Below are 72,089 nucleotides of genomic sequence, written 5' to 3' on the forward strand. Positions count from 1 at the left end.
AGTTTGACATTTTCGAATTCATATAATATTTTTCATTTAATTTCTTTTAAACAAAATGTTTGAAATATTTTTGGACAGTTTCAAAGAGGCTAAATAAAAAATCAATAACATAAAATATACACAATGAAAATATTTCAAAAAGTATCACTATATTAAGTTACAAATCCGCTTCAATAAGGTATTCTTGGTTTTTCAATTTATTTAAATAGTTGAAAAAACACTTACATGAACATGTGTCTACAAAATGCAATTGAAATATTATTTCACCAACTTCAAAAAATAATAAAAATATATATATTTTTTCATTTAAATAAATTAATATGAAAAACTCAATTATCTAGATAGATAATGCTTATATATATATATTAAAAATTAGACATTTTAGATCAAGTTGTATCATGTGAACACACACATACCTCTTTAAGATTTATAAAAATTTTCAAGGACAAGCATTTCACTTAATGGAAAATTGACAAATTATACGACACTAAAACATTTTGCAAAACATATCATTAGAACAACAACATAATTCTTCACAAATTGTCATTTTACTCTGAATCAAAAATTCAAAATGCTTATATGAATTTTAAGGACTTCAATTCGATAAAAGAATAAAATTTTGAAATTTCATCACCAAATTTGACCCAAAAGTGTAACCCCATCTCCATGCATACACCTTCATGTCTATTAAGTTTTGTCAATGTCTTCAATTTTTCTTTACAATGTTTTGAAATCATAGACCATGTGAATTAAATGTAACAAGCTATAGGGGTTCTAAGTTAAGAAAAACATTATGGACTCTATTCTTTCATATTGGTAGTTGAACAAATATATGATGTTGAAGGTGATTTTGTTGAAATCTGCAACCTACACTAATTCTTACCATGATGTAATGGGATTAGTTTTTGTGTAATAGAAAATAGCTTCAAGTGGCCAATCTCAGACCCATTTAATTAAATCTTCTTTCCTAAAAAAGGATTACCCTTTAATCTTTATTATATTATGCCTACTTGAGGCTATGGTGAGATTGGCTCTTATGACCTTTGGTCCTCCTGCATCTTCTGCTTCAGTTCTAAAGACTCGATCGAACATTGGACATATAATAATCCTAGTCCCACTACTTGGATGCCTCTGGAATCCCTATCTAAATTCAAATGTGAATGCTCATTTTCGCTACTAAAAACTCTCTACAAAGGAATGGAGCAAGAGGGGATCGAACCTTGGCATTGAGTGATGACACTGAACACCAAATCTTAGCGGCATATTGCGTCCACTCACAAATGAACTAAATAGGGGGAAATAAAATGAAGTAACTAGAACCTCGTACCCAACTATAGCCAACATTATACACGGTATCACTAAGGTGGTTATACATATCACCAAAAACCCCAACTAACATAGACAACATACATGCAATATATCCATGGGGCGATTATACAATTGACATTTCATTTTGGAAAGTAGTAATAAGACTATGAGCTTCTTGTTCAATAGAATTATTAATGGGCTTCGTATTCAATAGAGTTTTTATATTTTTTGTGTTTTATCCAAAAATTAATATTTTATTTTCAGAAGGTAAAAATTAAAATTGTGTTAGTGAAAAGAAAACTAATAGGGGTTAAAGGGAAAATGGTTTCCAATAATATTTCTGTGATAGCCTAATAAAATGCAAGGAAAGTAGAATCTTTAAATAAATTTGTAAATAAAGTTTTGACAAAGGAAATTACTAAGATAGGCGTCACCCTAATGAAACCTTATTGAAATTGGCAAATTAATTCATCTATTATTTAAATCTTGATTAAATGATCTAGAATTAAATATGCTAGCATATTCTTGCATTCTCTTTATACCAATGAATTATATCAATCAAATTAACTTTATCCTCTATTTCTTAATCCATGTTTTACTTTTTCAATTATATAAAGCATAATTAAAAAAATATTGTGATGCTTTAATATGATGTTTAGTGGGAAGTAGAATTAACCCATAACTAAAATGCACAAATAATTTTTTTCCCTAATTTCACCCCTTAGACCATGTGTGAGACTAGTGGGAAGTGGAATTCTAAAATTATCACCAAGTCTTATTTATGTCACACAATTAATCTACCACTTGTCACAGTTAGTGGGAAGTGGAATCAATGAGTGGGTGGGAAGTGCAATGAGGCTATGCCTTGACAACACACCTCAAACTTTTTTCTTATTTGTGCAAGGGTGTGGAGTATGCAATATATAAAATTAGTGTATGTAACAGTTGTGGGAAGTGTAATACGAGTGTTGGATAGTGGAGTATGTAGGTTGAATACGAAAGTGTTTCAAATGCTCAAATCCATAGGGAAGTCAAGGAGAAAGCGTAGTTTGAGCGAAAGGACATTCACCAAGTAATCAAGAAAAGTTACAGTTCTGTGAGTATATGTTTCCTAAATTCTCTAGATGCATTCTTAGATTCACTAAATGTACTCTCTAATTCAAAATTGTTAAACAAACTATTACAGAGAACCTAGCTTGCAAAATGAATCTAATGCATATACACAATAAATCAAAAAAATATAAGCAAAGTCTATAACAAAAAGTATTATTAATAACAAAGCTTTTATTAAAAGAGAAAAGTCAAACTTATATTAAAACCCAATTCAAAACATATTCTATTGAAGCTGAATCTATATATTAATATTCATATGTATTAAAACTAAATTCAAAATACTCCAATACATCACCAACTCTTAGATTTCCTCCAAAATCATATCCCCTAATGACTCACCTTCTCCTTTATCAATAACTTCATTATATTCATGTTTCTCATTTACAGGTTCATTTATTCAATAGAAAATAAAATAGAAAACAAAAACATAATAGAAAACAAAACCATATATAAGACAACCCCTAATGACTCACCTTCTCCTTTATCAATAGCTTCATTATATTCATGTTTCTCATTTACAGGTTCATTTATTCAATCGAAAATAAAATAGAAAACTATGTATATTGTTCAACGATACTGAAGCCTTTTAAAAAGATATAGACAAAACTATATATATTGAAATGATATACAGAAAACCATGTATATTGAAACGATATTGAAGCCAAAATATGTATTGTGATAGATCGATGCCACATCCTTAATTTTTCAGTTAGAGAGATCCATACCTTTGGTATTGATAAGAACAATCAAGAACTTGAGAGATCCTTGGTATTGATAATAACAGTCAAGAACTTCTACATAAAGGTCTTTGATCAGAATTCAAATGTTCATGATACTGCTTAAATTTCACTTCAAGTCCAGAGACTAGACGCGCACACCTAATTTTTCACTAGGCCTGCGGCCAACATGTCCTCTGTATTGGCATCTTCGTCTGGGAAAGCCAAAGCCAAGCCATACTCCTCTTCGTCTTCTTCATCTTCTTCTGATGATGCGGGGTCTTCATATTTATACTCATCCTCCGAGGATGAAGAGACCCCAGGAGAAGAAGGAGCATTCAAGCCAGAGAAAAAAATCCCATAAAAAAGACTTGTGCCCATCTTCCTATTCCAAGCCTTACCCGTCTCCTCTCTCCCGTGAAACCCCAGTTCGGGTTTCTCGGATAAAAAATGGGCCTTACCCGTCTCCTCTCTCCCGTGAAACCCCAGTTCGGACAGTTCGGGTTTCTCGGATAAAAAAGGGAGAAATTTGACAAAGGGACCAAAAAACAACACAAAAGGTCCAAGTCATCTAAGGAATATGAACCAGCAAAGATTGTGGACAAACACAAGGAAAAGAAGAAGTCCAAGTCCTCCAAAGGACCAGTGCATTCTTCCTCCAAAGGCTCGCAGAAAAATAAAGAAAAATCTGCCAATGGAGGATCGTTAGCTGATAAAAAGATGGCGGAGTTAATGGCTATCATTGCTGAAGCAGGTAGAGATGTTAGAGAGATTTGTGAAAATTGCGTTGCTGAAATGAGAACTTTAGAGGTTGAAAGGGACAACCGCAGTTCGGGGTAGTAAGAGCACTATCTTTCATATTTTTATCGGGCATGAGGTTTTTGGGTGTTCAGTTTTATATCAATTTTTGTCAAATGGGTCTTTTGACATAGATCTTGAAAGCTAATGGAGCACACCCAAGTTTGAAGAGCACTGCCTTTTGATATTTTCAGTGGGTATGAGGTTTTCGGGGGTCTGGCTTTATCATCAATTTTTGATCAATGGGTTTTTCGAGATAGTAACTTTTGAAAATCGATGTAGCACACCCAAGTTAGAAACCCTTTTGCTGTCTGTAATGGAATTTTGTGATGTGCATGTGCCGTCCTCAATAGTAAGATACTTTTTGTATCCTGGAGATATCATCTATCCGAGGCATATATCTATGAAATTTGAAATTTAATATAATTTCGAATATGGGTTCAAAACGAGGGGTTTTATCACAAAAAAAACCCTTCCTCACCGTAGTCCCAGGATGAGCTTCGGCAATCGCCTTCATCTTTGTTAAAACCATGGCAGAGATCTCCTCGGCTGCAAAATGCTTCTCCTCCCCTTTGTATGTCACAACGATGATGGGCTTATCACCAGCTCCTGGAATGACATTGAAAGGCCATAGCCCCACATTGCTCTGAACGCACGCATCAGAGAACTTCCTTCCAATGAACCGCTTTGCATCTGCCATATGTTAACAAAACAAGTCAGTATGAAAATATCGGAGTAGAACAAAATGTTAGAAATCTGCAGTTTCTAAATCTTAATGTGACCCGATTAAAGCATTAAAGCGTTAAAAGCGTTAAAAGCATTAAAGCATTAAAGCATTAAAGCGTTGAATTGGTATATGATGGACGTACCAGATTTAGAGTTAAAAAATATAAAAAGGATTGGGTCCTCTCTCCCCCTGCAATAGTCGCATTCTTCTCCATCAAGAAGCGCATGAAGAAACAGGGCTAGAAAGAGAAACCGAATTCTGAGAAGAAGAGTAGGAGTCAGATCAAAGTAGATGGCAGCCATTACATCTTCCGCTGTTAATCAAGGTATGTCATCTTAAACAATAGATCATATTAAGTTCTGTTTGTGAAATATTCGGTATTGATGATCTTTGGGCTGTTAATGGAAATTTTACATTTGGTATCAGAGCCACCAATCAATAACTGAATATTTCCTATGACTGTTCTGTGCTTTACTCATGATGTTAATCAAATCCAATCAAGATTCGTTTCGCCCATCGTGGCTTATTGGTACTGCATGTAGGAAATTGAGTTCTTGCTTAAGTCGAAGTCATTGGGATCTGTTTTATCATTCCGTCTTTCCTTTTCTTTTGTGTATAAATCTATTCGTTTACATATTGGAAGCTACAAGGCAGACTTTGCAAAGTGTTCTGTATAAGGGAAACATGCAACTTTAATATATTATATCAATCTGATTTCCCTGTATTCCATGTTTTGGCAAAACATGCAAGAGCCTCCCACTTTTCTTCCTTAGCAAGCGCGTGTTTTGATTTCTTTAGTTCGTAAGGAATGGGGAATATAAAATTAGTTCTGCGATGGAATGTTTGCTAATCAAAGAGCGTTGTGAAGGGAAGATACGCCCCCTGTTAATTGAACGCTAACATGTATATTTAAATGTTTCAACCTTTCCAACGCTTTACTCATGCACAAAATATTAGAGAATTATCGATGTAGAAGAATGCCAAAAGTGATTCAAGATTAGCATATGGCCTTGTTTACTCTATTGAGTGTAGAGTTCATGTTTTATATGATATAATGATACATTGATGATCCGGATTCTGAAAATTTTGAGGTTGCATGTCAACCATGGTGTATATTACCGTCGGATATAAAGTTTTCGACCTTGTTTGGAATGTGGGCATAAAAGTAATTGTTCTGTGACTAATTGTTTTGCATAAAGTATGTAAATCATTTATGCACATGAGATTTATGATTTTGTTAATCACCAAAGTGGTCAAAATCAGAATAATCATTTAGCGCATAAGTGACATAATGATTATTGATAGAAATTGCCAGTTATAATAATACCAATTAAAACTGGAGTCACTAATGATAGAACCTGAGAACTTACCCAAAGGAAAGTCTTGTTCTATAACTAGTTGACATGATGAGGTTTAATAGATGTTTTGATTAAATAAATATTGATCATCCAAAGATGTCAGTTCTATTTAATTGAATATATTTATTACCTACTTATGTTTTGGTATTTAATTATGTTAAGTATAAGATAGTATCTACCCAAAGGAGTGCTATATTATACTATTATGTCTACATCTGAATCGCATTAGTTATGAGCTTATAGTTATTTCATTTTTAATTTGCAGGAGTTCCCATGAATACACATGCTTCATCTGTTACATTGTTCACTGGTGTTAATTTTTCTGAATGGAGAGAACAAGTCAATTTCCATTTAGGTGTTCAGGATCTTGACTTGGCACTCCTTGAGGATAAACCTGCTGCTCTTACAAAAGATAGTACTGAGGCAGAAAAATCACACCATAAAGCATGGGAACGCAGTAACAAATTGAGCCTTATGTTTATTAAGATGACTGTTGCTAACAACATCAAGTCAACAATTCCACAAACAGAAAGTGCTAAGGAATATATGCAGTCTGTGGAAGAGCGTTTTCGTTCAGCTGATAAGTCACTCGCTGGTACTCCCATGGCAGAACTCACGACCATGAAGTTTGATGGGTCGCGAACTATGCAAGAGCACATTATAGAGATGACTAATCTTGCAGCAAGGTTAAACTCCCTGGGACTTACAGTAGAGGATTCTTTTCTTTTCCAGTTCATCCTGAACTCGCTACCTTCTGAATATGGACCTTTTCAGATTAACTATAACACTATAAAGGATAAGTGGAATGTTAATGAATTGGCCAGTAGACTTGTTCAGGAAGAAGGACGGTTGAAAAGTCAAGTGAATCACTCAGTAAGTTTTGTGAGTAATAAAGCTGGTAAAGAAAAGAAAGGAAAATCAAGTCATTTCAAGAAGAAAAAGGCACCTGCTAAGAATGGGCATGATAAGGAAAAGAAGGAACTAAAGGATGTTCAATGTCATTTCTGTAAAAAGAAAGGACATTATCAAAGTAACTGTCCGAAAAGGAAAGCTTGGTTCGAAAAGAAAGGTAATTATCTATCTTTCGTATGTTTTGAATCAAATTTAGTTGAAGTTCCCATTAATACATGGTGGCTTGATACTGGTGCTACAACTCATGTTTCCAATAATATGCAGGGATTTCTTATGATCCGAACCATAAATCCAAATGAAGATCGTTTTCTCTCTATGGGAAACGGAATGAAATCTTCAATTGAAGGCATTGGGACTTATCGTCTAATTCTAGAAAGTGGATATGTATTAGACTTATACAGTACCCTTTATGTACCTTCATTATCTAGAAACCTTATTTCCGTAAGTAAGTTGGATAATTCTGGTTTTAGATGTATGTTTGGATCTGGTTGTTTTGATTTATATAAGAATACTGATAATGTTGGTTCTGGTATTCTAATTGATGGTTTATATAAATTGAAACTGAATGACACTTATGCGAATTCCTTGTTGAATGTAGTAAATAATGTTGGATGTAAACGTAGCATGGTGAATGAAAATTCTGCTTTCTTGTGGCATAAAAGACTAGGTCATATATCCAAAGAAAGAATTATGAGACTAGTAAGTAATGAAATTTTGTCAAATTTGGACTTTAGTGATCTAGAATTATGTGTGGATTGTATTAAAGGTAAACAAACCAAACATAATAAGAAAGGAGCCACCAGAAGCAGCCAGCTTCTTGAAATAATACACACTGATATTTGCGGACCTATGGACACTTCAGCCTTTAATGGAGAAAAGTATTTCATCACTTTCATTGACGATTTTTCCCGTTATGGTTATGTCTATTTGCTTCATGAAAAATCTCAATCTGTGAATGTCCTTGAGACGTTTGTAAAGGAAGTTGAGAGGCAATTAGATAAAAAGGTGAAAATCATAAGGTCTGATAGAGGTGGTGAATATTATGGAAAATATAATGAGTCAGGTCAGTGTCCAGGTCCATTTGCAAAATTCCTCGAAAGTCATGGCATATGTGCGCAATACACAATGCCAGGTACACCACAGCAAAATCGTGTAGCAGAAAGGCGCAATAGGACGTTAATAGATATGATTAGGAGTATGATGTCAGATTCTACACTACCTAAGAATTTGTGGTCGTATGCTCTCAAAACCGCTAATTATTTGTTGAATAGGGTTCCTAGTAAAGCTGTTCAAAAGACTCCTTTTGAGTTATGGACTAACAGGAAACCTAGCTTAAGACACCTGCATGTTTGGGGTTGTCCAGCGGAAGCGAGAATTTATAATCCACATGAAAAGAAATTAGATTCTCGAACGATCAGTGGGTATTTTTTAGGATACCCTGAGAAATCTAAAGGGTACATGTTTTACTGTCCTAATCATAGTCCAAGAATTGTAGAAACTGGTAATGCAAGATTCATTGAGAATGGTGAAGTCAGTGGGAGTACTCGAAGAGAAATAGTAGAAATAAAGGAAACAAGGGTAAATGTTACATTGCCTAGAATAGTTCCTCCATCTACTATTACTCCAAATGTTGTTCCAGCTGTTGTAGAACAGCATGATGATAATGAACAACATATAAATGAAGAAGTACTTCCTGAAGGAAATGACTTACATAATGCTGATATGCATGAACCACAACAAGTAGCATTAAGAAGACCTCAAAGAAATCGTAGGTCAGCTATTTCTGATGATTATGTGGTTTATATGCAAGAATCAGATTATGATATTGGAATCAATAAAGATCCAGTTTCGTTTTCACATGCTGTAGAAAGTAAAGAGTCAAAGGAATGGATTAATGCCATGAAAGAAGAACTGAAATCCATGCAACAGAATGAAGTTTGGGATCTCGTTGAGTTACCACATGGTTGTAAAAGAGTCGGATGCAAATGGGTTTTTAAAACCAAACACGACTCTAGTGGTAATATCGAACGGTATAAAGCTAGACTTGTTGCTAAGGGTTACACTCAGAAAGATGGTGTTGATTACAAGGAGACATTTTCTCCTGTTTCGAAAAAGGACTCACTAAGAATAATAATGGCATTAGTAGCTCATTATGATTTGGAGTTGCATCAAATGGATGTGAAAACAGCCTTTTTGAATGGAGATCTTGATGAGGATGTTTATATGGATCAACCTGAGGGTTTTTCTGTAGAAGGTAAAGAACAATTGGTGTGTAAACTTAAGAAGTCAATATATGGGCTTAAACAAGCATCCCGGCAATGATATATTAAGTTCAATACCATTATTACATCCTTTGGTTTTAAGGAAAATACGGTTGATCACTGTATATACCAAAAGATCAGTGGGAGCAAGTTTATTTATCTGGTCCTTTATGTTGATGACATCTTGCTTGCTGCAAATAATTTAAGTATATTGCATGAGACTAAGGAATTTCTCTCAACGAACTTTGAAATGAAAGATATGGGAGAGGCATCCTATGTGATTGGAATAGAAATATTCCGTGATCGATCACAAGGAATATTGGGATTGTCTCAGAAAGGATATGTCGAAAGGATTCTAGAGAGATTTGGAATGAGTAAGTGTTCACCTGGGACAGTTCCTGTACAGAAAGGTGATAAATTCAGTCTCATGCAATGTCCTAAGAATGATGTTGAACGAAAGGAAATGGAATCAATTCCATATGCATCTGTTGTTGGTAGCCTGATGTATGCTCAAACCTGTACTAGACCGGATATCAGCTTTGCGGTCGGTATGTTAGGGAGGTATCAAAGTAATTCAGGAAGGGAACATTGGCAAGCTGCAAAGAAAGTTTTGAGGTACCTACAAGGCACGAAAGATTACATGCTCATGTATAGAAGATCCAATGAATCGGAGGTGATCGGATATAGCGATTCAGATTTTGCTGGATGCATCGATACTAGAAAATCGACTTTTGGTTACCTGTTTATGTTTGCTCAAGGTGCCATATCATGGAAAAGTGCGAAACAGACTATCGTTGCTTCATCCACTATGGAGGCAGAATTTGTGGCATGTTTTGAAGCCACAATTCATGCATTATGGTTGCGGAACTTTATTTCAGGACTTGCGGTTGTCGACACCATTAGCAAGCCGCTGAAAATCTATTGTGATAACTCTGCAGCAGTATTTTTCTCAAAGAACGACAAGTACTCTAAAGGTGCCAAACACATAGATCTGAAGTATCTTGTTGTGAAAGATGAGGTTCAGAAACAAAGAGTGTCAATCATGCACATCAGGACAGAACTTATGATTGCAGACCCTTTGACGAAAGGGTTACAACCAAGACAATTTAAGGAACATGTTCAAAGAATGGGTCTTGGTTGTATTAATAATAATTGATGTGTGACATTCTGAGCTCTTTTATGTGTTTCTGATATACAATTATGTGTCTCTTGTTTTAATATAGTAGTACGTATTTTATGTAATTTTAAACAAGAAAAAGTCTTATAAAGATATTATGTTTAATCATTATGATATAAGACATTATGTGGACCATTATGCTGTTTTATATAAATTATGAGTATGAATTGATGGATTGTTGGTATTGTAGTATATGGAAGGAAATGCATTGAATTAATAGTGCACAACCGCCATAACTCTCAGCAATTTATCATAGTATGATGTTCAACACTTAATATTATGAATAGTCGGGTCAAGTGGGAGAATGTTAGAAATCTGCAGTTTCTAAATCTTAATGTGACCCGATTAAAGCATTAAAGCGTTAAAAGCGTTAAAAGCATTAAAGCATTAAAGCGTTGAATTGGTATATGATGGACATACCAGATTTAGAGTTAAAAAAATATAAAAAGGATTGGGTCCTCTCTCCCCCTGCAATAGTCGCATTATTCTCCATCAAGAAGCGCATGAAGAAACAGGGCTAGAAAGAGAAACCGAATTCTGAGAAGAAGAGTAGGAGTCAGATCAAAGTAGATGGCAGCCATTACATCTTCGGCTGTTAATCAAGGTATGTCATCTTAAACAATAGATCATATTAAGTTCTGTTTGTGAAATATTCGGTATTGATGATCTTTGGGCTGTTAATGGAAATTTTACACAAAAGACCCCGAAAACATATTCAATTCTGACGGAAAGAGGAAGAATGTAACAAATAAAACCGTAAAGATGGTAGTTGATGATTATTGACCAAAAACTGTATTGTGGGGATTTCTGGCAACTTGGTTCTCAGCGGATTCTCCAATAAGGAGCTCTTTATCATTGAAGGCTACAACGGAGGAAGTGATTGGATTCCCGTGTTCGTTGGCGATGATCTCCACTCTGCCATTCCGCCATACTCCCACACACGAGTACGTCGTCCCCAGATCGATACCAATCTCCGGCCCCTCGCCATTTCCATTCATCTGCTCAGATTGAGCATGGCTCAGACAGGCAATTGCCAGAAAGAAAAACTTCAACTAGAACACCACAAACGTTCAAAATTTCGACACACCTCTTGCACATTAAATATTTTGAAAAGTATTGTTGAAACGGACTTTGAAATCTTCAAGCAAGCGAATATAGATAGGCCCATCTTTTAACAGGCCTGTCTTGAGAGAATTTAAGAGAAGGTACCACCACATCGTTTCATTGCACAGTCGACTCTGGAGAGAATTTAATAGAAGGTACCACCACATCGTTGGCAACAAATAAAACCCATGCTATTGGGTCATAAATGCGGTTTAAGAGTGCTATGATGGGACCTCAAGTCGGCCAGCAATCGCCTAGCATCTTCACCATACATATTCACCATACATGCATGGCATGTAACGGGACGGCAGCGCTCTGGCCGGGAAATGACTCCAGCCTCCACCAGAAAATACTGACGTGACCACTGGATATTTCAGCAACGTCGAGGAAGGGACAGGCCCATTTATTTTTTGGCAAGTGTACAGCTCCAGAGATTTCTTCGCAGATATGCCTTCAATGCTATCTCCGTGCCCAAAAATTCAAATGCTTCTTCCGCGCCAAGAATTTCACAACAGACCGGTGGGTGCCCAAAAATTCAAATGCTTCTTCCGTGCCAAGAATTTCACAACAGAATGGTGGGTTAGGACAATCTTGAAATGAACTCATGGCGCATCCTGCTACAGGGGGCTTTATGTCGCACTGCGGATGGAACGCCGTGCTGGAGACGACGACGATGGGGGTTCCCATGATTGCATGGCCGCTGTATGCAGAGCAGCACTTCAACTCAAAGTTTGTGGTGGACGAGATCCAAATCGCACTGGAGGCACCGCAGAGAATCGACCAGAATTGGCTGGTCACAAGAGAGGACGTGGAAAGAATTGTGAAAATGTTAATGATGGAAGAAACGGGGCAGGAATTGAGAGAGAGAGTCGGAGAACTGAAGGCGGCTGTCAGAGCAGCGGTGGCCGAGGGCGGATCCTCCACAAAGAATCTAAACCTGTTCGTCTCCGAAATCATGTCTCTGTAGACCTAACATCATCATTAAATCTGTAATCTCTGTAGGCATCACACCATCATTAAATGTGTAATCTCTGTATGCAATTTGAATATGTCACGCCTCTGAAAATATAATTAAGAGAGTTGCTTATTTTAGTAAAACTTCGACAGTATTGCCCTCCTTCAACCTGTATTTCAGTTATTGTGATTGTGTTAAATTAGAATTAATATATCAATTTTATGGATGCACACTTTAAGAGTTTCGAGTTTAAAAGAGAGAGTCTCCTCTCATAACAGATTCCGCTGTTTATATGAAAATGAATGCCGAAGTCGTCTTTTTTACTCTTATGGAAATGTTGCTCATAATTTGAAGGGATTTTTGTTAAATAAAAATGGTTAAATTTCATAATTTTAAGTGCTTTAAAAGTTGTTGTTGGTGCTGAATTTATTTTCATCATATGATGATTCAAATATTGTTTTTATAAGATTTTTAAAATTTTTTACTAGGATTCAGAACATTTTTGACTTTCTTCCTATTTATCTAAATTTTTGATGTTGTTGAATCTATTTTAAACACCACCTTTGTAAAAATTTTAAAAAAAATTTTACAGAATTCAAATCACTTTTAACCTTCCCAGCAATTCTTCAACCGCAACAGACTACTCCAGAATAAATCTAGGCTAGAGTTCTATATGCCCTCTGGATATAAATTGTGCTTTGGAATGGAACCCCAATTTTAAATTTACTGTATTGTATTGCCCGCCAGGTATAACGCTCAAGGCCTGAATGGTGAGTTTCATTTGCAATGAAAGCTTAACAATTTAATTTTTGCTAACTATTGTATAATTAGTTTACTCATGTATATTAATAGGCGTCAGTTAAACATTATTGTTGAAATTTTTTTAAAATTTGTTTATTATAATTTATCTAGTTTTTTATACAAATTTAAATTTAAGTAGGAATAAAAATGTAAATATTTAAATTTATTAAATATAGTGTTCATTAAAATTTAGGCAAATTTTTATACAAAATATAGATGGGATGATTGATATTATTATTTTTTCACTAATTTAAAATTAGATTGTGAGAATAAAAATTGATGATAGATAAATGTAGATAAATATTCGTCCAAGAGTTACTTTAGACATTTTTTATATTTAGGTAAATATTGTGCACCATATTTTATGCAATTATTTTTACAAATTTAGGTAGAAGTAAAAATTAAATATGCAAATTAAAGTTTAGGTAATCTTTGCACAAAATTTAGGTAATAAGATCAAACTAGCCAATGATTTGTGCAATAATGTATAGTCACTATTTATGTAAATTCAAATATTTTGCAAATCATACTCAACCATTCTCCAAAAGTTCTCAAGTATCTTGAGAAACAATGTGTAAGTACAAGGAGTTATGAGAGAAATTATCACTAATGAATAATATGTAAAAGTATATAAAACCCCAATATTACACTAGCTTTTCAACATGTAACATAAATGTTATATTGATATTGCAATATTATTATTTTTTATTTATAATATAATTTATTTTAAATTGTATTTATAATTAGCTTATGAGGTGTTGAGTAGATGGTGAGAGGGTCTTCTGTTAAGACATTTAGTGGCGTAAAAGACACTAATTCTAAACTTGTGGGTAAAAATCCAACCATGCTAAGGGTTGGTGTGGCCCAAGCTAAGCCACAGGTTAGGAGTGTATATATATATATATATATATATGACTTTTTTGGATATGTTGTATTTATAAACTGCTTATTCACCCATGGTCTTGTAACATGGTATTGAATCATAGTTATCGTAACAAAGTCTATTTACAAATTATAGATTCTTTTTTGTATTGAAGCTTCTAAATATTTTGATTTGAAAAGACAAAATTCAAGTTCAAATGTTTTGAATCTCATGATAAATCGGGCATCACTAGTCATAGTTACTTCCTTTCTCATGATTGCACAAACTTGAAAAAGCTTGTGAAAAATCCTCATTATTTCAATTAATTCTAACCTAATGAAAATTGTTTTCTAGTATTTTGGTATTTGAGAGTTTGTCTACTTCATGTTTGATCTATTTCTCGAAAGAAACATTGAAATCTATGATTTAGAAGAACATGTAGAAGGTTGTCCCTTCATTGGGCACCATATGAGGAGATTTCCTTATCAATGACTAAGAGAGCGAGGTGATGAGTGTCCTTGAGTAGCAAAGTATTTTTTGGGAGAAACATTTTAATTTGAAATGCCTCAATATATGCCATATATATAATACTAACTATTGAAATATCTCTTTACATAATTGAGATGATAGAAATATGAAGGATATTGACGATAGTTTTGTGCATATACACAATTGAGATTGGATTTATGGTTGTCCCATGCCCATCAATGATAAGAATACATAGAATTGTGTTACATTTGTCTCCATGTTTCATGACAAGAGAAACACTAAGACTAGTAATTTCCCTGGAAGGTGCAAAGGAATGTTAATTAAAACAACACATAGAAAGTGAAAGGAACATATTTCCATTCTCCTTTAAACAACAGTTCCATGTCAGTATGGATGGTGTATTGAAAAAAAAGAAAGTATGAACTCATAGCCACATGCACAATGTTGTAACTCAAAATTTTACTCTCATTTCTTTTCCGAAAAAGAGTTCAACACCTTCTAATGACAAAATAATCATTTAAAGGTATGGTTACAAGGGTCCCTATGTTGGTAGTATCTGTTGTCAATGATGTCAAGTTATGCAATTCATAGACATCAATATTAGGGGGAATCGAACCAAGATCAAGAAGTAGCTAAGGGTCTAACACAATGTGGCAGATGAATGTGATCAATACGCAATAAAGGGGCCTAGTATAAGTTGAAGGGATAATCTAGTATATTTCCTAGAAGACTTAGGGAAGTATATAAATTGGCGAAAAATATTATAACTAAAATAAATGACTTTGTCATGAGATCTTGTTTCCTTAATCTTGGCCCCTAATCCATGATTAATGATTATTAAACCAAGATTAGTGAGTATGGGACATGATTAGTAGTGCTTGAGTATACTGGGTACAAGAGCACCAGAAACTTGAGTGTAGTTTATATATGAAAGTTGAGTTCAGGATTCGACATGATGTGGCAATGAGACATGAAAAAAATGAGTTGGAAGAAGGACCATGTCGCAATGCACGATTGGTCCATGGTGTATTGACTTGACAAACCCAAAGGTCTTGGGATTCGTACCAAGATCCCGTCTGATGAGGTTTTCCTGTGTATTTCTTTTTTGGCCAAAATGGCTGAAAATGAAGGTTTTGTGCCAAAATAGTGCATATCCAAAGGTCAACCCTTGTGGGGTCCGTATTGGGCTACTTGAGTACTGAGATGTCAAAATGAACATGGAATAGTACAATATGGTAAGTCTTGGATGGGGAAGTTTTTGTCAAGTTTTAGATTTGGAAATTTTGATGCGAAAATGCCGTCAATTGAAAAGTACTAGGGTATCTGCATGAGAAACAAGTGAAGCAATTTGGTATGACATGATCCAATGTGATAGGGAAACAACCAATAGTTGCATCTGGGTACCTTGTCAGTGTCTTTGCAAGGTGGAAAGACGATAAACCATCCCCACCTTTTCGCTCGGATAGCACCCCATCCAAGATCCTTAAAATAATCGTTCAAAATATATTACTAGTTTATTATTATTATTATTTTGTTGGCTGACCCATAAGGGGTTCGAATCTAGAGTCTCATGGAATATAATATTTGATTATCAAAGCAAACCCAAATTAAGCTAGCCCATGGGCTTAATTTGTATTAATTTTTATATTTGGCATGTAACTTACATTTAAATTCAACTCACATTATAATATTATTTAAATTAATATAAATATATATTTAATTATATTATTATAAATAACTGTAATAAAGAATTGCATTAAATTTTAATATATTTAAGGTAATTAATTAAATTAGATAATTATAATAAGATATGGTAAACAATTTTTTTTATCATAAATTACATTTTAATAATATAATAATAAATTTATAATTTTAAGGAATTTTTTTATAAGATATTAATTTTGGGTAGACAACAAAAATTTAAAAATTTGAACATTAAAAAAAAAATTGATAATAAAAATACTTAAATCATATTTTATTTTTACCATAGAAATATCATCAAAAACTCCTCAACAACTGAAATCTTACACCTTAATAGCTATAAACAAAATTTCCGAAAATAGTATTAAGATTCAAAATCCTACCAAACTTTCTATGACACTATATTTTAATCATCATCATTCTTCAACAATCTCGTTACAACACTTGTTTTTTATATCTTGAGAATTAACGTCTTAACTTGTTTGATTTTGATTTTCAATTTTATATGTTGACAATTGACTCCTTACTCGTTTATTGTTTTTGGACCTTGCCTTTAACTAGTTTATTGATTTTTTATTTTATTTATTCAGTTTATTTTCTTTTAGGAAGAGTGTTCTCCTAATCGATGCAGGTACAGCCACATTTTCTTGCGAACTCAGGTATCTGTCGCGACTAAGTATTTTTAAGATTCGAATCTGTTGTGTGTCATGAAATATATATATATATAAATAAATAAATAAAGATTACATATTTTAATAGAATTTTGTTTTGTATTAATAGTGATTTACTAGAGTGATTATTCACATATTTATATTAGTAAATTTGAGTAAATGAGTGATAGTGATATGTTTATATTAGGAAATGAGTAAATGTAATTATTATATATTTAATGTTAATTTTTAAAAATGAGTGATTATTGACATATTTATATTAGTAAATGTGATTAATATATATTTAATGTTATTTTTTTTCTTTTAAATTAATGGTTTATTATAACTATTTTTTTTATAAATTTTTTATTCATGTAATGTTTTTATTATATAATGTTATATAATAATTTAGAGAGTGATTTCATAATTGTATTAGGTAAATGTAAAAAGATAAACATATATTTATACGATTTTATTTATTATTTGATAATTTACTTCCTAATTTAATAATTGTACTAGGTAAATGTGAATATGTAAATATATATTTAGAGATGAAAGTTAATTAATATTTGAAATTCTATCTATTAATGTAAAGGAGACAACAACAATATGTTAATATCTTTCACTTATCACCATAAAATAAAGATTTGGATTAAAAGAGAAATTAATCTATCAATGTTCAATAGGAGGATGTCTATCTACGTAGTTATAACATCATAACAATAAGTTGAAAATTAGAGACAACACTATCAAAGTTTCATGTACCATGTGTAAACAACAACTTAGGATGAATATATTCAAAAGCTGATTGCTCGGGTCAAAAGGAAATACGATGAAATTATTTTGTCACATAAATATTTCTCTTATTACATAATGGTTGGTAAATACAGATATGCATCAAAAACACCTATGTCATGACACATTTTACATTGCTAAGATAAAAAATTCATAACGTTAACTAAATTTTACCTTTATCTTAAATTATAAATATTATTATTATTAAAAACAATTAATGTATAAGTTAAATGTACATATATTTAAGAAAATGTGTAACATGATTCTTAATCATAGGAGTTCTTAATTTGTAAATAGACTTTGTTACGATAACTATGATTCAATACCATGTTACAAGACCATGGGTGAATAAGCAGTTTATAAATACAACATATCCAAAAAAGTCATATATATATATACACACTCCTAACCTGTGGCTTAGCTTGGGCCACACCAACCCTTAGCATGGTTGGATTTTTACCCACAAGTTTAGAATTAGTGTCTTTTACGCCACTAAATGTCTTAACAGAAGACCCTCTCACCATCTACTCAACACCTCATAAGCTAATTATAAATACAATTTAAAATAAATTATATTATAAATAAAAAATAATAATATTGCAATATCAATATAACATTTATGTTACATGTTGAAAAGCTAGTGTAATATTGGGGTTTTATATACTTTTACATATTATTCATTAGTGATAATTTCTCTCATAACTCCTTGTACTTACACATTGTTTCTCAAGATACTTGAGAACTTTTGGAGAATGGTTGAGTATGATTTGCAAAATATTTGAATTTACATAAATAGTGACTATACATTATTGCACAAATCATTGGCTAGTTTGATCTTATTACCTAAATTTTGTGCAAAGATTACCATAAATTTTGGTGGACACTAAACTTTAATTTGCATATTTAATTTTTACTTCTACCTAAATTTGTAAAAATAATTGCATAAAATATGGTGCACAATATTTACCTAAATATAAAAAATGTCTAAAGTAACTCTTGGACGAATATTTATCTACATTTATCTATCATCTCTTTTTATTCTCACAATCTAATTTTAAATTAGTGAAAAAATAATAATATCAATCATCCCATCTATATTTTGTATAAAAATTTGCCTAAATTTTAATGAACACTATATTTAATAAATTTAAATATTTACATTTTTATTCCTACTTAAATTTAAATTTGTATAAAAAACTAGATAAATTATAATAAACAAATTTTTAAAAAATTTCAACAATAATGTTTAACTGACGCCTATTAATATACATGAGTAAACTAATTATACAATAGTTAGCAAAAATTAAATTGTTAAGCTTTCATTGCAAATGAAACTCACCATTCAGGCCTTGAGCGTTATACCTGGCGGGCAATACAATACAGTGAATTTAAAATTGGGGTTCCATTCCAAAGCACAATTTATATCCAGAGGGCATATAGAACTCTAGCCTAGATTTATTCTGGAGTAGTCTGTTGCGGTTGAAGAATTGCTGGGAAGGTTAAAAGTGATTTGAATTCTGTAAAAATATTTTTAAAATTTTTACAAAGGTGGTGTTTAAAATAGATTCAACAACATCAAAAATTTAGATAAATAGGAAGAAAGTCAAAAATGTTCTGAATCCTAGTAAAAAATTTTAAAAATCTTATAAAAACAATATTTGAATCATCATATGATGAAAATAAATTCAGCACCAACAACAACTTTTAAAGCACTTAAAATTATGAAATTTAACCATTTTTATTTAACAAAAATCCCTTCAAATTATGAGCAACATTTCCATAAGAGTAAAAAAGACGACTTCGGCATTCATTTTCATATAAACAGCGGAATCTGTTATGAGAAGAGACTCTCTCTTTTAAACTCGAAACTCTTAAAGTGTGCATCCATAAAATTGATATATTAATTCTAATTTAACACAATCACAATAACTGAAATACAGGTTGAAGGAGGGCAATACTGTCGAAGTTTTACTAAAATAAGCAACTCTCTTAATTATATAAAATAAGCAACTCTCTTAATTATATTTTCAGAGGCGTGACATATTCAAATTGCATACAGAGATTACACATTTAATGATGGTGTGATGCCTACAGAGATTACAGATTTAATGATGATGTTAGGTCTACAGAGACATGATTTCGGAGACGAACAGGTTTAGATTCTTTGTGGAGGATCCGCCCTCGGCCACCGCTGCTCTGACAGCCGCCTTCAGTTCTCCGACTCTCTCTCTCAATTCCTGCCCCGTTTCTTCCATCATTAACATTTTCACAATTCTTTCCACGTCCTCTCTTGTGACCAGCCAATTCTGGTCGATTCTCTGCGGTGCCTCCAGTGCGATCTGGATCTCGTCCACCACAAACTTTGAGTTGAAGTGCTGCTCTGCATACAGCGGCCATGCAATCATGGGAACCCCCATCGTCGTCGTCTCCAGCACGGCGTTCCATCCGCAGTGCGACATAAAGCCCCCTGTAGCAGGATGCGCCATGAGTTCATTTCAAGATTGTCCTAACCCACCATTCTGTTGTGAAATTCTTGGCACGAAAGAAGCATTTGAATTTTTGGGCACCCACCGGTCTGTTGTGAAATTCTTGGCGCGGAAGAAGCATTTGAATTTTTGGGCATGGAGATAGCATTGAAGGCATATCTGCGAAGAAATCTCTGGAGCTGTACACTTGCCAAAAAATAAATGGGCCTGTCCCTTCCTCGACGTTGCTGAAATATCCAGTGGTCACGTCAGTATTTTCTGGTGGAGGCTGGAGTCATTTCCCGGCCAGAGCGCTGCCGTCCCGTTACATGCCATGCATGTATGGTGAAGATGCTAGGCGATTGCTGGCCGACTTGAGGTCCCATCATAGCACTCTTAAACCGCATTTATGACCCAATAGCATGGGTTTTATTTGTTGCCCACATCGTTGCATTGCACGGTCGGCACACTCGTTCATATAATGGCCCTCTTCATCGTTGGGACAGGCGTTCGAGTACATAGTTGTATGTCACTACATCAGATTTTCTTGGACTCGTGGCCAGATTTTCTTCCACCTAAAATAAATACTAGAGAAAGTCATCATTAAAATATGTGTATACCATTAATGAAGAAATTATGATCCTTACTAACTTACCGGCGAGGAACCCGGTTCGCCGCAGTCACTGATATGCACCATGGATCCACCATGAACAAGTTCCGTACATCTCAACGCTTCTTAAGTTGTGTAATTGGGACTTGTATATGGATACCTTATAAGCATAATGGTGAGCACTGAGGCATCCGCGGGTTTGGAATTTGAAAAACAGATTTCCCGTTAAATTGGACCCATGTATGTTTGTTTTACCTGTCAAATATTTTGGTGGTCAATTAGCAACTTTACTGGGCATCATTAAATGCTATTGTTGACGGTACAGAGGGAATTGGGTTTGAAAGCATTTAAATCCGACGATTTCCATGTCACCCAAACATAGTCATATCTAATGTTATTAGAGTTTGTTCATTTCCGGTGAGTAGAGCTGAACTTGCAAAATCAAGTATTTCATGTTTAGATTTTCATAATTTACACACATTTTTATGATATCAAAAAGTAAATAACAGATTAAAAATATTTTTAATCAAAAAAATTTAGATATCAGTTTCTAATCACTCCGCACCACAATATTAAATACCTTGCAGAATGCATAAAAAAGTATTGAATCTAAAACACTCAAGAACCAACCATCTTTTAACACTTTCTTTTTTCCTTTCAAACTAAACCCACACAACTCAATTTAACAATACCTCATGGACTCAACCACCTTTAACACTCTGCCGCAGTATTTATGAATGTACCGCTAAATGATTAGACACTACCGTCGAATTCCATAATCCGCTGAACACACTGGAGAGAATCATAATTGCAATCTCAGTGTGTCAGTGTAGGCTCTCTCTCTTGCATTTACATCGTCGAAGTCATGGTTCGTTGTTTATCATAGTTACTTATTTTTAATTTAAATTTTGTCAATCAAGTAGTAGATTTTTGGTTAAATTTGATTTGCCTTTCGAAATAAACGGAGTTCCATCTCCACAAATCAGGACTGAGATCTCCGCTTCAGTGTTCAACGGATTCCACCATATAACAACGCATTGAAGTAATATAATGATATGTGGTTTGACAGTAAGTCTATTTAGGCGAAGCCTGGGAGACCACAGTTCAAATCTCATTGAGTACACTGGCCTGTTGTGGTGATAGCTAAAGGGGCAGATTCCCCAATCCCGTCTTGGCAGGCACGTAAGTCTAGCTCTTGCTAAAATCATAGGATAGCTCTTGCTAAAATCATAGGATCTTAGTATATCGACCTGTAGGTAGTGTGTTATAGAGGTAAGTTTATTTGGGCGAAGCCTTGGAGACCGCACTTCAAAGGCGCAGATTCCGGTCTTGGTAGGCACGTGAGTCTAGCTCTTGCTAAAATCATAGGATAACTCTTGCTAAAATCATAGGATCTTAGTATATCGACTTGCATACCCCTCGTGTTATAGAGGGAGCTACGAGAATTGTTAGATGTACTCTTGGGTGTTATAGAAACAGCGACAAAAATTGATCCTAAATTTCCCATAAATTAAAACTCACAATTACCAATTCACTCACCATATAATTGAAGAAAACAACGCACCACCGTATCTTTAGACATGAGCACAACGTATAAAAAAGTAAATGCGTTTTAGTATCCGAGTGGTTCAACTACAAGTAGGTTTGATTTACCCCACCAAATCAATTGAGGGGAAGAAATACCTTATGCAAGTGAACTAGCCCATATCCGTGGCCAAATAAATCATTTTCGCTTTATGTTATCCTTAGTTTCCCCTTTTTGGCTTCTTTTCGTAGTGGCTTTATGTTGCATGGGGATCACACTAAATCCAAAGACATCCTAATAAGTGTTCCCCGAAAGGAAAATCCTAATAAATATACGTGTTCATAAGATCAGGAGAGTAAATGATTTATAATAAATATTGAAAGTTAATTACATTTAGAAAGGAAATAGTTTTGATGTAAGTGAATTACTAGAGTGTAAAAATTGGTTAATTTTTATTTAATATTGGTTAAGTTTTAATATATAGGTATTTTTTATTTTTATATGATAAAGATGTTGTAATTTTGTATGATAAAGATGTTGTAATGTTAAAAACATATTTGATCAAAATAAAATAAATTATTAATTTTATTAATTTTTATAAATTATTGTTATTAGTTTTTTGATTTCCAGTTTTATGAGAACTTATGGTATTCATGTTGAATATAGTTTATTTAAAGAAGGAAATTAAACCAGCTTAGATCCATTTTAAATCTCGATTACCAAGGGCCAAAAAGAATCAAAATTCTTGAGATGCAAATTTCTTTTAGAGTGAAAAGAGATTTGATCCCTTTGGATAAAAAAATAAAAAATAAAATAAAAAAAATAAAAATTAGACTAAGTACTTTATAAAGCTTATCGAAAAAAATTTCATTTTCAAAATCATGTACATTTTTTAAAAAATCATAAGTTTTTTTTAATTTGAGAAAATGGAATGTCTTAAAGGTTGTTTTAAATCTATTTATATATCCAAAAGTATATTTTAAATAACAAAAAATCATAAGCTAACCAAAAATTATATTGTGAAATTCCAACTAAAAAATCATCTCCTCTATTAATTAAACTATACTATTTTATAATTAATTAAAAAACTTAATTAAACTAAATTTTCATATCTATAAACATCATTTAATTTTCAAAAATTAATATTTAAATCAAATAAAAATCCAAAAACATTAAAATTGTCCCATACTCTTGGAACTCTCCCTGGTAATCAAAATTCTAGACACCTAAGAGGTGGGATCTTCCTGCCATAGTTATTCACAATAAAATTTCATTTGAAATCCAGTATGTCCAAAAATTTCTAACATTGTTTTTGGAAAATACATAGTTGCCTTAATTTCTATATACTTTAGGGTTTCGAAATTCCCTTGTTGGGTTTATTGATATATGCTAAAGAAATTTGTGTGAAATTTTTTCTTAATAATGTAAAGTGGTTGAAATCTAACTCCATTATAATAAGAAGGCTAGGTGAAAGGCTAGTTGAAATATAATTCCATTACTATGATATTAATATAGATGTTGATTGATAAGTGATAAGATTTAAAGTATGTGGAACAAAAATTTATTAATATAAATTAGTTGAAATCTAATTCCATTATTATATTGTTTGATTTTAGACTTTTGTGATCCATATTAATTTTGATAAATTCTTTCAGATTAATCACATCATGAGTTTTCGATGGATGTTTCGAACTATCTAATGTGGTTCATCATGAGGAGAAAGGTGAAAAACACAGTCAGTCAAAATATTTAAATAGCAAGGATGCATATGTTCCAGAGTTAATCGTTAAGAAATAGCTCTTATGAATTAGTCCTTAAAAAATTAATTGAATAAATTTATTATTGTTTTGTTATGTTTTATTTTAATTTATTAATATTTTTAATTAAAATAATATTGAATTCGAAATTAGTTAGATTAATTTAATAATATAATAAGAATTGAATATTTGTAAATATATAATTAAAAATAAGTTTAATATGGTTATTATTAAAAATGAATAATATTCAACAATTATATTTAAATATTATTATATTAAAAGATTGGATCATATTTTAATAGCGAGGTCAAAGAGGATATAAATTGCAATATAAAAATAAAAATAATCAATTATTAGTTATTATATTTATTTTTAAAAAATTATGAAAAGAGGGTGGGGATCCAACTTCTACTTAACTTCCAACCATAGTCCCTATTAAGATTAATAGCTCATTTTTCAATTTCAATGGGTTCTCGAAGCTTCCTATGATGGAAGTGATCAATCTTGGTGATGACCCGAGAATCCTCGATGCAGACATGGTGATTGGATTTCACTACATGTTCAGCTAAAGCCGAGGAACGAGAGCAGTTGTGCATAATATCTGCTGCATGTTCTTGGATTCGTCGGTTAATGGAGCGGCAAGTTTCCCCAATGTAGGGAATCCCACAGGAAAATGGGATGGAGTAGACCCCTTTCATGTCTTTAGAGTTTACTGGGTCTTTGATGGATTTAAGAGAATTTCTAATGGTATTAAGGGGTTTGAAGGTCGCAGAAACTTTGTTCTTTTTTAGGATATGAGAAATCTTATTGGTGGTCCCTTGAATAAAATAAAGTTGAACATTGGAGATTATATCGTCACGAAAAGGTTTAATCCTTGATTCTTTACTAGCCCTTAGAAAAGCTTTGAGGCCTTGCTGCATGTTATCACCATTATTTTCAAAAACTTTCAGAAGATGATATTTTTCCTCTTCTAAGTGATTCTCATAAGAAATTCTTAGAGCACGAGTCGCAAGGGTGTTGAGAGCCCCGATTTTTTGTGCTGGAAAATGATGAGGACTGGCATGAAGATATTGTTCAGTGTGTGTTTTCTTGCGAAAAACCCGGTGAGAGACAGTACCATCATCCATTCTAGAGAGGAGAATATCAAGAAAAGGGAGACATCCATCTACCTCGATTTCCATCGTGAATTTGATGGAGTCAAATTGGGAATTAAGATGGTTGAGAAACAGATTTGATTTTTCACGACCATGGGGCCACACGATATTAGTATCATCAACAAACCTCTTCCATCGCTTGGGGCGAAGTGGAGCAGAGGCTAAAGCTTTGCTCTCAAAATCTTCCATGAACAAGTTGGCAACTATTGGGGAAAGAGGAGAACCTATTGCAACCCCACGAGTCTATTCATAAAACTCACCCTGGAAGCTGAATAATATAGAGGTAAGGCATAGACCAACCAATTTGGTTGTGTTCTCATCGTAACACAAGTAATGATATAGATGGCTTCTTGAATAGGGATATTAGTATAAAGGGAACAACATCAAAGCTTTGATGTTGTCATTAATCGTGTTACTGATGAGAACACAGCCAAATTGGTTGGTTTATGCCTTACCTCTACATTTTTCAGCTTCCAGGGTGAGCTCTATGCACAAACTTGTGGGGTTGCGATGGGTTCTCCTCTTTCCCCTATAGTTGCCAACTTATTCATGGAAGATTTTGAGAGCAAAGCTTTAGCCTCTGCTCCACACCACCCCAAGCGATGGAAGAGGTTTGTTGATGATACTAATATCGTGTGGCCCCATGGTCGTGAAAAATTAAATATGTTTCTCAACCATCTTAATTCCCAGTTTGACTCCATTAAATTCATGATGGAAATCGAGGTAGATGGATGTCTCCATTTTCTTGATATTCTCCTCTCTAGAATGGATGATGGTACTATCTCTCACCAGGTTTTTCGCAAGAAAACGCACAATGAATAGTATCTGCATGCCAATTCTCATCATTTTCCAGCACAAAAACTCGGGGTTCTCAACACCCTTGCGACTCGTGCTCTTCTTATGAGAATCACTTAGAAGAGGAAAAATCTCATCTTCTGAAGTTTTTGAAAATAACTTCTATAGCATGTAGCAAGGCCTCAAAGCTTTTCTAAGGGCTAGTAAAGAATCAAGGATTAAACCTTCTCGTGACGATACAATCTCCAGTGTTCAACTTCCTTTTATTCAAGGGACCACCGATAAGATTTCTCATATCCTCAAAAAGAACAAAGTTTTTGTGACCTTCAAACCCCCTAATACCATTAGAAATTCTCTTACATTTGTCAAAGACCCTGTAAACCCTAAAGACATGAAAGGGGTCTACTCCATCCCATGTTCCTATGGGATTCCCTACATTGGGGAAATCGGCCGCTCCATTAACTAGAGAATCCAAGAACATGCAGCAGATATTAAGCACAACCGCTTTCGTTCCTCGGCTTTAGCTGAACATGCAGTGAAATCCAATCACCATGTCTGCATCGAGGATTCCCAAGTCATCACCAAGATTGATCACTTCCATCATAGGAAGCTTCGAGAAGTTATTGAAATTGAAAAATGTGTTATTAATATTAACAAGACGATGGTTGGAAGTTAAGTAGAAGTTGGATCCCCGCCCTCTTTTCATAATTTTTTCTTTTAATAATTAATAATTGATTATTTTTATTTTTATATTGCAATTTATATCCTCTTTGACCTCCCTATTAAAATATTATCCAATCTTTTAATATAATAATATTTAAATATAATTTTTGAATATTATTCATTTTTAATAATAACCATATTAATCTTATTTTTAATTATATATTTAAAAATATTCAATTATTATTATATTATTAAATTAATCTAACTAATTTTGAATTCAATATTATTTTAATTAAAAATATTAATAAATTAAAATAAAACACAACAAAATAATAATAAATTTATTCAACTATTTTTTTAACGGCTAATTCATAACAGTGATTTCCTAATGGCTAACTCTGGAACAAATGCATCCTTGCTATTTAACCATTTTGACTGGCTGATTTTTCACCTTTGTTTCCTAATGGCTAACTGTGGAACAGATGCATCCTTGCTATTTAACCATTTTGATTGACTGATGATGATGAACCACATTAGATGGTTCGAAACGTGGACCAAAAACTCACGATGATGATGTGATTAATCTGAAAGAATTTATCAAAATCCATTATTATAATTATGATTTTTATAATAACATTTTTTGGTAAAAATTACATAAAAGATATTCTCGTCCAAGCGTTTCACGACAAGATGAGGAGCCAGTCCAGGCATTGTAATAAATACATGTAGAGAGTTGCTAACTAGTCGTTAGGGAATAACAGCTAGTTTGACTAAGAGCAGAAATTAGTAATTAGGTTTTAAACAAGAAAGATAAGGTAATCTAATTAAAGAATTTAAATTTATAAAAAAATTATCGAATTAAATTTTTATTAAATGTTTTTGTAATAATATTATTAATAATTGGTATTTTAATAAAATAATATTATAAACCAAGTAGTTATAATATGTTAACTTAATTTTTGTTAATAAAATAATTAATTTTATTAAAACTTTTTATAACCCCTTATAACCTTATTAATATTAATTATTATATATAATATTTTAAAAATATTAATATTAATATTAATAGGTTTAAGTCAATTCATAACCCCAAATATTAACTAATTTTAAAGTGTCATCAGGTGGATTAACAAATAATAATATAACAATAATTAGTAACAATATTAAATAGTAATAAAAAATAAAAATAAATTGTAAACAATATTGTTAACTAAATACTTAGGAGATTAACAAATATTATTCTAAGAAAAATTAGTATTAATATTAAATAAAATAAAATTATTAAAAATAAATAAATTAAAATATATATAAATTATATATATATATAGGAAAAGAGAGCGGGAATCCAGCATCTGCTGATACTCCAACCATTATCTCTATTTAAATTAACAGGGCTCTTTTCAATTTCTAAGGCCTCCCTAGATTTACGATGATGGAAATGGTCAATCCTAGCAATGACCCTAGCCTCTTCAATGCAGATGTGACGATTGGTTTTTCGTACATGCTCTGCCAAAGCGGAGGAGCGAGACCTTCCATGCTTGATGTCTGCAGCATGTTCACAATTTATGATTTTGTTGTGAAATTTTTTTCTAAATATAAAATTTTACATTTTTTGTAATTTTAAGATTCTTGGTAAAAAATATCAATCTCAAGCTCTCACTTAGCTAATACTCTTTGTTATATTTGTCCCTATTAAGCTTTAGTATATCACATAAATTATAATTGTAATATTTTGTAATATAAAGCTAATCAAATAAAATAGGCAATGTGGTTTATTATTTTAGAATTTAAAACACGGTATCATATTAATATTATTATATTATTATTATTATGCAACTTTAAGGCCATGACCAAGCCAGACACCAAATTGGTGTACAATGTTGATGGTTTGCTACAAGTTCGAGTGCAAGATGTCAAGCGAGCCTAAGTTAGAGATCTACATTAAGCCTAAGTGTTGGGCATGGGATCCCCCGTGGTAGGTTTTGGGGCTTAAAGCCCGCGTTTTGGTCAATTGTATTGTAAGATTCCACGAAGTACAGGCGCGGAGCGTGAAAGTCTAATATGAGTCTTAGGGTTGTCTACCCTAAGAATGGTAAAATAATGTAAAGTTGTGTCGGCCTACCCATGGTCCGCAGACCATGGGATTGTATAAATAGAGCGAGGCTCTAAGTGTAAAGACAGTTTTTGTGGCAATAAAGTAATAGATAGATGTGAAGGCATGATTGGAGCATAGGGGGAAGTTAAAGTGTATTGGGTCATAGTAGTAGGAAGAGGCTCTGCAGCTGAGTGCGTAGAGGCCTAGTAGAGTCTGCAGCTGAGAGTGCAAGGCGGAGTCAGTTCTGTAAGTGGGATTGTACTTGAAAGGGAATACTAATAAAGATAAGTTTGTTTCGAAATATTGTGCATCTACATTCCTGTTTATCTTTATGCATTTATATTGTTTATGATTACGCGCACTTACCTGAATGTTGAATGAAGTAATAAGAATATTGGGCCCTCACAAGTTAAGTTAAGCATTAATATAATAACGCAATAAGAATAGAGATCAGGGTAGTACTTTCTTCATGCCCTTATAGAGATGTGGGGAGGTAGTCACAGGTCGCAAAGGATAGACAGTTGCGTGGAGTAGTGCAAGCGCACAGGTTCGGACCGCGAACCTCCAGAAACTTTATCAAGACATCCCTAGGGTGCAGAAACCTAGTTCCAGCACCCTCCCATACTACTTCGGGTGAGACCTCAGTCCGCGCTCCGCGCACTGTTGCTGAAAGGGCTAGTAGTACCAGGATTTGCTTGGCTAAATCACTTCTGAACCTTGGTCAGGCCACACTAAGCCAAAAAATGGTTCCATTGCCCGGACCGGGATCTGCATAAGGGATGTCTGATGTCGTGCCACTGGAACCCAACTAAAAAGGAAATTGAAGAGTGGTTGGACAAGAAGATTCACGAGTTCGAGACACAGGAAAATAGAACTCCACACGTATCTAAGAAAAAGTGGTTGGATCACTACGTGTATACAGAAATCCACGAGATTTTCTTTGCATCCTTTTCTTCTGAACTGTATGAGTGGGTCGCGAGGTTAGCCGACAGTCAGGGAAGGTGTAAGCTCGACCAATCGATAGTGTGGACTCCAGAATTAGTGTTCAAACTGGAAGCCTCAGAAGATAAGATAGCGCGAGCTGTGAACCACTGGCTCGACAGAATAATAGGAGGATTTATCACTGAGTTCGCAATGGACACGACCGTAAGTTATAGCGAGGCAGAGCAACATTTTCTCAAGGGATCGCGAGGTAAGTATATAAAATCTTTGAATACCTGGATTAAGATATTGTTATGTGAAAAGCGGGTTATGCAAATAAATCAATGTTTAGGACTACACGGAGTGGAAGAATCTACAAAAGCAGAAATAGTGAAGAATTAGAAAACAATCCCTTAATTTCACCCTCAGAGGAGAGCGAGGGCGAACTCGCGAAAGTTTCTCCAAGAAGCGTGGTCAGTTTGATAAAGCAACGGATTCCGCAGTTACCACCCACACCGCCACCCACTTCACGTCCTTCACCTCCATCTTCACCCACTCCACCTCCACCACCTCCACGATTCGGTATGTTGAGCGTGATCAAACTACCAGTATTCAGAGGAGTAGGGAGTGAGGATCCGGACCAATTCTGGTTCGTGGTAAGAGCAGTATGGGAAGCACAAGGTGTCACAGATGACAACATTAAGAGGGCTACATTAGTGAGCGCGCTGCAGGATTGCGCATTAACGTGGTACATCAAGCACTCTAACGACCACCCAAATGCAGGGATAGCAGAGATCCAGAATGTGTTGAACAGAAAATTTATCAGGCCAAAATCAGTGACCCAGTCAATCATCGAGTTTAAAGAGATCGCGATGCTTCCAGGCGAGACCCCCTGGGATCTAGACCAAAGGTTGAAGAGTATGATCCGCGAGGCCAATATGACGTTAACAGATGTACAGCATCGCGCATGGTTTGTAGCATCTCTGACACCACACTTAAGGACGACACTGTCACAACAGAAACTTTCTACCCAAGTCGAAGCGTTGGAGATGGCGATGAGATTACATGAGACCTCGATACAGGACCCTAGGTTGGGATTTCAGCAAATCCATGCGCAACTACAGAATCTATGTTTGGAAATTCAAAGCTTGAAGCAGGATAGGGCACTACGGTCAGAGGCGCGCGAGGAAGTATGGTGCATAAAATGCAAAGGCCAAGGTCATGACAAGGATCACTGTCCAGTGTTCACGAACTACTTGGCAGGAGGAGGGCCAATGCCGTTGAGACTGGAGGAACAGGTAGGGCCGAGCGCAGCACCCACTTTATGGTGTGCGATCTATCAGATAGGAGGGAAACACATGACAGACAATTACCATTTGCTGCAGAAATATACATAGGCACCCCAACAATTGTTTTGTAATTTCTGCAGGTCAGTAGGCCACGATGAGCGCACTTAACGCAGTTACGAGCTAATGATGGATTGGACCCCAGCCTATAGGATGCAAACCAAAATGCGAGCCCTTGACCCAGATGCGGGGATGGCGCGCGCTGGATTTCAAGGGCGAGGTCGAGGACAAGGAGGAATGGGACTAGGAAGGGGCCGCGAACAATTAATTTTTTACAATTATGGAGGACCAAGGCACTATACCCGCGACTGTACCAACCCGACGAGGATATCCTGTACATATTGTGCTCAGTTTGATCATGAAACAATAGACTATCCTACGTTGATCACAAATATGCGCGAAAAAGGGGTATTCCAGCCTCCTCCGATTCAGAATATAAAAATGATGAGGTCTGAACCGCGCGAAGAGGACCCAAATGTAAACATGATGCTCAGAAGTGGTGCGACCATGGGAGAGGATAGGGGAAAGCAGCTAGAGGAAAGTACGTGGGTTCACAAGGCTCCTACAAAGGAACCCAAGTTTGACTTAGAACACGCAAAGGAGACATTCATGGAAGCTAAGAAGAGCTTCGCAGAGGCGTCCACTTCAAGTAGTAAGGATCAACTAGAGCCAGGAATGGATCCTTCAATGCTTACTACCTTTATGGAGACATGCATGAAATTGTTGTGCGACAACAAGGCGGTTAAAGGACTACAAGAACTGATCACCAAGTGTGCGGGTTCAGGGGAACCTCGCGTAGTCCATAAATTGGGGAAGCATGCATTGCACACTGGAAAGGAGATGAGGTTGACTACACAGATTGATGAGTATGAAATGGATCAGGTAATCCTAGATCTGGGTTCGGACACAAATGTATTACCAAAGTAAACATGGGAACGTATGGGCAGGCCCGCATTACAGTGGTCCCCTATTCAATTACGAATGGTGAACCAACAGAAGATTTTGCCCATGGGAAGGTTGCAAGGGGTAACAGTTGATATTGAAGGCATGAGCACGTAGACGAATTTCGAAGTAATAGAGATTGTTGATGACAACAATCCTTATCCCGCGTTGTTAGGAATAGACTAGGCCACCAATATGAACAAATTCATCAATCTAAAGAAGCGCAAAATGATCTTCGAGAAAAAGTCGCCACGTGTAGTAGTCCCACTGGACCCAGCCAAAGGAGCGCGCTACACTAAACCAGTGTGCGATGATGATCTTGATTGTATTTACAAGATAACTGCGTGAGACCAGGATTGGGTGAATCCAACTACAAATGGGAGGATCTCATGGGAGCGTGAAAGCTCCTGCACTTCAGATTCAGACGAAGAAGCAGAACGATGGCAGAATCGGTTGCACGAAGTGACAACGCTAAATTGCAACATGATGATTAGATTACTGTGTTGTGTGACAACGGAAGCAAGAGAGTTGCTGACATATGATGGGCTGACAGTGATGGATGAATTCCTGAGCAAATTTGAAAGTGCAGTGCTAGAACAACAGTGGTTCGATGCGTTGAAATGGGAACTGTGTGCAACACCTGCACGATGGTGAGGTACACATCAAGGAAATTTTGAGGACTCACGCAGATGTAGAAGGATGATGCGCCTACGGTTTTGAAACCCCCAACTTTGAACGAGAATCGAGCGGCAAGGATGGAGCAACTTGCGCGCCCACCTGTGTAGATGGGTACAGACATGTGTTATGTAGCCCACTCAAGCACACCCCAAACAAAGGATTGAAAATTAGAACAGCACGCAACAGCAGGAAAGGCGACGCACACCACAAACATTCCACGTAGAAGCATTCAAGAAGGTATGCGGAGTCCTGAACAGGGTTCACTAGGTGAGACGAACTAAGTGGGACCTGCGCATACTAACAGTTTGATGGGCCTATAGGGAAATGTGCAAAAGCCTGAGCACGGAGATGATTCTAAAGCTGAAGAGTAGAGTTGAGACCATAATTTTGGAAGAAGGAAATCCTCACGCAATAGCTCTCATAGGTGGGACAACACGTGAGGACCTAGACGAAGGAATTATGCAGTTACAAGAAGCCACGCGCGGTGCTGACTATCGTGAGGGTAATTGAGGAGTGCCCGCGGACTAGGCTAGAAGGTGAATTGAAGCCTCGCACAAGCGGTGCAACCACCTGACTATCCGTAGGGAGCACAGTCTCAGTGCTTCAAGCAGTTGAAAGAGAGCGCGAGACTATAAAAGAGTATGTATGGGAGCTGTGCGATAAGGAGGTCGTGCGCAGGATCAGTATGTCACAAGGGTCGCGCCCATGCATAGGGGGCCACGCTGCTGCGTGGGTAGGTTGGGAGGTGACCATTGGTGTCACTATTCACGACAAGATGTCTAATTTAAGGCAAAGAGGAGCAGGCGGCGGGCAATTAAGACACGAATTAAGAGCTAGATTTGGGAAGATCTTCCGCCAAGAATGCATTAATGACTCAAAAGTGGGGGGAATGGTCAAATTCAAATTCAAAAGATGCTATAAAACCCCTAGGGCTAGCCACAAGGCAACACTTGTTTGTTTGAGAATTGAGCAATTACAGAGCAGTAAGTGTCGTGTACTCTTACCACCTTTGACTGTATACACGATCATTGTTGCCAGAACAAGAGTGTGATTCACCGAAGATACCGTGAAGCCCCATATGGCCCATGAGGAGCTCGAAGAGGCAGTAGTTGCGTCGGAAGTTCCAAAATCACCACGAACGCCACGGCCGAAGAAAGATAAGCAGACTATGGGCCCAGTCCGTGTATCCCCAAGAAACCCACAATTTGGAAAATTGTCAATGGCAGAAAAGGGAAAAGTCATCACTGTTGAATCAGACGAAGAGGAGGAAGACTTGCAAGCTCTAATCACTCAAATTGAGGTGCAAGATGATGTGGCAGAGGATGTCTCACCAATGCCTTCCGCAACAAAGTTACCTACGTACGTCCCCCTGTGGAAAGGGAAAGCCAAGATATCGAAAGACCTGGAGGCCACGAAGAGTGCGCTCCAGACCCCGCTCCTCCCTGACGGGATAAGGTTTGAAGGTCCACCTTTGGGATGAATACCTACCATGAAGTTCGAGGATTGGGACCTTGTAGATAGCGAGAAGTTCCCACACCTGGCCACGGAGAGTTTAATGAAGCAGAAATGGTTGCGTGGTGTGGAGAAGGTTGAGTTACTCCATCTGCGATGGATACCCCACTACCATGACCCACCCATCACCATTTTCGTCATCAGGCAATTGTTGTGCCTAGTGCATGATGGATATCTCTGGCTGGAGGAGCTGATTCCCATCATGGCTGACCTAATTCATACAATTTCTCGACTGCCCTTTAAAGGACACGACCCCGCGGCCATAACAGGAAAATGCAGTGACTTGGCCCTCGCAGAAGCCATGAAGGCCAAGTATAAACTATAGAATAAAAAGTGGGGGTACGCACTAGCAAGCATTAAGGACAAGGGGGTGCGTGTAGCCACCTAGCTGCTAACCGGTAAGCTAATAATGAAATGTCGCGTCGACGAAGTACCTGTTAGCACTTGAAATTTCACCTCAGGCTGAGAAAAGCAAACCTCAAAGCTACATCAAACCATTCAGCCTCGTAGCTAGCCCTACGGGGCAGGAGAAGGCTCTCTCCGGTCAATCTCGGTAGATATTTCAATAGGATGAGATGACCAACAAGGTAGCACTAATATTAGGCTAGTAAACTGATTATAAAGGTTGATTTGGGGATTTTTGGGGTTTTTGGTGGCAAATTGAGGAGCTGCAATTTAGGGTGCGGGGATTTGACACAGTTTCTGCAGGGGGGTCTTTTGGGCGAGGTAGGAGCCCGTATTGATGCCTTTAACTGAAATGAATGGTGAGGAATGAAATATGAGGAGCTAAAGAGAGAAAACAATCACTTTGAATTCTCTTTAGACAGAAGAAAACATTGAAATTAAACAAATTTAAAAGCAGAGCATGGCTAGCATGAATTCATACTTTAACACTTCATTTGTTTAATGTGCAGCAGTAAAGAAAGGAAATGAATCACATAACAAAGCTTACAAGAACATGAAGAAACACACCATCAACACATGAGTCCACAAGAATCCCAAAGATGACTGCAAAACCCTGGTCTTCTTTAGCCAAAAATTGCAGAGATACAAGTGATAATACAATGATAGCTTCTCCCTCAAGAGTCCAACCTTCCAACCCCTGAAAATGATTAAGAAAATACATAATATAGGCAAGCCAACCTCTTCCCTTGCCTCTAGGGGTCGAGCTCATCCTTCTAGGAGTTGTTTCAACTAATTCTAAACTGAGCACTTAAATCTAGGCAGTCAAAACAACTTGCCTTTATAAGCTAGGAAACCAATCCATTCATTAAATATTTACCCTTGACATGAATGAATCTTCTAGAAGTGTTAAACAAGAGTAAAAGTGTCTTAGATTTACCAAAATTACATCAAAGATAATCATCTTCAACCCCAAAAAGTCAAACCAAGTCAAACTGTGCTTTTCCGAGCTGTACAGTGAAATCTGGCAAAGTCTGCTCAACGGGTCGCGCACATCTTCTCAACGGGTCGCGCACATTGGGAGCTCTGTTTGAGGCACTTACAGGTGTCAGAATTGGGTGCAGAATAGCTCGTTGGAAAGGAATGCGAGTCTACTTTCCAACCCAACTTGAATTTTTTAATTTGGAGGTCATTTTCCTAGTCAAAACTCAATTCTCCCAAGACTGCTTTCTGCAACTCAAAAAAGGGGCAGAAAGTCAAATTTTGCATGTATTTTGACCTTTTCGAGGCCCAAAACTCCATAACAACTCAAGTCCATCCATAGGCATATGTAACTTTGCATGAAAAATCTAGAAATGCTGAGTTTTTGCAAAAAGGAGCTGCCATGACAAAGGGTCTCACCGGGGGTGAGACCCGTTGAGGAGCCAAAACCTGTAAATTTCCAAAAATTGCCAAAATTACCAAAATTCTCAAATTTTTTTGGGATTTGAGCTGTCGCTAGGCTATTGAGTGCCTTGATCCTTCAGTGAGGCCTCAACCAAGATATGGAGGGGATCGGCCCTCTTTCGCCTTTTTTGTGCCTTGGCCAACCGCCTTGGATCCAGCGATTGTAATTTTGACATTTCTTTAAAACCATGGCACCTGTGCAAAAAGTGAAGGAGGTTTTTCTTCTTTGGTATGTTGTGGACAAAAACCTCTCTCAGTTTTCTAAAATTCATCTTTTATTGCTCTGAAACATCATTTGAGTGAAACTTGTCCCGATGTGTGAAACAAGGAATTTTGTCGAAATGAAGCGAAATGAAGGGGATAGGGGGCTTCTAAATTCTTGGGGAATTTTTTGGGAGTAGGGAGGGATGTTAGGAAGTATGGGAAAGTATAATCTCAGAGTTTGAATGAGGGGAAGGGGTCCAAAAGGGCAAAACACAGGCTAAACCTAGAAAATTGCCAGGTTGTAGCTAGAAACTAGGGTTTGTGCAAAAATGAGGAATTTGGCGGATCTAAGGGATGGGAAGCATTTGATAAGGTATATGAAGGATAGGGGAAGGTGTATGAACATCTGGATACAAGTTTTGCCGATGATTTGACCGTCCAAGAGAAATTGCCTTCAAAACCCTAGGAGAGGGAAATGACCTTGCCTAGGCACAACTGAAGCATGAATAAGCTGTAGAACGACTCATTAGACACTGAAATGATAATGAAAACCCTATGAATGATGATAGACTCAGCTGAATGATGACATGGACTGATATTTGGGCAAACCCTAGACCTAATGCCTAGTGACCAAATTTTGCTTGAAGACTCACTGAAATGACAAAATTTGACCTTGACACTCTGAGAACACTTTGTAAGAGCATATTTGATCACTGTAGGAAGGCTGGAAAGACTGACACTAACAGTACCAATGTCTGTGATTGCATTGGCAGAGCAGTGCGCGGAGGGGGTACAGTTCAACTGGGCACAGTTCCTTTGCGAGGAGTTTCTGACAAACTGTAAGGAGGCCCAGGAGCTGGGTAAGGCCTTCCACTACGCGTGGTTGTTCTTATCCTTTTTGTTGGTTGTAGGGGAACTGCCGAAGGACAGCCAATTTCCCATTATTGAACATGATCTGCCCGAAGCTGCGAGGTACACCTCACTCTGGACTACAAAATACGCGAAGAGGATTCGCGAGACGAAGGTGTTCTAGGTTTTCATGGAGGTGAGCATCTGAATGTGGATCAACCGAAGGCCATGCCTGTCTCCCACGGTTTATAACAGCTTGCAGAGCTCGGTAGAGTTCAAGGTGAATATGCATAACCTGTATATCCCAGCATGCAATGTTAGGGTCCAACCCTAACCGCCTTATTTATGTAATAGGGTCTAGTCATATTTATAGTTATTTAAAGAGTCAATAAAGCCCATATTAATAATTGTAAGTGGTTGACCCGTATTTAAAGAAGGGACTATAGTTAGTTGCACATGAGCCATGGTATTAGATAGATGGTATTAATAAGAACCATGGTACTGACCCATGGTATTGCATGTATGAATCCTATATAAAGGATAGAGACTCCCCATTGAGGAGCATCATGTCTTACTTTGTAATCGAGCCCTACTCTATTGGAGGTTGCCCCCTTGAAGAGGCAAGTGAACATTGCTTTCCTTTCTGAATTATAAAATACATGTTGTTATTTCTCATTGTTTTGTGTTCTGGGTTATATTTCTTCTCATATTTGGTATTCTAGTATCTTCTCGTAGGTCAAGATCATAACAAGTGGTATCAAAGCACTTTCCAGGGCCGGTGGGATCTCTATTTTTAGCAGATTGTTTTTTGGCTAGAGACATGTTCTGGCGTCTTTAAACCATGGGATCTGTCATTGAGCGCATAAACCTGCGGATTTGGGGAGGCATGCACACAGGAAATATAAGAGGTGGTCATGCTTGTTGGACTCCCTTGTAACCCCTGTGGGTACCCCTTTGAGTAGTAGCGCATTAAACAGAACCGCGCACTAACTGTCTTCCAAGTACCCTCTGGGTATATTGGAAGCCCCCTAGGCTCACCTGAAACATCACCATAGATAAACCGTTGGCCGTCTTTCTGCTACAATACACCAAGAACAACACTCGAGGAGATTACTCGCGCGTACGATAGGGTAGTTGGGTAGTACGGCTAAGGGTGCGGTTAATCCTCCTTAGTTAGTGCCCTGAAATATTAGGCCGAGTACTACTATTGGACCCTTATGTATATTGCGATCTATAGCACCAGACACTCCTTGAGACCATAGTTCCGTTGTCTCTCTATAGATCGCACATTATCTTCTTTACTAGATCAGATCTAGCAGGTTGGGTTCTGTCGCAACCGCAACAATCAGATACGCCATTCAGATCTAGCAGCGAGGATTCAATCACTGCCACATTCCTACTCATACTCTGCAATTGAGGGTTTGGTTGACAAATCTGACTATTTGTGCAAGGAGGCTTGTGGCTCTTATACCTTGGAGTGATTCTCACAGGACATTGGGCAGAATTAACTTTTCTGGGACACTTATAGGAGACTTAGCCCATAAGAATTAGGTCGACGGGCTGAGCAAGGTGGTACCATTCACTTGTCGACGTCAAAATTTCAAGTGGTCCCAATTTTTTTTTTCACAGTAACAACAAGTGCACTGGATTTGTGCATGGTACAAACTAGAGCTCAATCTATGGCCAATGAGAAGATATACACCCTTGAACAAAAGTTGGAGGAATTAACAAAGCAAATCCAGTCCTTAAATGACACAATCACAATGGGAAAGTCGGGGGTACAATCAGAGGCATATGCTTTTAATGAAAACCATGAGGTCAAATCTAGTCATTCTCTTCACTTCTATGGAAACCACCAACAATCCCATCCTTGACCACCCAAGCTGGACATGTATAAATTTGATGGCTCTCATCCAGCCATATGGCTAACACAAATGGAGCAATATTTCACATTGAATCACATCAGAGATGATGAGACTAAGCTAAGTGTGGGAAGCCTTTACTTGGACCAAGAAATATGGCAATGGTGGCAGTGGCATCAATGATGCTATGCAAGGCTAATGACTTGGCAGATATTCTCAAAATCCCTTTCTGATCACTTTGACCATGAATCTAACTTTTTGGGTCATCTTACTAAGCTCCGACAGATAGGCGCAGTGCAAGAATATATTAAAGCTTTTGAAGCATTAGTCTTCCGCACAGGAGGTCTAGCAGATGAATTCTACTTGGAATGTTTTATCAATGGTCTCAAAGACACCATACAAGCCCACGTCCGGATGCACCACCCAGTCACATGGCTGGCACCTTGCACGACAGCTTGTGAAATAGAACACGCGTTAGCGGCCCAATTGAGTTGTCCAAATTTCATAGCCAAGGGATGCCCCACCTAGGCTCCGAGCACTACCCAAACACTTAAGGTTCAAAAGGTGTCACCAGCGGAAATGGCAGAAAGAAGAAAGCAAAGGATTGTTTTACTACTGTGATGACAAATACTCCCCGGGGCATAAATGCAAGGAACCAAAATTCTTTCAAATTGATGCTACTGATCATAGTTCATCTGAGGAACCTCCACCATTTGATGGACCAGAGGAGGAAGATGAGGACAATCAGCAGGACAATGAGCTCCCAGCTACACCAGAAGAACCAGTTATCTCGCTCCATGCTTTGGCAAACATTTCTTCTCCCTAAACTCTCAAAATCAGAGGTTTTATTAAACATTTCCGTGTAGTAGTCTTGATTGATAGTGGCAGTATGCATAACTTTATCCATCAAAGGGTTGTCAAAGTAGTGCATTGTTTTGTCAAAGTAGTCTCTAATTTCCAGGTCCAGATTGTTGATGGGAGGACAATGAAATGTGACGGCCGCTGTGAAAATGTCAAACTTCAAATGGAGGATTATCACCTAAAGACCCACATGTTTTCTGTCAACATGGGTGGGTGTGACATTGTCTTGGGTGCTGAATGGCTTTGCACACTCGGCCCAATGGCTAAGCAATTTGGTTGTTGGAGTTGAAAAATATGATCAAATCGGTGACAGAGATGGTTGCCACCTCGTTAATAGTGATCTCATCCAAATTAGTGAAAGAAATTATCCTCACACCATGCATATCCTTGAAAGCTTTCGGACTTGCGAGGGAGTCGAGGCACTGCAAGTTCCGTTGATGGTTATGTCAGGATCTTACAAGTTTGGTAATACCCCTGTATTTATTCAAGTCTCGTTTTCTTCATAAAAATCTTCTTTTTACGTGGTTTCACTCTATGTAAACTCTTTCTTGAAATATATTTGGCATTGGGAATATGATCTTTCGAACTTTCAAGATTCGATTTATGATTGGATTCAAGATTATTCATTTTCATGCAAGTCTATTGTATCAAACTTGGGTTTGAAATGAATATCTCCCATAAAATCATGGAACTGTGAAGTAAATTATTCTAAATATTATCTTTGGCCAAAGGAATCATACCTATCATAGTCTTTTGAAAACAATCAACTTCTCATCCTTCTTGTGAATATTTTGATGCTAATCATATTCTTCTTCACGCCTGAAATCCTCTTGAGCATCAGTGAATGAATGGATTATTTTATGAATCAAATTATTCTTCACTTGTTTTACCCTGAATGGTTTCACATGTTTGTTATACTAACATTCCTTTTTAATTTGTTCAACAATTACCATGCTATTGCAGTGTGTAACGAGTCACAAGAAAATGGTTTGTTACACTTGTCACAGGAGGAAGATGATTAATTTTTGCAAAGCATTGCGGGAACTGTTCGACTTGATTTATCTTTGGCAATTACAAACTCATAATATGATGCTTTAATCATCCTATTTGATCGTGATTATGTTTCTGATGATTTTTGTTTAGCTTATCACTTTCCCACCAGTATATTCAATGATAGTTGTCATACATCGTTTAATTTTCATAGTTCAACATCTCACTACTCGTATTTTTGTCGAGTGGTTGAGGAACTTCCGCCTTCGCTAATGGTTATGTCAGGTCCTCATTGTATCAACATGACTATTGAATATGATTAGATATATTTTCCTTCACAAAATTCCCATCATAATCTCATCCATCTAATTGACAATTAAGATTTTCAAATATTTCGAGGTTTTCAAGATGATTATCATGAATTTTATGATCCAATCACTGAAAGGTTGGAATTCTCTTACTTGGCAAGCTCCATTGCAAATAAAAAGTTTCAATCTCTTCTCACACTTGTTAAGGAGTTCAGTGCAAATGGAGACACATTCACGGGAAGCTTAAGAGGTTTCTTGAATGGTGATTCTCATCAAAACTATAAGAATATAAACTGGTTAGAAGCAGTGGCTATGCCTTATCTTTCTACTGATAGGAAAAACCTTCAATTTTTTGTGCAAGTTATTCAAGTTCTTATCTTTTCTATTGCACCTTGTTTTATATTTGTTTTAATCAATCTCATCTTTGTGATTGCAGGTTGGGGAAAATTACGGTGGCTACATTGGAAATTCCATTATACATGACCCTGACCTTCTAGTTGGTTAGGTTAGGACTAGGTCTAGTTACATTTTAGTTTACCTACACTTCCATCATGCATTCATTTCTTGTAGTTTTTCTTGTTTCTTCTGGTTTTTGTTTCACATCATGTTTTTCTTTAGCCATTTTCTGTCTTGTCTTATGGTTTTTTTCCTTGTTGTGTGTTGTCTTTCCTTTCGTTTTGTGAGAGCGTGCATGGATACTCTATTGGCTCTAAGGGAATGTGGAAAAATAGAAAAGGACTTTGTGACACTTCAACATTTGGCTGACCTTCTGTCCATCTTCCTTACGTTGACTATACCTTTTGGTCGATCAAGTTCCGATGGAAATATGAACTGTCTATGAGGAGAGTTTTCTGTGAAGCTATGCCTATTCAAGAAAACCTCATGCCCACACTTAGTTTTTATGTTTTAGTGTTGTCATACCTTTCCATATAGTAGAAGAGGAGAAGGGGAAAAATATAAACGAGAAAACCTAAATTAGAGTTCTATATATGATTCTCTGAAGGAATAACCTCTTCTACTCTCAATAAGTCAGGATCCCTCTTCTACCCATAAAATGAATAAGTGGCAATTCACAGTCCTATAAAATAAATAAATAAAGGTGAAAGAAGAGAAAAGTTTCATGCACAAAGAGGTGAAGCAAGTGACTCAGCCGAGGTACTTTCCAGGCTCATTAGAAGTGGAGAAATGTTTGTGTTCATGAAGTGACTCTGTCGAGGTACTATCCAAGCCTGTTGGCGGTGGAGCAACACCAGAGATGGAAAAACATACTCTAAAAATCTTAAGCTCGTGAACTTCACTACCCTTCCCAACTCAAAACTTTTCAATATCTTTTAATCTTGAGATGTGTTCAACCGAGAGAGAGTTATAGAGGGGACCATGTTTATTCACAGGGTAAGTGCGAGGACCAAAGTAATCTACACGATGAATCAATACTCCCTACACAAAAGAGTTAACCAAGGTAGTGAGGTTGGAATTCTACCAGTGTGTTGCCAAGTATTGTTGCTGCTAAAACACCCTCCAAAATTTTGGCCTATGCTCAATTTCAAAGCCTTCCTTGGTATTGTACATTATTGTTGCAAACATTGAAACTCATTCCATGTGTTTTCTTAAGGAGTTTTTTTCCCCTTTGCAAGATAAGAAGATGTCATATTTTCACATGTTAGTTGTCGCATCATGTATATAATCATGTTTTGGTGGTTTCAAGAGGTCACCTTTGTGTAAATTAGTTTTTCTAACCTTGTAAACATTTTCGTACTCGTTTCCAAAGCTTGAAGCATTGTCACACAAGCGTCATCACAGTCGTTGCAAAGTGTATCTTAAGTGTTGAACTTGTCATAAATTGTTGTAAAGTTGTCGCATGGAGGGAAATGCATTTTCATGTGTCTTGGATGACCTATTTTGTTGTGTCATCAAGTACTCAAAGTGTCTGGTCACATTATATTTCTTATCATTATTCACTTTAGTCTCATTGATCCCACACTTAGTCATTTTTTGAAAAAGCTTCTCGACCAAGAAGCCTAGCATCACCCAGCCTCCCTAAACTATGCACTACGCACTCTTAGTCCTCTAGTTGTGACCTTTCCTCTTGGAACTGTGAAATGCACATTTACTGCCTCCTCGAACTGCTGAATTGTGTAGTTTCAGTGCTCAAATCCTGACCTTGACTACCAAAATTGTGCAATTCCTTCTCCCAGCCTGGCCCTAACTTCGCATTGTGCAATCTCTAGCCTTGAGCTTATCCTTGAGCTTCCTAATTTCACAATATTTCAATGGTCCAGCCTCCCTTGTCTCCTGGAACTTCACAATGTACTCTCCCAGTGCTCATCCCCTCATCCTGTCACACTGATCTCCAGAATTGCGCAGTTTTCTCCCTCAACCCACCTTGAACTATGCACTACACAGTCTCAAGGCTCAAGGCTCCCCTTGACTACTTGAACTACACAAATGCATAGTCACTAAGCCCCTTTCCCAGCTTTCCATCTGGTTCTAGCTTAGTCAATGGATCAATATGCACAATCTTATACTAGGGGGTTTCAAACTGATATTGTCTCATCATAAGTGAATTGCACAAATGGGTACCTTATTATGCCATGGTGAGATGATGAATAAGGAGATGAAGGAGCACAACATGATGAAAGATATTATTATATTTGAGTATGCAAGCTGATCAATCAAGAGAAAGAAAAGGGACACCAGTTTGCAATCACCACTCAAGACTTGAAATCTTTGAAGATCCCTTATCACCAAGCCATGCAGAGGTGAAAAGAAAAGTATTCTTAAGCATACCCACAACGCATAGTAGCATCAATGGCTTGACATTTCCACATTATCAAGCAATCTATGTCAGCAATGTAAAATCATGTCATGTCATGAGTTGTCACATTCCATACCATTGTGGTCAATGATGTAATTTATGTTTCGAAAATGTATTGTAAAGTGGAAGTCCAAAGGACATGTATGGAATATGAAGAGTCATGTAAAGTTGAAAAGTCATAGGAAGTGAAACAGTCATGAGGGTAGATAAAGAGTTATAAGGAAGGTGAAGCATCACTTCCTCATTGTTATATATGCACCCTCATTATAAGAGCAAAGGACTTTTCACCTTGGCTCCTCCAGCAAGGAATTAGAGAGACAAACTAGTTGTTTTGAGGATCAAGGAGTGTCTCCAATGCTCCACTATTGGAGCTAGTGATGTTCATTGTATAAATGTGTCTTGGAACTTTTACTTAATAACATAAGCCTTCATAGCCGATACATTCTTCATGCATGGATTATGAATATTTGTAAGACTATTCTGCGGATGTTTGTATTTCATGTTTGCTTTCATCTGTGTTAAAGTAGTTGAACTATTTCAATTATTTTAGTACTTATATTATTGAGAATGTGTTGTAATGATTGTTATTGTTGTCCCATCCCTGTGGACTATTCTGCAGGATGCTAGACGGATCTTTCTCATTGATTGGTTGTAATGACTGCCACACCTTTTGTGGACTATTCCGTTGGATGTTAGACGGATCCCTCTTGTTTGCGTGTGTCTCTTCTTAGGTGTTACTATTACCTCTTTCTTAGAGGCTCATTTTACTCTTTCCCTCCATAGTAGAATAACTTTGACACACCTACAACCGAACACTAACCGGGCACACCTTCTTGCTTTCCAAAGGAACCACGTGCTCCTCTCTTGCTAACAATTAGAGCCAAGGAAAATCTATAAGATTACATGGAAAACAGGACGATATTCCGAATGAGGCTCTTACTCCAAACGGTGTGAGGTCTAATTAGGACCGCACATCGGGGAGACCCCTTGGTTGACGGATTTCCAACACCGTCAACAAAAAGATAAATAAATTGTTGAGAAATTTATATTTGAGTTTAATTATATATTTTGCTACTATTAATTATGGAAATGTCATGAATTACATCGTAAGTGGTTGAGAGATCAACATATAATGTGCTCAAGTAATAATTAAGTATTAGATACCAATATTTAAATAATAACTAAAAACAATTAAATATATAATATTATCAAAGTAACTAATAACTATGTACCAATATGTTGAATATTTCTAAATAGATAAAATGTGTGAATATAAAGAAAAGGAGATGACCTCATTTCCTTGGATTCACTCAATACCAATTCTTTGTTCTTCAAAATTGTCATTAAACCATATATTTATTGTTAATATTTGTAGTTATTCTTATTAATAAGTTTATAAAATTTCCATTACAATTTAAGCCCGTAACCCATTATTGTCTTGATATTTTGTAACAAGGGTAGAGACAAGATAAGAAATTAAATGGAATTTTGGTGAGGTTACAATCCAAATACATAAGCATGCAGAGTGTGTTAACTCTCAAACTCTACCATAGGAGGAATATTCCTAACCTCAAAAGGAGAGTCTATAGGAACAACAAGCAAGATACTCATTGTCATTTCAGAGACCTTACCCCACACTTCACAATAGGGCAAATGGAATCCTAATCAAGAGGGTTTTTCCTATGGGTTACTAGGATTAATGTGTATGTAGTGGGAGTATGAGAAATATTAGCAACATAAACAAATTGGAAAAAGGTAAATGAATTTTAGATAGATAGAGAGTGGTGAAAAAAAAGGAAGACTAGTGCCTTCAATTTCTTGCGTAATGTGGTCATGTGAGTAAAAGTAAAGGGTAGTTCCATTGAAAATTGTGGGGGCTAATATTCACAAGTGGACTAATTTTCCATGCTTTTCCAAAAAACGAATTTGTCACTTTCCATTTTTTCTAAAAATTATTCGCCCAAATTTTATAGTTTAAAATTATTTTACCTTAGAAATTGTCAAAATTCCATAGATACTATATAAAATCATTATAAATTTTAATATTTTCGCAAAAAATTGCCAAATATATTATAGTTTGCATATTAGGAATAAAAAGATTTTCCAAGCTTTCTAAACTTTAAGATAAATTTTCATTCTTAGGATTTTCTCTGGGTAGTTCTAACAAAGTATTTGGTGGTAGAAAGAAATCACTTCACATGCACAACTATGCACCTAAATTTGTAGCTTAATCTACAAGTGTGATGGTGGAGAATGTTTATAAGATACAGTTCTAAACACAGATTGCAAAGGTGGCCTCTACTGAGGACTATTTATAAACACACCTAATCTCTTAGCATAAAATGTGTAATGTTTTCATCTTGAAGGTAAATGATACAAAAAGGAAATAAGGGGGGGGGGGGGGGTTTGGGGGGGTGTATTACCCTATTCCTTTCCAATGTAGCACATCTACTCCTTTGCAACTCTTGATTTGTCTTTATCATTTATACACCTACAAACAAATTCCCAATTATAGCACATATAACTAATAGCCACACGTAAAAAAATTACCTATTCATCACTCTATTAGGCTTAGACAAAATAAAGACAAAAATAATCCAACTGTTAAGAATTAACATGATCAAGACAACACAAGAAAATGGAAGAAAAGGACTTAATGCCATTCTATTACTCCTTGTATTGATCTCATGCTTGAAATTTATAATACATCAATGACCTTTCTAAATCTAAATCCCATTGAAATATTATCAGTGGATCATGACAACATCTCATCAAGGATTAGGATTACAAATCATGTCTATGTGGTCACAAACTCTATGATTGTCTAGGGAGCCATAGTCTAACATTCCTGCCCTCAATCATAAGTCTAAATAATTTTATCAATAATTTTTGTCATCTTCAATCCAAAATTGTTGTATTGAGATTTGATGAAGTTATTCCTAAAAACTACCAATATCTAGATGTATGGAAGTGAATGACTATTATCTCTGAATAATCCCAATGAATAATTGAAATGATTTTTGTTGAGGAGATTGGTTGCTATGTTGGAATTCTTAATTGCTTATTGATTTACTTTGAAGCTTAAAGCCTGATATCTAATATGCCCCCTTGTTAGGTGTAAAGTGAGGAGTTTTTCAATAATTCATTCTTGAAAGGATCCAAGTTGTAGATGTTGCAACAAGCATATCATAAAGTTGATATTTATTTTCTCTTAATTTTATCTGAAGTGCATTAATCAATTGATCTTTCATATCTAGATCACTTTGAAGATCATTTTCTCACTATAGTTTATAACCCATGTGATCAATGATGTTTCTTTTTATGTTGTAAGTCTTACTCAAGTGCTTAATTTCATTTCAAAATTCATTGTTGTACTCTTACAAATCCTTGATTTCTTGAGATGTGTTTTCTAGATGCTTTCCTCTTTTACCAATTCTTATTACACTCAATTGTACTTTCTTGATTATATGAGCTTTTCAGACACATTTTCTCATTTTTATGTCACCTTGGAGTGTTAGGTATTGTCGATCATGCAACATAAACTGTGATTACAATGATTAACTCACTTGACCTCCTTATTCAATTCTAGATAGGTCCTAATAATAAATTGCATGCTTAACTTTGAAAGAGTTTGTGACTTGACCCTTCAATTTTGATAGTGCAGTGATCAATTTGATTTGAATGGCTTATTATTGCTTGTACAATGTGACAAATAACAATCAAGTGGAAAAACTAATCACGAAATAGAGAATCACAAAAAGACACGTGTACTTAGACCCCCTTATTCAATTTAAAGGTGGTCTAGGATAAGAAGCAGAGAAAAAAAAATAGAGGATATATCCCTTGTGATCACAGTGATATTAAAATAGAGAGCTTCAACATACTCTCTTTTATAATTCTTTGACAATACTTTAACTAGTTTTTTGACAACTTTTTACTAGCACAAAATTGCAACCCAACTATAACTCCCACATATGTGATAACCCAAAATAAACAAATAAACCTTCTTTGCAATCACATTGGTTTACAATGACCTTTTTGAAAAGTGATCACCACATACTTATAACATTCTTTTTTAATTCCTATAGGGGACAACTCAATTGGTGATTTTCTTGTTATGAAGTATTATGTAAACCATGAGATTCAAGGTTCAAATCCCTTGTGGTTCAAGCCGAAAAAAAAGAGAGAGTCTTTTAATATTAAAAAAAATGCTTTTATTTTCAAAAAATAAAAGGTGATCATTTTAGTTTTTAGTATTCTAATGTTCACAATCAAATGACACTTAATTTCAAAATAATGTCACCCACATATTATACATTTTAGATTAATAAAAAATAATTTATTTTTTTTTATCTGTTCTCCAAGCATATGCGGAAAAGTATTTTCCCCATTCAAATTCAATGATGATGCATGAGTTCCAAATTCCAAACCTGTGTGGAAGCCAAAGATGGCTCAGAAGTATTAAAAGATGGTTTTGGGGTTGAAAATAATGAGTTGTCTTTGAGATACATCGATTTTTTGAGAAAGTTAACAATGAAAATCATTGATACAAATCGTTGTACGAATTTCAAAACATTCACAAATATAAATAGGAACAATATAATTTATTTACCAATATTCAAATTCAGAGTTATTCCTGAGTTAGAGAGACTAGTGGATTGATTTTTGGAGCGATCAAATCATTGGAGGAGAAAATAGCCCATGACTAAATAGTGAATCCAATATGGAGGTAGATATAGGTTGATCTACTATTGTTGAGGGTGACATAGTTTTGGATCTATATATTTATTCAAATCAAAGTAATGCTTTCACTTACACGGCTCTGAGCTTCATGAAACAAGCAATCTGAATGCATTGTAATAATCATTGACACAAAATTAAATAGTTTATCTCATATTACAGTTTAATATTCTTTAATCAAAGAAGAAATTATTTCCCTATAAAAATTCTCATATCTACAAGATATTAATCCACAAGTAATACACATCGTGCGCATGGCTGGACTGCGGCTACCCTAGCTACGTTCTCCCTTCCTATCGAGCAGTTCCTTTCCGCAATGGATCTTGGAGGTGGCTCTGAGGCCCCTCCATCCTCGCCTCTTGAAGTCGAAGCATTCAGGAAGTTAATAGCAGTAGCTGGAAAAAGAACGATCTCCGGATCACAACAGAAGTTTGTGAAAAAACTGGATAATATCCCCACGGTGGTATTGTCGGTGGAAGAAACTTGCAGATTAGTGTTGAATATAACCGAAAGGGGTCTTATTGGCCAGTTCATAGGGCTATGGCCATCCCCGAAAGCAGTAGAAGAATGGGTAAAACGAAACTAGATTTCGTTGGTTTCAGAAGGAATTAAAAGTCACTTCGTTGGCAAAGGGTTCTTCGTCTTTGTGGTTGACAATGCGGAAGACAGAAGTCTGATCTTCCGGAACGGGCCATATTTTATGGGACCTCAGGGGCTTTATTTGAATAAATGGTCACCAGATTTCGATCCAGCACAGGATGTGCACACATCAGTTCCAGTGTGGGTGCGCCTTCCTCATCTCCCTCTTCATTGCTGGAACCAGAGATCGTTGCAGTATATAGGCAATGCCCTAGGCAAATACATAGACCAAGTGATGAGAAAAGACCAATACTCCTGTGCTCGAATTTGTGTCAAAGTTGCTTGGAAGTCGGTTTACCTGAAGCCACCAAACTCTCGGTTGCAGATTGGACCCACATCGAAGAGCTTGACTATGAACAACTTCCCTTAAAATGTTGACACTGCCACGAGTACGGGAATTTCGCAAGGTACTGCAAGAAGAAGAGTGAGGAGACATCAAAGAAATACAAAGGAGAACAATGGAAGCAAGTAAAGAAACTAGCACACAACAGGCAGAATAATAAATCCAAAGGCAAAGAGACAGGGAAAAGATCGAGGCAAGACAGTGGAAACCTTCAAATCTCAGGGAGCATGAAACCAAACAACACCGAGGAAGATAAAAACTCCTTCGAACCTCTCAACACTCTTCTAGAACCACCAGAAGCAAATCGGGAAGGACTCATCCAGACGAATGACTTCGCCTCTCCGGTTTCAGGTAATGTGGAAATCCTTCCCTCAAGTCTGGTTCTAAGTAGTAATTCCTCTCCGTCATATGCAGACATTAAAAAAAGAAAAAAAAAAAGACCATAGAGAATTCTGGCTCATTGGAGGATGAGACCTTTGAGAGGCCCTCAAAGAGAACCACAAGGAGAACACACAAGCAAACTAGAGAAGAAGAAGCAGAAAGATAAAAAACCCCTAGGGAGCCAAGCCACCATCGAGATGACTCTCGGGAGAAGCACCAGAACCAGACCTCCCAAGGGAGGTGGACCCATCTCAACAAGCAGTAAGTAATGTAGTTGGTCTCTTGGAACTGCAGGGGATTGGGGAATCCTTCAAAGGCAGAAGCTATTGAAGACTTATTGAAAATGGAACCCACAAACATTCTCATGCACCAAGAGACAAAAATAGAAGGCGAGCTCCTTCTCAATACAAGCAACACAAAATCGAAATTTGACAATGGGAAGGCAGTAAGCTCCAGAGGCTCGGTTGGAGGAATAGGGACCTTTGGTCTGGAAAAATCTTCTCGTTAGAAAGATCCTATGAGACACAGCATTAGATCTTCACCGTTCTTCGACATACCTCAAGCAATCTCATCTTGGCTCTCTTTAACTTGTATGTTCCTGTACACTATGCTGAAAAAAGAGAGCGTTGGAAGTCACTCTCAGACTTTTTAGAACTTCATAATCCAAAGAACATTGTCATAGGAGGAGATCTGAACATTATTATGGATCCCAAAGAGAAGAGAGGAGGTTCTTATACCAGGGATCCTATGCTCTACATAGTGGAAAACCTCATGCTTCAATGGGATTTGGTAGATTTCAAGCCAGTGAAAGGAGAATATACCTGGACCAACAATAGAATAGGGGAGAATCATATCTCAGCCAGGCTGGACAGATTTCTCACCCACAGTTCAATCATGATGGATAGAAGAATCATCTTCTCCAAGATTCTTCCAAAATTAACCTCGGACCACAAGCCAATACTTCTCTGTTTGAAAGAAGAAGAGGACCTAGGGCCACTTCCTTTTTTATTTAGTCCTCTCTGGGCTGAAAGAGAAGGGTTCTTTGAAACAATTCAAACAACTTGGCAAAAAGAAGTAACAGGCTCCCCAAGCTTTGTGTGGGAGAAAAAGTTAAAAAATGAAAAGTATGCCTTGAAAGATTGGATAAAGAAGGCTTTAAAAACTCCTACCAACCAGAGGAAAGAAGTTGTCCAATAGCTAGCTGAAATCCAATTTGATTTGGAAAAGACTGAAATCTCCTCATTGGACATTGACAAAGAAAAATCTGCTCAAAGGAATACTTACAGTTACTTCAGAAGAGAAGAAGAATATTGGCGAATCAAGTCTCGCAGCTTGTGGTTAAAAGCTGGAGACAGAAACACTGCATACTTCCACAGATAGTATAGGGCTCGCCTTTCGCGAAACCACATCACTGAAATCACCACTTCCAGTGGGCAGGTGTGCAAAGGTTTTGATCAGGTAAAGGAAGCAACTGGGAACCACTTTCAGACTCTTCTCAGCGCTGAAAGGGATGGGTGCGAAGAGGACATAAATGATTTCCTCACTCATATCCCGAACCTATTTAACACAGATGACAATAACATGTTGTTGAATCCCACCTCGAAAGAGGAAATCTCTAGAATAGTGTGGTCCATGGAGCTCGACAAAGCTCTTGGGCCAGATGGCTTTTCAATTCATTTTTATAGACCATGCTAGGAGATAATTAAATCAGACCTTCTGAGAATGATTCATGGATTCCTAAGGAAATCTAGGGTCGGAGGTGGAATCAATTCCACCTTCCTTGCCTTAATTCCCAACGAAGCGAACCCTGGGTCCTTTTAAAGATATAGGTCGATCTCGCTATGCAACGCCTCCTACAAGATTCTGGCTAAACTCCTAGTGAATAGAATCAAACCTCTACTACAAAAATTAATTTCTCCAACTCAAGGGGAGTTCGTGAAAGGAAGGCACATCCTGGATAATGTAATTCAAGTCTAAGAATCTTTGCATTCCAGCCATTCCCGAAAAGAACAATGTATTCTAATCAAACTGGACATGTCTAACACTTTTGATAGAGTTAATCGTTCATTTTTGTACAGGGTTCTTTTATCCTTTGGTTTCAGTTAGGAGTTCATTAATCTCATCAAAGCCTGCATAGAAAAGATCTGGATCGCGCCTTTGGTAAATGGAAGGCCTACCAACTACTTCCTAGCCACTAGGGGATTGAGGAAAGGATTCCCTCTATCCCCCTTCCTCTATATTCTAATGGCAGACTCCTTGAGTAGAAAAATTTCTTTTGAAAAACAAGCTGGCAGCATTCCTGGGATTCGAATAGTAAAAGGAATTGAACCCGTGAACCATGCTCTGTTCACAGATGACTCCTTAATGCTTGGAGGAGCTTCTCTGAGAATAACAAATTCTTTTAAAGTCATCCTCCAAAAATTCTGTAGCATCTCGGGAGCCCTTATAAGTGAGAGGAAAAGTGTTGTGTTTGGATGGAACACAGATCAACACGCAATTGAGAAAATTGCAAACCATTTAGGCTTTGCTAGGCACGTTTCCTGGGAAAAAATAAAATACTTACGCCTTCCTTTAACGCTGGGTTCCAACAGAAACCGATTGTGGGAGGAGGTTATAGCAAAATTCAAGAAGAAAATCGTAGTCTGGGGAGGTTTTTGGCTCACCACAGGAGGCAAGCTCACTTTAATCAAATATGTTGTTTCGACATTGCCCACTTTCCAGGCTTCTCTATTGTTGGCTCCAAAAGCAATCTCCGATCATATTTCAACGCTCATTCACGATTTCCTGTGGAATGGAGGTCGTGGAAACAATAACCAATTTCACTTAATAAACTGGGACATGGTGAAGCAACCTATCATGGAAGGTGGATTACAAATTAGAGACCCCACGCATGCCAATTTAGCAATGGGATGCAAGTTATTATGGCAGATCCACGCAGAGCCTAGCCACCCCATCAGCTAATTAATCAAACTTAAATATCTAAACAATCATTCATTGAGGCAATTCACGGTGGATAAAAATCCAAAAAGATCTTTGGCTTGGAAGTTGTGTAACAGAGGCATTGAATTTTTTAGATCCTACCTTTATCGGATTCCTGGCAATGGAAAAAACACAATGTTATGGAGAGACAACATTATGGGCCATCCTCTTCTTGTAGAAGTTAACGAAATCTCTGAGTTAATAGCATGGTTACATGCGAAAGGAATCAGGAAATAGACATCTCAGAATGGGACAGCCATGGGAACTGGCAGCGATGGAAGTTTCCTAGAACTCCAGAACATTTACAAATGTAGTTGGAAATTCTTTTTGAAGCAATCTCTGATTTCGCACCGATCCACAAGGAAGAAGAAGATTCTTGGGGCTGGGGCAAGACTGGGGTCTATTCGACAGCTCAAGGCTACATTCAGATGCAAACTAGGAAGGAATCGACTCACCAGGAATCTTTTTGGAAGCAGGTTTGGGATAGCTTCAGCATCCCCAAAATTAATTTCTTCTTTTGGACGTTGATGAACAAGAAAATTCTGACCGGAGAAAACTTATGAAAAATGAATATAGTAGGCCCCCATCGTTGTGTGTTATGCAAATGTGCAAAGGAAACTATTGATCACTTATTTATAGAGTGCGAGTTCGCGAAGGAGGTCTGGTCCTTTTTCCTGCATGGGTTGAATGTTTTCCCTCCATCTCAGGTCTCAGTTGTCTCCATGTTTACCTCTTGAAAAGACAGTTATCCTCATAGCATCACTAGCAAGTCTCTTTGGCACCAAGTGTGGATTGCTGCCTTGAAATATGTCTACTGGAATCTTTGGCTCGCCAGGAACGATATCATTTTCAACAATACAAATTGGTCTCCAGCAATGGTGGTTGCCTGAGCAAAGGGCCTGCTCTTAGAAACTTTGAATCATTTCCCCGTCAAAGATGACAGTTCCCTGCTAATTGAAGAAAGGACGTGACTGGATGCTTATTCCAGTAGGGTTAGAATCAAAGCAAATCCTTGCCCAGTTCAAAAGGAAAGATGGCAAATCCGAGATTCAGAGGACAAATTGCAACATTGGTGGAGATCCCAGGGCAAGTGCACAATATTCTTCGATGACACTTCAAAAGGAAACCCAGGAAAGTTAGGGGCGGGTGGGGTGATTTTTTCACCGAATGGGAACAAAGAAGATAGTTTCACCTGGGGGCTTAGTTAGAGAACCAACAACCAAGCAGAAATTCTAGGCTTATTGAAAGCTTGTCAAATGGCGAGAGAGGAAAATCCAAGAGAAATCTTAGTCTTTGGAGACTCGGAAGTGCTAATAAAAGCGCTCATTATTGAGAAAGAGCTAAAGGATTCGGTGCTAAACAAGCTGCTAACAAGACTAAAGAGAATTCTAAGAGAAATTCCCTCGGTTCAATTTTACCATATTCTCAGGGGTTTAAACAAGGAAGTGGACAGATCGGAAAATATAGGAAGTACGTTGCAAATTGGGATGATAAGCACAAATGTTGATTCCTCGATCAAGGCAATAATCCCCTGAGTGGAAAGGTTGTGCTTCTGAATTTCCAAATAATATATTTTGGTTGTTTGGCGTAGCCTAACCTGATTCTCTCTATAAATAAAACATAACCGTTTCAGTTAAAAAAATAAAATCCACAAGTAATACACTCTTATAATCTACAACCATGACGTTTAATGACCTCCAAATCAAATGAATTCTTAGATCGTATTTCTTAAAAATACAACTCACAAAAGCCAAGTAGAGGATACTAAAATAGATCAAAACAATTGAAGAACAATAAAAAATAGTAAGAAAAGTGTTATAGCGGCTACAACACAACTCAAATTTTTACCTAATGCACTTAAAATTTTGGGTCCCCCTTGCATTTCAAGTTTCATGTATGTTTTTATGCATTATTTAGTTGTTCTCTTTAGAATGATAATCATCTTAAATCCCATCATAAATCTTTGTCTTGACCTACTGAAGAAATAACCCTATCATCATATTCAAATTTACATAATAAAGACATTACTAAATATGACGATCATGGATCCTTTAAAAACATGATTGTTCAAACTCTCATTTAACTAATGGTATTTTGGTTATTTGGCTGGCAGATTGCTCAGATGGAGTTAATTGTTGTGCATCCAACACATTTGATGGAATTATTTCCTAGCAGTGGCTTTGCACAATGGTTCATATGGTTGGCCTGGCGAGCGTATTATATTTAACAAAGCGACCAGAGATAGACTATATATATAGATATATATATATTACCTTTATTAAGAAAATAGTCTTCTCACAAAAAAGAAAGCACATTATTCATAAGGCAAGCAACTATGGGGAAAAATATATTCTTCCAAAAGACAGCCAAAAGTAATTAGGTTGCAAGGGTTGCAAGTGTTGGGAAGGCTCCTAATTGGAATTTCAACTAAAAAGGGGCATATGGTGTTTCTCTTAGAGGCTCAAGTGAAAAATATGTCTTGGAGAATCAATGGAGAGAGAAGTTAGAATTGGATATATTTTTGTTGCAATTGCAGATGTACTCTTAACATTTTATTTTTCATATCTTGTGCATGTTATCCACTTCGATGTCCTTCTAGGTGGTGCTAGCACCAAGCAAGGTATGTAGAGAGTTCATCACGAAGAGTTTCAAAGTAATAAGAAAATCCACGCCATTGGTCCATATACACATTTTTCACTGCCTCAAATTTTGCAAGCTATTTTGAAATTTATGTTAAATTGTGAAGAATTTGCAACAAGGGAAGAAATTTCAAGGACACATTGATTTCCCCAAAAATTAGAGAAAGTATTCATGGTTGCAGTATTTGGAGACAGTGTCCTTATGCAAGTATTTTTGAAGGAAGGAAAGAGAAGATGTGATATCGAAAACCCTCAAGAGAACATGTGATATCACAAAGAGTCAAGGGAAGATGCGATGCCACAAGGATTCAAGGGAAGTTCTTCATGCCTTATCACAAAGAAGCAAATATTATTGCGATACATCACATTAAAGGAGTGATAATTTCTCCTCATCACAAGGAAGCAATGATTGCAATGTTACAATCACAAACTTAAGAGGCTAATTGCGCTAATCGCAAAGTAGAAAATCATATTCCATAAAAACATTACAAGACCAAGTAGAGAAATTGATTGTGGAATTGCATAACATGCCTAAATAATGATCCATCTCTCAAATTAAGACAACTAGCGAAAATTCCTTTAGCAATGGTATCATGGTAGAGCTATTTGAGAATGATGCAAATATTGAGGAAACTCGAAGCATGCTTTTTGAAGGAATTGTAAGTGAAATGAATCACTTGAAGATTTATATTGCTCATTCATAAAGCATACCCTTTATTCATAAAATGAAAAAAAACATTCAAAGCATTATTCAATCACTAGATAACAACTTGAGTCGATACTTTCAAATTGGCTTGGAGTTTCGTGATGAAAATGTCATTTATAATTGTCTCCATGCATATGTTGTGATTGATAACACTGAAGCAACATAAGAAACTTTTCTATCAACCATAGTTTCTCGATATATTCAACCCCTTCAAAGGATGTTGTTGGAGAATTTGGTGATCAACTTAAGGACTACTATCAGCAAATCAAGAAATTTGTGGAGAAGGATTAGAAGTTTCTACTAGATATTGTTGCATCAACAAAATCAGGTCTACATTTGTTTGACTTCTTAGCCAATTCAATTTTGAAAAAGGCTCTATCCTCCATTCAAAAAGGAAAACTTGGTGCATTCTCTCCTGGCAAGCCATCAGAGTTTTTGATAAAATACACATCAAGCATAGATTTTCTAACTTTTCTTGAAGGCAATTTTTTTATGAAAATATGGAGTTGGTAAATTTCATTCACAATATATTTATAATGATTTTGTGAAACAATGGAATCTGGGATCTTAGTTTACATTTAAGAGAATTCTAATACTTTGTTTTTTGCATTGGTGACAAGTAGCATCATCCCTCTTAAGGATTCTTATCATCAACAATATTGAGTTTTGGGCTTGAAACTAAATCAAAGTGTTGTTCTTTTGGAATGATTGAATCGATGTTGAAAAGATGATGTTTATATCATTGCAAAATCATATAGATTCCTTCATTTGATGTTATGGTTGCTTTCAAGGTACTCAACATGGCTATCAACTAGGATTTCTACTCATAAAAGGGGAATTCCAAGCTCTAACACTAGTGGTGAACAAGATTTTGTTGCAACACCAAATGATTTCATTTTTTATGATATCATGTAGACTTCCTTGTCAAAGAAATTAATGGCCCTAATTTCGAGCATGTAATTAGTTTACCTAGTTTGATTGTTCAACCATCAACTTTTGGATGAGGTGGTGAACATTGCTATATGTATAATAGTGGGATGTTGCAACGAATATTTATAATATACTCACCTTTACTATCATTGATTATAATTCGTTGACACTTATTTCATGGGATCTAGTGGTTTAGATAGGATTAGAAATGCAATCCTTAAACCTTCATACAACAATATCCAATCATTGCATGAATGCTAGCACAAAGCATTAAAATCATGTGCAAACCTAGGCTCATATGCTTACACAAAATTTGATATTACATCGCGGAAAAATGTGTGGTTACAACACGCCCTTGATCTTTATGCTCTCAAACTCTCACAAATTTACTATGCCCAATGGATGAATACTGTAAAGGATCGATCATGCCCCTTAATACTAAAGAGGCTTTGATAAACCTCATCATGGATCTTATATTTTCACCATTCCATTATCATGGCTCTAATACCATGCTAAGAATTAACAAGAAAAGAAAAAAAAATGGTGGAAAATGCCTTAATGTCATTCTCACTCTTTGTATTGATCTCATGATTTGAATTTATAATACATCAGTGACCATTCTAGATCTAGATCTCACTAAAAAATAATTATTGGATCATGACAACACGTCATTAAGGATAAGGTTTAAAACTCATGTCTATGTGGTCTTGAATTTTGTGATTGTCCAGGGATTCAATCTAACACCAACAACTTTGAGCTTCTTTTATTTACACCAAAGAGCCTTGAGTGAAAATTTGAGAGAAAACCATTATATAGGTTTTATGTCAAATATATATTACAATAGAGTATTGTTTTCTTCATGAGAATCTCCAAGAAAAATATTACAAATATTTACAACAACTAAATAAGTGAGTGAATTAAGTCCAAATCCTATAGAAAATACTTGGATACAATATTCTAGATGATTATAGTACCACATGTCTTCCTCTTCTATCATTATATTCATAAAAGGGTAAAATCTCAATGTCATTTGTCCTCATGTGGAAAATTCATAAAAAAAGGCTTGCTCAAATAGATGGGAAAATTTCCAATAAATGTGCATGAATTCCAAATGTAAACCCCCATGATGAAGGAATTTTCCTAGAAATATCTAGCACCAAACAATAATAGTATTTTAGGAGGGTGAAATTCTAAGAAAAATAGTGGCTTTCCATGTGTAAAGTTTCATTTATAAGGGTTTTTCCCTAGAAATGTATGTCAATACCAAGAGTAATGCCTCATATTTTTAAAAGCCATTTGACTGAGAATTATGTTTTGTGTTAACATATAAACCTTCACCATGCAAGAATTTACCCTTGAATAATATGCAAAAATGCCCACTTTGACCAAGTTAACATTGAAATTCTCACCTTAAAAGGGACGCCCTTGATAGTTGTACAACTGGGTCTTTATCAAATCTATGATATCTCCTCAAAATATGTGCATTTAGGTGCTCATTCACTAAGATAAACCATCACTAGTCACTTCACATGTATGCAAGGTATGAAGTGGGTTATGTAGGAAACACATATGTCATCTTAGTGGTGTGCACTACGTAGGGATGTATGCATGAGTGGATGAGGTGGATGGATGATGGATGGTCAAAACCATAGGGCACACCATGGGTGTTAGTCCTTTTTATTTAAATCAAGTTTCAATTAACTCCTCAAACCTGATGCTAATGGATAATAATAATGGATGGATGAATTTTAACATGTATGAACAAGGCTAAATTGAGGCTAGGGAAAGTTTCTTTTTTGTCATGTGTTTTTTCTTCAACATATGTGCCAAAGGGAACAATATTAACTTATGTACCTCATGGATATAAATTTAAGTTCTCTAGTGAGTAATTAGTAATTAGTGTTTCACTTCAATAGTTTCAAAAGGGGGAGTGTGTAGTCTCATGTGTACCACAAGGAATTTAAGTTACAACTTCTAGTTGACTAATTAAAAAATGAAACTTAGAGGAAAAATCCTACTTGAAGGATTATAATAGTTAAGTAGTAATGAGCCAATATTAGGTAGTCAACCTATATTTTATATTTTTATTTAAAATATCCTAAACTAGCGTATGTTCAAAAAAAAAAAAAAAAGGAAAATTGAGATTTTAAGAATTAATATGACTTAAAACTTAGTGAATTATAAACAAAAGGTACCATACACCTTCTAAACTATGGAGTGAAGTGGTACATGGTTATGAAAGTGAATTTTACGTAGGCAAAATTTTAACATGTGTGGTTATACATAAATCACCTAAGAAAAATAATGGAATGTGGTGATCATGTATATCTAAAATGGGTTTCACCTATGCAAAAGTGATGGCATGCGTGTAGTAGACAATTTTCACAAGTAAAACTATGGAAATTACATGGATATCAATGGAAATAGATAAATGCATCACCATCTTAAAGGAAAAGCATGGAACACTAAGTGAAAATAACTATAATGTGACTAGGTGACGACAACGATGAAGATCTTTGAAGAAAAATATACTCCCTTGACTCAAGCTCCACAAATATTCCAAGCTTTTTAATGCTAGAATGATCCCATCTATCTACATAAGAACATTTACTATTCATGTCAACATAATGGTCAACACAGTGAACACAATGACATTTTTGATGTGGGCAAGGATTGATATTGCTCATAACACATAGATTCAAGTGGGGATTGAGAAAAACAAAGTTTCAAATATTCTCGAGACAACTTTAATTAAGTAACACTTCAAATGTTGGTATAATTGTGTGGAACTAAGCTCTATGGTGGATTTATTATTATGGAATGATATATCTTATCATGGGGTAGATGAAAGAACCAAGAATTAATATTATTTAAATCTTTAGATTCCCGAGACAACTAATGTATGTTAAAATATCATTAATATCATTGATTTGATTTTTTAATGGGAACATTTAAGATAGGCTTTGGATGTTTGACAATACATATTTGGTGAAGTGCATTTTACCTTTTGAATCTCAGACAATTTTCTAGGGTTCCTATATTGCTTGTTATCGTGCAACATTGACTTCTAATGTGAATGTAATTCTAGAGTGAAATTCCAAACCCTTTGTTAGAATTGGCATTCAATGATCTCTATAGTTATATGCTTTAACTATCAAGCATGCAACCAAAATATAATGTGCACACCTTATGATCTTTAAACCCTAATGAATGTTGCTAATGAGGTTATTCATCATTTTTGTGTTATTTCACATTTGTTGGCATGGTCTAAATATTTGATCCTGATACTATCTCCATTTTGTTGTAAGAATTTATCAAAAAAATGATTATTTAGTAATATGAATGAAATTTCCAAGTTCCATATTGCTTTGGGAGTGCATTTCTTTAATCAAGCCAAAAGGCATGAACAGTAACTTATAGTGTCATTCATGTGTTCTAAAAGTTATTTTGGGAATGTCTTATTTTGTTAATATGATTGGTTGGTACCATGATTTAAGATCAACCTTTGTATAAGCTGCCATGAAGCTCATAGAATAGCTCATTAATATTGAGATATGGAATTCATCCTTAATGGTGAATTTTTTTATATCTCTATAATTAGGACACATCCTACAAGGACTATTTTTTTTCTCACTATCACTAGTGGAGATCAAAATGAACTCCTACTAGGTTGAATAATACTTTAGGTTGGCATGTCTTATACCGTTTTCTCAATCTCCCCATTTTTTCGATGAGGATATTTATAAGGCATTTTATTAGGATGAGAAATTCCAAGGCATTTTATTAGGATGAGAAATCCCAAGTCTCCATTCGGCTTAACTTTGTTGATCTCTAAATGAAAATAAACCTTTAGAAATTTATTAAAATATCCTATAACGTTTTTCCAAGGTGTATTTTAATTCCTTTGAAATGTTTTTATCTTCCTACTTTCCTTGCTTAATTGTAGAGAGGGTCGATGAGGTGGCAGGCCCTCAGACCAAACCCAATGTTGCCCATATCTCTTACCCCATTGGGGAAGCCCTGCGTGTCTCCATAATGTTGTCCAACTAAACAAACCAACTGCAACTAGTTTGCATGGCCATGGGGATGAAAGGCCAAAATCTTGTTTTCGATTTCCCCAATTTGCTAACAAATCAACCGCTTTGTACAATATTTTAAAATTTAATTAAGTAAATTATTTTTTTACAAATAAAGAATTTTACTTTGTAACTTTTGATGTAATTCTTTATTAGTTATATATACATTAAAAATAAATTAGTTTAATAAGAATTTATCATCATTATAAAAAAATTCTAAAGATTAAATATAACAATATAAAACTTCAAACATAGTTTAAATAACTAAAACTATACATAGTTTAAATAACTAAAACTATTAAATATGTTATTATTAGTATTAAAGATATTAATAACTCATTTTTTCTATTTAACTAAATAAAATTATATCGCAACATGAAAATAAAATAGGATGCCTAATCTATAAATGTAATAATTTAATCATACATTTAATCATAGTCATGTTACATTTATCATAACTTATTTAAAAATTCTATATAAAAATTAAAAATATTGTTACCAAATATAATTTTGCAAATCATACATTTAGATTTTGAACTCAAAACAATTTCAAAATAATTAAAGGCAAAGTATCATGCTATTTAGATTAATGTTACTAAAAATAACCAAAAAATTGAACATTATAATAAATAAAAATATCTAAAATCTTGTTTCCAATTGGTAGGCCTGGTGGTTTCCAATTGGTATGTGGGGGTGATTTGACCAAATGACTTTCTCTTTTAATTTTATATTATTTACTTATATTTATAACCAATTTAACTAAAATATTAATAAATTTTTACAAAATCATAAATATATTACGTAGAGTTTCAGGGCATATACACACATTTTGAATATATTACGCAGAGTATCAGGGCATATACACACATTTTATAATTTTCTCTTAATATATTTATATATAGTTTAGAATAGTGAACAATGACTTTTTAATAACTTTTAATTTTGTGATGTTTTTTTAAGTTAGTAAAACATTCATATTTTACATATGTTTACATTGTTCATTCAAAAAAGATTTGAATCTGAAATCACCAAAATCCTCGTTCACAAAAGCTATCCCCAATTGTATGCCTCACCTATACTTCCTTTACTTTAGTGATGTTATTTTCAAACACTTTTCTCCATTGTGGCTTTTGAAATTATATATGAAACATTATACAACTTTGTGATTTTAAGCATTTATTATTAGATTTTAGCTAATTAAGGAATTTATATTTATTTAATTTTATAAAAGTTTATAGTTTTATATGGTTTGGATCTGTAATTTCATCGAGTAATTAAAATATGTACACTTCAAAATGTGCAGATAGATACTAAAAGCACCAACGACGACTTCCACGGAAGTAAATTTCTTTACCTTCGTATTTCAAAGCTTTAAAACATTCGAACATTTTGCTACATGTAGAGTGGAGATTTCAAAACCATATTAACTTTGACACACACCTGGAGCATGATAAATCATTACAGTTGCTAAGGACCCCTAGAGCATGACGAATCTTAGAGTAATGTGAGGAAGAACTTCATAATATAACACGTTAAATTTCAAATTATTGATAAATTTTTATATTAATTTGCTTTTGATATTTATAGGTTTATATTATGGATTAAAATGTTTTTTTTTTTTTTTTTTTTTTATCATGTAAGAGTAGGATCTTCTATTGATCTAGTGAATAATACATAATTTACAAGTAGCCGCACCAGCGCCGTGAGAGTTCCACAAGCAACTGTGCAGACTAAGAACCAAACCACGCATCAAAAACCATGCGAAGCCCTAACAACAAATGCAAGCAGTAGACCATCTGGTCATGCTTTCTAGCACCGAAAGAACCCAGGCTCTCAAAAAAACAGTTACAAGTGGGGGTCCACAAGACTACTAAAAAGACCAACTAGAAATTCCAGTAAGCTTGTAGAGCCGCAAACCATACGTTCCGACCAGCCAGGATCCAATGAACACGCACGGATTATGGGCCCACATCAAACCCACACCTAAACCTTTCTTACGGACCCGACGAAAACTTTATGCCAGCCCTCTGCACTTTTTTCGGGTCTGAAACACCAAGCCAATTTGCACGATTAAACCTACACTGTTGATCTCCCAACGAGGATCCAACGGTTTTGGGTGGACAAGTTGCGCAAGGGATAACCACCCGATGAGAGCGGTATTCTCTCACCTCTCTCTGCTACGTGTCGATCGAAGAGTGGCATCGGAGCCTCCCTCAAAAAAACCAGATACCACTTAGCCCCTGTCCAATAAACCACTTGTGGTTTAAGAAAACAACGCCTTGCAGAATAACTAGTGCGCTTTTTCTCCCAGCAGTAGCCGTTGATCTCATGCATCGGACAGTTTCTATGCCGTCCTCCCAAAATCTCTGTCAAACCCAAAACACCATCAAAATTTCCACATAATGTTTTGTTCCATGGACGATCAAACCTGTGATACTTCCATCGTCGGTCCTCTCGCCACACATTCGAAGGAATATTGAGCTGTGGATTGCGGCCCATACCCAAAGAGGGTAGACAGTTTAGGATGCCCTGTCTACCTGCCTATCTCCTGAACCTCCTTAGTCCTTCCTCTGAATCCATAACTCTGTATCTTTGTATGCCTGACAAAGACAGTGCTCCACCAGTTTTCCTAGGGGTACCAGATCCCAATCATACCGGGAATCCCTATCCAAACTGGTGACTCCTTCGTTCGCCAAGCAATCCGCTAACATGTTAGCTTTCCTCTTCACATGGACAAAGCTGACAGTTTTTAAGGTTTGCAGGTGGGAGTGGATACGGTGAAAGACCTGCAAAAGCCTCCAATTCTTCGATACTTTATCTGGAGAAGTACCATTACATATTTTCTTGGCCACTCTAATTATCAGTTCAGAGTCTGCTTCAATGATGACATTATGCGAATTTGAATCTAACAAAATTTCCAAGCATTGTTCTAGAGCCATGAGCTCCGCCATGTTGTTAGTGGCCTTACCCAAGTGGCCATGGAAGATCTTCTTTATTTGACCCTTTTCATCTCTTATAGCACCTCCAAAGCCGACTAACCCTGGATTGCCTTTAGAAGCTCCATCTATATTAACCTTTATAAAGCCATGAGGAAGAGGTTTCCAAATATTAATATTTGCATTTATTTGGCTTACTCCCTTGATTAAGCCCTATGGGTTTATAGACTAGAGACCCAAATGCAGAATAATGTTCACCTCTTGGGGCAGAGGCGGATCCTTAGGAATATTTCTAAATAGACTTCTTACTGTGTCTTTGAGCTGCCTCAAAATTTGGGCAATTATGTGTTGGGGCTCGCTTGCTCTGTTTTTGAAGATCCGATTGTTGCACTCTTTCCAGACATTCCAGATAACAAAGCTTGGAACCAGAATCTAAGCTTTATTAATAATTTCATTCCCTGAGAAGTTTACCCGCCAATTATTCAAAGTATTGGAAATGCTGAAACTATCCCTATCTGTTTGCCTGAAGATTGAGGCCACCCAGTCCCAAACGTTTGATGTGAAAAGACAGAGGTTGAGAAGGTGCTCTGTTATGAAACCAACTCAAGAAAAGATATAAAAGATAGATCAACGCCTTAGAATTCAGCCTCTTCGAGGGGGCAACCTCTTTACATTACATAAATGATAATTCTTTGATGATTCAAATGACAAAACCTCCTTTCTATATATAGGAGTCTAAGGAGTCACAATATAATCCAGCCGACTTAACAATAATAATATAAAGCCACAAAAATAACAATAGAGGGATTCTATGGGGCACAGTAATAACAATATGGGGGCAATAGGGGCACAACAATATTAATAAGAGGTATAACTACAATAGTAATGGGGTAATCACTAGTATTATATTGACCCAACATGCCCCTCTCCTTCAAAAAAGTGTTGTCCTCAACGCTTGAGTAGTTCTGGATACTTCTGCATAAATTCTCATCCTCCCATGTGGAATCTTCAGCGGATAAGTTCTTCCACTTGATAAGATACTTTGAAATTGAACGATTTCGTAGCTGTCGAGTTCTTGTTTCTGTGACTGCTTCCGGTTCCAATATAATTTTTCCTTCCTCGTCAAGTTCTGGTAATATTGTTTGAACTGGGAGCTTGTTGCTTATAACCTTCTTTAAACATGAAACATGGAAAACTGGGTGCAATCGAGAAGCTGCAAGAAGCTCCAATTTGTATGCCATAGTACCAATCTTTTGCAACACCTTGTACGGACCATAATACTTTGGTGATAATTTATTATACTTCTTAGCTTGCTTGAGGGACATTTTCTTATATGGTTGTAGCCGTAGGAATACCCAATCACCTACATCAAAACTTCTTTCACTGCGATGTTGATCTGCCTGTTGTTTCATTCTATTCTGTGCCAACACGAGGTTATCCTTTAAGAGTTGGAGGACTTGTTGTTGATGTTTGATGTGATGTTCCACTGCCTGAACCTTAGAATTTTCTCTTAAATATGATGTGATGGATGGTGGTTGATACCCATAAAGTGCCATAAATGGGGTCATTTTTTTTGTTGTATGGAAGGAAGTGTTATACCACCATTCAGCCAGAGGCAACCATTTACCCATTGTGTCTGTTTATCAGATACAAAGCAACGAAGATATCCTTCCAAACATTTGTTTACTATCTCAGTTTTCCCATCAGATTGAGGATGATAAGATGAGCTATGAGCTAACTGAGTACCAAGACAAGAAAATAATTCTGTCCAAAAATTTCCAGTGAAAATGGGATCTCTGTCACTTACAATAATCTTTGGGTTTCCATGTAGCTTTTGAATTGTTTCCATAAATGCAGTAGAAACTGTACTGGCTTTAAATGGATGTGATAATGCACAAAAGTGTGCATACTTGGTAAGTTGTCAACTACCACCATGATGACACTCTTTCCCTTAGACTTGGGTAAACCTGTGATAAAATCCATTGAAACCTCCTCCCAACGTTGGCTTGGAATGGATAAAGGTTGTAATAGACCCGGTGTATTAATTGTTTCAACTTTATTTTGTTGGCAAACCAAACATTCAGCCACAAAATTTTGAATATCTGATTTAAGGCCATCCCAAAAAAATCTTTCTTAACCCTGTGGTAAGTTTTTAAAAATCCTGAGTGCCCTCCTAAGGGAGAGTGTGCAATTCCATAAGAATCTTTTGTTTTAGCTGGGAATTCCTACAGAGGTATATGCGATCTTTGTACCATAACGAATCATTTTGCCAACTAAATGTACCAGACATACTGGAATCTTGTTGTAACTTTCGAATAAGTGCCCACACTTCTTCGTCATTCTTCCATTCCTCCCTTGCTTCGTTTATCCAATCTGGTTGGATAATAGAAATGGCGCACAACAATGCTTCCACATCCTCATCCTTTCTTGAGAGTGCATCTGCCACCACATTTTGCTTCCCTTTTTGTAGATGATTTCAAAGTCATAACCCAACATCTTTGTGACCCACTTTTGTTTCTCTTCAGAGGATAATCTTTGTTGTAAAAAGTATTTAAGGCTATCATGATCCGTTTTTACCTTGAAGTGTCTACCCATTAGGTAGGGTTGCCATTTCTTAAGTGCATGGAGTATTGCCAACATTTCCTTCTCATAAATAGCTTTGCTTAAAAACTTTCCTTGATTGGACGACTTTCAAAAGCAATGGGTCTTTCATCTTGCATTAGAACAGCACCAATTCCATTTCCTGAAGCATCACATTCCACAATAAAGGTTTTTGTGAAGTCCGGTGTAGCTAAGACCGGTGCTTGGCACATTGCCTCTTTAAGATGTTCAAAGGCCTTTGTTGCTTCCGGAGTCCATGAAAATGCATCTTTCTTCAATAATGTTGTTAGAGGTGCTGCTATTCTCCCATAATTCTTAACAAACTTACGATAATACCGTGAACCCGAGAAATGCTCGCAGATGCTTTATGGATGTGGGGATTTTCCATTCCTTAATGGCTTTAATTTTGCTAGGGTCTACCTTAACGCCTTCATGAGATACAATATGACCCAAATATTCCACCTCCTGGACTCCAAAGAAACATTTGGATCTTTTTGCATATATTGTTTCTCCTTCAATAGTTGTAGCACCTTGTCAACATGTTCAACATGATCCTTGCAATACTTGTTGTAGATTAGTATATCATCAAAAAATACTAACACAAATTTTCTAAGGAATGGTTTGAAAATTGAATTCATCAAACCTTGAAATGTTGAAGGTGCATTGGTAAGGCCAAAAGGCATGACCAAAAATTCATAATGACCCTCATGAGTTCTAAATGCTATTTTCGGAATGTCTTCAATCTTCATTCTGATTTGATGATATCCTGAACGAAGATCCAACTTGGTGAAGTAAATTGATCCATGCAATTCATCCAGTAATTCATCAATGACAGGAATGGGGAACTTATCTTTAATAGTGAGCTTGTTGAGCTCCCTATAATCCGGACACATGCGCCATGATCCATCCTTCTTGTGCACCAATACTACTGGAGCAGAGAAAGAACTTTGACTCGGTTGAATTATACCAGCCTCTAGCATTTCTGCAACCATACGTTCAATTTCACTCTTTTGGACATAGGGATATCTGTACGGCCTGATGTTTGGAGGAACACTTCCTGGAATCAGATGAATAGCATGATCATGATCACGCATAGGTGGGAGACCTTTGGGAGTCTCAAATACCTTGGAATGATTGTCCACGACTTTTTGGAGATCTGGAGAAATAGATGATTCTGATGTGGAAACATCTAGCGAGCATAATTGTGCAATTACACCTCTTTGCTCCTTTTTTAGAAGCTTTGTCATACTATTAGAGCTGATTATCTTTCCTGGTTTCCCTGCAATACCCCTTAATTCAACTTCCTTTCCTTCCGTAGAAAATTTGATGAAAAGTTCTTGAAAATTAAAAGCTATTGTACCCAGGGATTGTAGCCATTGGACTCCTAGTACAACATCAACACCTCCCATTGGAATGGAAAGCATTGGGCTAGTCAATACATATTCTCCCATGGATAGCTTGATATTATGGCACTTTCCAGAGCAATTTATTGTTCCTCCATTTGCAATCATCACTTGACACTCTGGTGCTGGATATAGGAAGCAATTCAATTCTTTTGCTACCTTACAATGAATAAAATTGTGGGTGCTTCCTGAATCAATCAACACTATTACCTTTTTCTTCTTGATTTGTCCTTCTATCTTGATGGTTTGAGGAGTGGTAATTCCCGCCAATGCATTACAAGATATGGTTAGATTTATTTGTTCTTCATCTAGGCTTTGTTCCTGGAGTATATCCTCTTCTTTTGACCTTTCTTGCTCCTTTTCTTCTTCCTCTTCACAATCTATGTAGAATAATTTCTTCTCATCACACTTATGACCTTTAGTGTATTTGCTATCACAACTGTAACAAAGCCCTTTTGCTCTTTTTTCTTCCAATTGTTGTGGTGTCAACCTTATAGGTTGTGGAAGACTAGGGGCAACACTTCCGTCTTTATAGTTGTGAGTGGTATGCTTCCTGGTTGCCATAATTTTGCTTTCCATTTTTCTTGCTAACCTGAATGCCTTCTCTAACGAGGTTCTCAAAGGCGAACATCATGTTGGATATTATCCTTTAAAGACCCTATGAACACATCAATCCTATGCTCCTCTGGGATATCTTTTACCCTTATGTTCAATTTTTGAAACTCCTCAATGTGCTCCATTATTGAACCCTTTTGTTTGAGACTTATCAATTGGCTAAAAAAAGTGTTGCTTTTTGTATCCTCATAATGTGCTATCAATTCTTCCGTAAAAATTGCCCAAGTGATAAATGGTTTACGAGAGCAAAGCCATTGATACCATACAAACTGATTTGGTTCCAAATATAAAGTTGCCATACGTACCTTTTGTGTGTTTTGCACATTATTGAGATCGAAAAATTGCTCCATCTGTAATATCCATGTGGCAGGATCCTTGCCATCAAAATTCCTCATATCGATTTTGGAATATGGTGAGTCTTCAATCCAACATTAGCGTCTATGGAATCATGATTAACATTTCTTTTGTTCTCATCATGAGTTTCCTTTAGTACCCTTTCACCCTTAGGGACCATTTCTTGTAGCAACTTATTCATATTTATCTTCAATTCGTCCATGTCTATCTTCAAATCATCCATCTTAGCTTCCATGTCAATCATCTTAGCTTCTACGCCTTTCTTTAAACAGTACATCTTAGCTTCTACACCTTTCTTTAAACCATCCATCTTAGCTTCTACATCTTTCTTTAAACCATCCATCTTAGATTCTGTTCATTTTTGTGTCAGGGACAGTTGTTGCACTTGGTCTTGTAATTTTGATATATCATGTTGCATTTCTTCCTCTTCTTCATGAGTCATGCTAGAGATTTCAGGTTCCTTACTAGGTTTTTTCATTTTCTTTCCTCGAGGCATCAGTTACCAATAATAATGCTCTACTATGCCCTTTGAATTCCTTCAAAATAAATTTTCAAACCAAGCTTAAGCAAAAATTTAAGAAAATATACACACCTTTTTTCACTTTGTAGGAGCTCGATATTGCCTCTGATGTATCTCTGTACTTTCCAACCATCTAGTTCTGTATTTTTGAGTTGTAGTAGCCCTCTATGTCCTCTTTCCAATGCCACAAGTCTGACCCAAATTGGATTCTCCAAGAAAGAGTTATGTGAAATCTCCCACAGTGACTTTCTTATAGACTGGTTCCATAGAGCGAAATTGTACGACGTTCCACGATTCACTGTTTCGACCTTTGGACCTGAAACATGCATACAAGAAACTACAGTCTGTCCTCTTTTTGTGCCTTCTTACGAAATTTCGATATGATGCCCCGAGAGAAAGTTATGACGAGTTTCCCCAGGTCACCTGTTTTGAATGTAATTCAGGAGTCTGCAAAAAGACCAACTTCCTCAGATCATATCTCGGCAAATATCGTGCGAAAAGCTCCGAAATTCAGACCCAAGGTTCAGCATAATGGCTTCTCAAATGGGTTTTTTTTGCGACTTCTGAAATGTCACAGAAAAAAAGTTGTAGAGAAAATGCCACGATGACCTGTTTGGAGCAGCGAAACCCTAGAATCCAAAGCTCCGATACCAAATGTTATGAAACCAGCTCAAGAAAAGATAGAAAAGATAGATCAACGCCTTAGAATTCAGCCTTTTCGAGGGGGAAACCTCCTTTACATTACATAAATGACAATTCTTGGATGTTTCAAATGACAAAACCTCCTTTCTATATATAGGAGTCTAAGGAGTCACAATATAATCCAGCCGACCTAACAATAATAATATAAAGCCACAAAAATAACAATAGAGGGATTCCATGGGGCATAGTAATAACAATATGGGGGCAATAGGGGTACAACAATATTAATAAAGGGTATAACTACAATAGTAATGGGGTAATCACTAGTATTATAGGGACCCAACATGCTCCATCGTCTCCTCTTGAGAACCACAAAGGTAACATTGGGAGGGACCAATAAATCCTTTATTTTTGAGATTATCCTAGGTTAATATTTTCCTTTGATGCACTAGCCAAATAAATAACTTTATTTTCATCCAGTGGGAGCTTTGTCATAGTTTCTTCCAGACTTGTTCAAGATTCAGATAGTTAAAACCTATTACTTCCTGTTTAACTTCTTTGAGGTTAAAGTTGCCTTCGGAGTTCTTTCCCCATCTTAATTGGTCAGATAAGGAGGATACCAGAATCCTTCTATGCTCTAGCTCCCGGGTGAAGGCTCTTGCCAGGACCTTCAAAGGGCTCTCATCACTGTAGCCTAGATCCTTCCAATTCCTCCATTTTCCAATATTCCTATCCTGGTCCCATAAGTCTTTAACCATAATCAACCCTTTGTTATCTGTGTCTCTCTTGAGAGCTGCTAATTCATCCCTATATAGGTTAGGTTCATGTTTTCAGTTGTCCTCCCAAAATCTTGTTAAATTCCCTGCTCGAATTTCCCAAAAACTATGTTGTTGACCAATACTTTTATTCTCCCAGGCCAGATTCCAAATATGAGAGCCCCTGATTTTCCCTGACAGTCTAATGTGGTCCTTCTCTTGTCAATACTTGGCATATTTTTGTTTCCAAAGCTTAGCCTAGGGAGCAGCCAACTCCTTAATCCATCTCCATCAAATTTTGGCTCTCAAAACTCTACTGAGGATTTCAGGGTCATGAAGCCCCAAGCCACCATGGCTTTTGGGCTCGCAAATCTTGTCCCAGGCTACTAAAGCCCACTTTTTTTTCCCTTCACCTCTACCCCACAGAAAATCCCTTTGTATACTTCTAATCTGTTGCATAATACCTTTAGGAGCAGGAAGAGCTGAGAGCATGAAAATGGGAATTGCCTGCAAGACCGCTTGTGTGAGCACAAGGCGCCCTGCCAAATTTAGAGATCTGTGTGTCCATTTCCTGACCTTGTCCTGAAGTTTGTTAATTATTGTCTCCCACACCCCCTTGCTCAAAGGTTTGTCAGTAAGCGGTATGCCTAGATACTTGGAAGGTAGTTGATCCCTTTGAAACCCAAGAATTCTAGTAATATTTCTCTGAATAGCAATGTTGGTGTTAAAGAAAAAAACTTTGGATTTGTTGAGGCTTACCTCTGTGCCTGCTGCCATAGCAAATTCATTCAAGATGTGTTTGATCTCTTTGGCTTCCCTGACTGTGGGTATGCCCTGTAGCATAGTATCATCCACAAATTGTTGATGAGTGTTTTCCGCTCCATCTAAGGTGAGTTTGATACC

At 36.2% G+C, this 72,089-nt stretch overlaps 2 protein-coding genes and 1 pseudogene across 2 annotated transcripts; 2 read left to right on the plus strand and 1 right to left on the minus strand.

Annotated features, from left to right (window-relative positions):
* The first annotated feature begins 12,078 nt into the window (after window positions 1-12,078).
* On the plus strand, window positions 12,079-12,441 carry LOC149187589 (phloretin 2'-O-glucosyltransferase-like). Its single transcript, XM_089409701.1, has one exon. The coding sequence runs from the start codon at window positions 12,079-12,081 to the stop codon at window positions 12,439-12,441; it is 363 nt and encodes a 120-aa protein (XP_089265827.1).
* A 7,409-nt stretch (window positions 12,442-19,850) lies between these two features.
* LOC149187590 (phloretin 2'-O-glucosyltransferase-like) lies at window positions 19,851-20,213 on the minus strand. Its single transcript, XM_089409702.1, has one exon. The coding sequence runs from the start codon at window positions 20,211-20,213 to the stop codon at window positions 19,851-19,853; it is 363 nt and encodes a 120-aa protein (XP_089265828.1).
* Window positions 20,214-55,499: 35,286 nt separating this feature from the next.
* Window positions 55,500-57,358, plus strand: LOC149187591 (conserved oligomeric Golgi complex subunit 2-like; annotated as a pseudogene).
* Window positions 57,359-72,089: the final 14,731 nt, after the last annotated feature.

This window comes from Pinus tabuliformis, chromosome 3_1 (assembly GCF_031772625.1).
Source record: "Pinus tabuliformis cultivar Carrire ecotype Pingquan chromosome 3_1, CPIR1, whole genome shotgun sequence".
NCBI classification, from domain to species: Eukaryota; Viridiplantae; Streptophyta; class Pinopsida; order Pinales; family Pinaceae; genus Pinus; species Pinus tabuliformis.

Excerpts from the sequence above, each read along its gene's own strand:
- LOC149187589 (XM_089409701.1), top strand. The coding sequence starts at position 12,079 with ATGGCGCATCCTGCTACAGGGGGCTTTATGTCGCACTGCGGATGGAAC.
- LOC149187590 (XM_089409702.1), bottom strand. The coding sequence starts at position 20,213 with ATGGCGCATCCTGCTACAGGGGGCTTTATGTCGCACTGCGGATGGAAC.